Raw genomic sequence first — 72,089 nt, forward strand, 5'->3', positions numbered from 1 at the left:
AAACTATGAAGTACGCTTTGGATGGTTATCGTCTTCTGGAGTATCTATAGTGTCTTTCGCTTCGGTTTCCATCTGACTATGAGGGGTCAGTCAACGGCGCGGGGTACCCTCCCTTGGGTACTTCGGAAGGTTTGAGATAAGAGAGACGATTGACGGATCGCATTAGATTTGATTATTTGTGTTATGTTCAGGTTCGGAAGAACCTTTATTTGCCGACATGGCTATGGGGAAAGTTCTTTTTACACAGCACTAAGAATGTACACACGACTGCACGAAGTCAAACCATGATCAATAGGGTCGTCGAAGTTGGCGCACTCCGACATGATATATAATGAAGATCGATAGAGTCATGTGCCGAACAGGCACACAAGTTCTAGGTGTCTCGGGTTTCGTCCCATGTATCACTCCCGCGGATACCTGGACCGATAGAGTCGACACGGAACTATAGAGAGTTCTAAGTGTTTTTGAGTAGAGTATCTTTTCATGAATGGATTCTCACAAGGCATTTCTATAATCGCCTCACATATACTAGTCATGTATATTTAAGGTGGGGAGGACTGTTGGCTGAGCGACCCCGCCCTAAATCCACAACCAAACGAGGAACAGGAAATGAGGCGGCATTCGTTCACTCTAGGTCTGTCCATCTTAAATATACATGGCCATAACGTATATGTTTAGCCATTATAGTTTTACCTAATGAATTATAAATTTTATAACAGTGCTATGACTTTCGCCTTACTGGGAAGAATTTACATTCAAATTAGTCTTTTATTGTTTTTAGCTTAGTTATCTGAGATCGAGAGACGTACCAAAATCTAACGAGTTCTTTGACGTCCTTCCCTAAGCAGTAGATTTAGGCTACTCCTGTGTCCTTGTTGTTTCTTTCAGTTGGGCAATCGCTTTTGAAGTGTCCCTTTCCACCACATAGGTGACAAACTATATTGGTTGCCACGCTAGTGGTTGGTGTAATAAACTCCACCGGGGCTCTGCAGGTACGGGAGGTGTGCCCCTTCCTGTTGCATCTAATACAGTGGAGTTCCCGACAGACACCATGATGATGGTAGCTTCACTTGCCGCAGTGGGGAAGGTCTCCTAGGTATGGTCTGCTTGAAGTCGGGAGGGAAGGGTTGACAGGGGTTGCTTTAGCTCGTTGCCCTTCGGAAGGTCCTTGGGCCGAGGTACTTCCCTCCTCCATCTTGATTTTTCTCTTTAGTGGGTTCGTTTGAGGTTCTTGGGTGACCGGGTATGAAAGTGTTGGTTGTTGCTGTCCATCGCCAGGATTGGAAATCCCGACAGGGCCCTTGCTAACATTGGCGGTGTTAGCATTAAGGTGAGCCATGACAGCTGCTACCGCTGCTGAGACTGCAGCTTGGAACGTAGCTTCATCGAATAAGAGAGCAGGTTTCTTGCTTGTGGATTGGTTGCGCTTCTTCAGTGGCATGGTTTTTCCTACACAGAAAGGAATACAAGATGATAAGAGATGATGGCTAACCTTGGACATTTCTGTCCTAAATGTATTAGGCATAATATTTTTCCCGTGCCTCGGGTACTGGTCGTCTGAGTGTCGACCTACATCCCTACAATGTAGTCCTGGTAATCGAAGTGGGTGTATGAGTATCGGAAAAAGGCCATGAGATGCGAGTCGTTCCTACTAAGTTACCTTTATACTGGGAAAGGTTTCACTCTCCGGCCTGGAGAGATTTGAGAACAGTTCGGAACGAAACTGCAGAAAGAGAGGCTCACAAGGGCAAATGACTAAATTCTCTCAATAGAGATGTGGGGATCCGCCCTAATCGTGTATCTGGCAACGGGAAACGACGATTTACCTAACACATAGCGTGAGTAGTGTAACCACTAACTCACTAAATTGTATTATTTTATGGGTGTATTATCGTGACGAACACGAGGAAAAGACAATTCCCGGGTTCCATGTACTGGCTCCCTCGGTCTGCCTCGTATCTTTGAATGGAATCGGCGTTGATTTCCTTCGGGTAGTTTCCTAGGGTTCTCTTCCCGTATGGACATATTGAATTTGTACTCCGCCTTCCTTCTGATTCCAACTCTAGGTGTCATCACTTCATGATGGATGACTGGGAATCTCCGAAGTTTAGGCGAGTTTCTCACCGATGTCCCTAAAAGATATAGGCACTTGGTGAATTCAATAGTCTCGACCTAGTTCATTTGTTTCCGAGCTGGAAATCTTCTCAATGAACTTCTTCGGGGTCGGAATCAACTCTTATGTCAAGCACTGAAGTGGGTAGGGTTTTCTACAGGGTTCGTGCGAGAATGGAAATGTCTAAAGAATCCTAAGAGATTATTAACATTTCACTAGATGATCCATATCGAGTCCTGCTACGATTACACAGGGTATACAAATCATATATAACTTAGATCCGATAGGCCTTCGAATATGTGATACTACTCGAAACCCACATCCAAACAAGGAAAAGGAAGTAGAGCGAAACCACACATTCTTAGCCTATGGGATCCTTATTATATATAACCTTGGGGGTACACCCTCTGTAGTTGTAGGTATATCAATAAGGATCTTTTTGTTCTTCACGCAAGGTTGGTTGTGGATTCTAAAATACCCCTATGGTATTTTAATTCTTGGTTGATTCTTATCTTCTGAGTTTCATTCTGGGATTAGTGTGGATCTTTTAGTGTTCTAAAATACTCCTATAGTATTTAACTTTATGTTTGGCTCTAGCATTCCTAGTTGGTAAGTTTCGGACCTGCTGTACACCACTATCACTCCCGAGCACACGTTCATCGCATCTCGAATAAATGTAGTTGATCAGGTTACATTTATTCCAGCTTACGATTACATAACTGCCCAGGTTTGACTGAAATGTTCAACATCCGAAGACTTTTATTCTTGTTCTTCTTGTGATACTTGTGTTCGAGTGTTTAGATTCTGGATGTTATTATACTTTGGTAAAATATGATTATATTTTAAAGTATAATTCTTGGTCAGAGTGTTTTATCCCTTTGTGTTTATAGATTGTATATCTTTTATGAGTTGATATACTTAGCTCACTATAAACAATGCTCTGATACCAATCTGTCACACCCCAAAACCGGAACGGCGGAAACGTTCTGGGGTGGATGACATCATGTCAAGTATCACAACACATGCATTATAGTAATCAAAGTACAACAAAACATTGCATTAATAGTAATAATTTTACATGATTTACATTACAAAGTATTAAGTAATACAGGTAATAATATATTAAATACAGCAAGGTACTAAGCCGTCGTCATCAACAGCTCCGGGGGTGTACCTGTCTAATTGCTGACCTGAGAATACAAGTTATTTGAAAAGCGAGTATCAGCATTTTTACAAATGTTGGTGAGTTCATAAGTATTTAGTGACATTTCATTCAAATAGCTTTATAAAGTAATAGTTTAAGTGTTTAATGTGTATTAGAGTTCTTTCCAGAAAATCCTATATTTTCTTTAATAAAGCAGCCTTCTACCAAGACTGGTCAGTGTTATGTGGTAAAAAGTCATTTTCCCTAAATTGCTATCAGTATCAAAATACTAAATTTGATTATTGAGGAAAGCAAACGTCATCAGGGAATAACATAAGCCTCAGCAGTGAGGACTGCTGACTAAGGCAAGGAATCATAGACTCCAGGAAAGTATCGAACGAACGACACGCCTGGTTCAGTCTAACAAATGGAGGCACAGACCCCAGAAGGTACCAAATGAAAGGTACAGATGGTAAGGTCTGAAACAGTGAATACAGACCTCAGACAGTATAAAATGAAAGATACGTCTTGTAAGGTCAAAACAGTGTGACTCTGAAAATGAATTCCCAGCATACAGTGTAAATTGCCGATGAAATACCGTTACCTTAAAGCCAATGAATTATAAGGTAACCCGGGATACTCGTAACCATACTGACCAGAGTACCAGACGCCATACAAGCGTCTAAAATATGACATTTGTCACCCGTTGGCTTGGTAGGCCGGGACTGTAGCTAGCAGTCTGGGTGCGGGGGTGTCAATCCCGTATAGATATATACACACAATGTCCGCTCTCCCTACAGGAGATTCTAGTTACCAACTAGACGACGGAGAAGGTCGTGTCCTGAAGATGCATCCCAAATAGTGGGTAGAGACTTCCAAATAGTGGGTAGTGTGTAAGTGCTGAACTAGAGGTAGAGACTTCCAAATAGTGGGTAGTGTGTAAGTGTTGAACTAGAGGTAGAGACTTCCAAATAGTGGGTAGTGTGTTTCTAATGTAAGTGTAGACTAGAGGTAGAGACTCTTAACTGAACTAACTAGAGGATTCCTGTATGTCCATACTCATATACATAATATATAACTAATAAATCAAACGACTTTCGGACGGCCATCCGATCCCACCAGACCACATCTCAACGAAGAAAAGGAAATTGGGCGGACGAGCCTTCCTAAGTCTTTCAATCTATATACGCACAGACATACATCTAACTACGACTGGGTGTGTATTAAGTGGAAACATATCGTTATGGTGTGAATTCATACAGTGTGGATAAATCGAGTCGTGAAGTATAAGCGTACCAGGTATAAGCGATATAGAGACAATAACAGGTATAAGCGATATAGAGATGATAACGTGTATAAACGCATCATGAAGTGAAAGCGTTATCGAGTAGGAGTTTAAAATACATGAAAGCGAAGCAGCGGTATCTAACAAGTAAAAGTATAAGTCGTGAAAGGATACTTTGATGAAAAACCTTTATACTCGGGGAAAATCACAATATGTACTCTTTTGTAAAATATGTTTAAAACCTTTGGAAATCTTTCATAAACCAGTTTAGAATGAATTTAGATAAAACAGTATAAGTAAAAGTTTTGAAACAATTAAAAATCATTATAGTGTCCTACTCGGTAAAACAGTGTAAAGTGTGGTAAAATCTTGTGCATGCGAGTTATCAATCACATGTGATTGATATGCTAACTGGCAGGTTTAACTTGTATTCCCCCCCCCCCTATAAAACATGTAAAAACATTTAAAAGGTTCTTTCAGGGGTATGAACTCACCCGATGTAAGTAGGTCCGACGAAGGTGCCGTTTGGGCGTTCGGTGTCACGCAAGGACTTGAACACACACAATGACCTATTTAACATATGATAACATATGTTCACATAAAATTAGTATGTTTAATACTAATTAAACAAATATACGCGCTCAAAGGAGCGGAAAACAATTTGGATAAGTGTTTGGGTGTCCCGGGTAACGTCTAAAGGTGTGTATGGCTAAGGAATGGAGTTTACTCTCCAAGAGTAAACCCTTATTACATAGTTTACGGCCCAGGGACTACTCACCATGAGTTTACGGCCATAAACTCATGGTGAGGGGTTCTAGTGTTTTTAAGGCTTCTAGCTTGTTCATGGGATTTTTCTAAGTACATTTCCAAAAAGGCATGAGTGGGTTTAAGGCTTCTAAGGGCATTTTAGGGGAGTTTACGGCCTAGGGACAACTCCTAAGGGAGTTTACGGCCGTAAACTCTCATTCCTTGAGTTTTGTGAAGTTTCAAGCCCCTAATACCTTGCTAGTAATTTATAATGGAGTGCGAGGCCATTTGGGGGAATTAAAACTATCATTTTGGCACATTTAGGGGTGTTTACGGCCTTGGTACATACCTGGGCCGTAAACTCCTTTTTCCCCTTCATCTTGATGTGTTTAATTGATCCAAACCCCAAATACTAAGTCCCTAAATTATGTATGAAGCCTAAGGGTGTTTTAGGAGTGTGCTTGGGACATTTTTGCAAGTTTATGAGGTGTTTACGGCCTTGGCATAAGCCTGGGCCGTAAACTCCATTTTACACCCTAAATTCTTATGTTTAAATGGTCTAAACTCAAGAGGATAAGCCCTTAATTTATGAATTAAGTCCAAGGGTGGTTTGGGAGTGTTTTTGGGGCATTTTAACAAGATTTAGAGGTGTTTACGGCCTAAGCATGTGCTTGGGCCGTAAACTCTCTTTTATGCCCAAATTTTATTGTTTTAAATGTGCAAACACTCCTAGGCTAATTCCTCTATTTATTTCCAAGCTTTTAAGGACCTTTGGGGGTCATTTTGGCCTTTATTTAGGGGTTTACGGCCTAAGGAGGAGCTTAGGCCGTAAACTCCTCTTTCACAGCTTCTATGTTCGATTTCTAAGCTATAAACATGAATCAATATGTTTAGAATAGGCTAGGGTAAGCGGACTTACAATTTGGAAGCGTTTGGTTGCGGATTCGGGGCGAAAACGAGTCTAGAGAGAGAGTATAGAGAGAGAGGGTGGAAAAGCTCCAAATGGAGTTTACTCCCATTTATATATGGGTAGGAGTTGGAGCGCAGTGGAATTCTACCCGATACTGCCGTTATACGGGGCTTTTGGTCGCACCCGATTTAGTGGTCGTGATAATAAAACTTAACATTTTCCAAATAAATGGAAATGTGTGTTATGTGTTTTTATTCCCATTTATCACGACTTAACGACATATTAAATGTACACAAATGAAATGTTTATTAAATTGACGACCTCTAATTAACGGAACTTTTATAAACTGGAATATTCCGTTAACTGTAACGGGGAAATGTAACGGAACAACTTGGGTTGTCACAATTTCCCAGAGAATACAAGTAATTTGAAAAGTGAGTATCAACATAAAGTTGTGTGAGTGCATAAGTATTTATGTTTAAAAGTATGTTTTCTGTTTCTTGAATATGAAAATTGTTCCAGAAAATCCTATATTTTTTGCTGTATATGAAAAGTAATTTTAATCACATAAAACCGTTCTATTTGTAAGTGAATGTTCTGTGCATGTATTCTGTAAAAGTGAATATGCCTGGCTTTACCGGTTGATATTGTAAACTGTAATGTAATACTATAAATTGTATCTTGTAAACTAGTACTTTGAATATGTACTTATGTTTAGTTAATTATACACTAACGTATTGTTAATATCTTTTTAATGAGTTTTTATAACCATACTGAGACTAGATGGCCTGAAACAACGCTTTGAATGCGTTAAAAGTTGTTGATAACAACTGTCACTCGTAGGCGTGTATGCCTGACTGTAGCTAGTAGTTTGAGTGTGGGGTTGTCAATCCCAATATAGATCTATACACACATTGTTTCGATCCCCGACTGGAGATTCTGGTTATAATGTCAGGACTTTAACTTTGTTGTTTAAATGAATTAAACAACCTGAATCAAATGACTCATAAAAAGCATATAGACGTTACATGTATAATAGTTATGAAAAACCAATCATCCAAAAATAATGATTGATTGTATATTCCTGAATTAGTATTCTTAACATGTATTTGAAAGCTGTATACCCTCGATTAGTTTTGAATCAGACCCTTATTTCTTGTAAAACGGTGTATTCTAGTATAATTGAATTGTGAATTAATGTTCTATGTATCATAAATTATACTTATTATAATATATATAAGTACTTTCTGAATTCATACTAACTGTTTATGAATGTAACCCCTTGTTCAACGTGTTACAAAGGGTATCTAAACTGTATGAAATAACTTTTATATTTATATACATATACAATTATATATAAGTAAAATTTAAACAACATTCGGACAAATAACCGATACAATAAGCCCACATCCAAACAAGGAAGAGGACCCAAAAGTGAGTTATCAGTCCTAAGCCTTTTAAATCTTATATATATATATATATATATATATATATATATATATATATATATATATATATATATATATATGATTCTTGGGAAAAACATTAGTTTATAAAGTCATTTAAAGAGTTTAATATCTGGAAATATTTTTGATGACTTAATATCATTTTAACACATTTTGAAACAATTTGTTTGTAACACAAAATCCTTGTGTTAAACCTGTATCCCCGCCCCCACCCCTTAAACTGTAAAAACTGTGAAAAAACAGGGGTATGAACTCACTTGGTAACAGTGGCGATTTGATGAAAAGTTGGGCTTTATGCAGGCAGTACTTCGACTGAAAAGAGGTTGGCTTCTCGAGAATTTCGGGGCTTCGGGCTTTCGTCGGAGCTTGGATATGTCACTGGGGAGTTGGGGTAGTTAGGAGGGGCTTAAAAGTGACTGAATATAGGAGAGAGGTTGGATTTGAGCAACAAAATCCGGAGGTCTCGGTTTCTATTTATAGGAGGCTGAGGCCTCCCCGTACGTTGGGCGTAGCGTACGTGCCCAGTCTATCGATTATGCATCGGAGCTACTACATTGCATGGCATGCATGCGAGGGCGGGGTGATGGAGCGTCGACATGGCCAATCTGAGGCCTTGCTTCCGAGTACGCCAGGCGTACTTCCTTTTCCAAACTTCAAAAATTCATAACTTTTGTCTGCGACCTCCGTTTTTGACGTTATTTATATCCACGCGTAGGTGAAACTATGCTCTACAACTTTCATTTAGACTCCGTTGACTAATTTTGAATTTATTTTTAAAGTTATATTTTTAACAGGCCGGGACAGGAAAAGTCCGTTAAAAATTCATAATTTCTTCATCCGACGTCTGTTTTCGTCTGTCTTTTTATCTTTGTACTAATATTGATGAAACATTCGATTCTCGTTTAGGTTGTGTCGGCTAAAAATCATTTGATCTTTGTTTCGAGTTTTTAGCTGTCTACTGCTAAACTGAAATTTAGAAAAATCACAACTTCCTCATATGAAATCAGATTTGGACGTTCTTTTTATGCAAACTCTTGGTTTGATGTATTCTACGACTTTCATTTAGATTGTTAAGGCTAAAAAGTATTTTATTGAAAATTTACTTTTTAGACTGAACAGTGATTTCTCGGTTTTGTCGCGGATCTTAGATTGGTCATAACTTCTTCGTTATAACTCGGATTTTAGTGCTCTTAGTATTTTTGGAAACCTTGTTACAATGTCTACCACTTTATTCATCCCACTAAAGATTATTGAACAATGTATTTTTAAGGGTCGATTATGTAAATGCACATAGTATACGAAAATTTATCTTTATTATTTAAAAAGAATTACTAATTGATCTATACTATTACATAGATTCAAAATAACGGGTTGTTTCAGTTGTCGTCTAAATAGGCTTCCAACCAAGTTGAACTTAGTCGAAAAATGTATCTGCATTCCTACAATGGTTTGTACTACTTGCAGTACAAATTTTGTAGATATTGGCCTTATATTGATCTATTGTGTAGCTGTTGATGAGATTTGGAAGTTTTTGAGCAAGTGATGCGATATCTCTATTCCGAGCTTTAATGGGATTGAAAACTTCATTATTAGGTTAGATTCTATTCGTTTGTATAACGTGAAACGAGAAGCTTTGGAAGCCCTAATCATGACAATGTAGTGGCTTTTATGGAATTTTCAAAATGGTACTCTTTTTGGTGATCAAAGAGTTAGACGAAATATGTTAACCGGTAGTTTGGTTGATTAATCTTATAACTGGTTTGTGTATAGAAATAAAAAAGCGAATGTTAGTCGCTTGTCGTGGTATTTAAACCCTATTTTGACTTGTCCATTATAACTGGATCATGTTAGCTTTTTGGTAAAAAAAGAGTGAGTGTTAGCCCGTTGTCGTGGTATTTATTTCATTATTATCCATCTCTCTCTCTCTCTCTCTCATGTTTCACACAAAAAAACATAGATCCACCTTTAAGAACATCGGGAACGTCCACATCAAGTTTCAATCGAAATCACTTAATTGATGATGATATAATCGTTTTGTGCCACCAACGATTTAAACAATAACTACCACAACATGAATGCCATCACCATCGAAAAATCAACATATGGTCCTCCCCTTCCATCTCCAACGAAGTAGATCCTCCGATATTGTCCTTTAACCCCATCAATTGATTTATTCCTTGTCATTGATTGTAACATACGGACCTTGTAAGTTTCCTCTTAACCCTTGTTAATCAATGTTTTGCATTATTGGGCCTCTAGTTAGTACGCAGGGCGTACTCTAGTTAGTACGCAGGGCGTACTCTAGTTAGTACGCAGGGCGTACTCTATGAGTACGCTTAGCGTACTAACTAGACCATGATTGCGGGCATCGCCCACGTACATTGGACGTACATGGGGTTACGTTGTGCATACGTTGGCTTGGGACAAAACCTAATTTTTACGGTTTGTGCCCTATTTAAGCTTCTTAAACCCACTTCTTGGACATTTTAGACCAGCCTCCATATCTTCAAAACCCTAATTTCGTCCCTAGCCTTTGTTTTGGTGCTTTTGAGCTTTTGTGAAACATTTTCGTGTGTTCTTGTGCATATTGAAGTGGTAGAAGAAGATTGAAGACTCATTCCTTGGAGAAGACCTTAGAGATCAAGACGTAGCTTCTTAATTTCGTGACTTTTGAGGTATAAAGTCCATAACTTGTCAACTCCTTGTATAGATCTACTCTTGGGCTTGTTTATGGCTATTTCGGTCTCTTTTTGTTGGTCCTTGTGAGTTAAGGTCGTTTCAGAAGCTTAACCCTTTAGATCTGGACATTTTAGGGTCCCTTATGTATAAGTCATAAGCCAACTTTACGTGATAAGTCATATTTTGAGACAAGGTCTGAAGTATAGAGTAAGTGTTGAATTGTTTAAGTGCATAATGGAGTTAGGGTGGCACAATAAGGAGTACGTTGGGCGTACCCAGCTAGTACACTGCGAGTACTAGCCTCCACAAGGAGTACGCTTAGTGTACAAGCCGAGTACGCCCGTGTATTCAGCAGATGTGCTTGGATTAGACGTTCTCGGTATTGGGCCATTGTTTGGGCTTCCATTGCTTTGGCCTTGTTAGGACACCAAACTTCTGTGCTGGACTTGGACTAACTTGTTAGGCTTCATTGGATTTTAGGCCCATGATGGGTATTGGGCCTAATTTTCAATATTGGGCCATAATTGGGCCTTGGATTGTCAATTAGAGTTTGGACTCTCTTAGTAAATGGATTTTCCTTGGTTTGGGACAATAAATTAGACCTATGATTATGGGTTGAGATCCAGTCAATAAATTGGATATGGTTGATATTAATAGTGCATGGATTTAACGGGCCAGCAGCCAGAGATTTATTCATGTTATTCAGCAGCTTAAGGTGAGTCTTCCTCACCATGTTTAGCGGGTTGAAGGCACCAATGCCAACCCATGAGTTATTATGCTAGAGTGCTAGATGTTTGTGTGACCCTTGCATGTGTATGTGTTTGTATGCTTAGTAGGTGGGTCCCAATGGATATTATGTATGTTATTACCTGTTATACTTGTATGTTTGTATGTTGGGTGGGGCCCATTGTGAGAGTTAGGGCGAGGCCAGTTATACTCAGTGGGAAGGGCCCGTTGTGAGAGTTAGGGCGGGGCCCGATACACTCATTGGGAAGGGCCCATTATATATTTGATATGTGTGCTATGTGGTATTTGGGGGAAACTCACTAAACTTCATGCTTACGGTTTTCAGTTTATGGTTTAGGTACTTTTGGTGCAAAGGGGAAGAGTTCAGGGTGATTGTAGTGCACACACGATATTGTTCCGCATTTTCATGATAACTTTGAGATTTTATGATGTATTGATACATTTGTTCCATTTGGGATTTATGATGATGTTTTGGGATACTGTTTTTCATTAATATAAAAATGAAATTTTTGGGTCTTATTTTTGGGATGTTACAAGTTGGTATCAGAGCCTTAGTTTGAGGGATTCGGACATACTCTCGAGTGTGTCTGAACTAAAACTGAGGATTTGGTAAGATTTTCAAAAAAAGTAAATGTTTTATAAAATGGGTTTCTAACATAAGAAAGGGTGTGGTGCATGCAATCGAGCGAGTTGAAGTAAGTTTTCCCAAAGTACCCATATATGTTATATGATATGTTTTGATTTGTGAATGTATGAATCAAATGCTAGTTAGGGTTAAAGATCTACTTAGTATTTGCATGATAGAATGTTAGGAGAGATGCTTTTGTATGCCTACTATATGAGCTTGTAGACTTGCATGCTAGTACTGATCAGTTAGTGATAGGATGTCATGTTAGGGTTATGGCTTATTCCGATTACTCAATGCTCGAATACCACTTGCTTTGTGCTTTTTAGGGGTTCTCGTTAACTTCAGCTAACTAGTAATCGAATATGTTAAGTTACATATTATTGAGACTAAATAATTTTAGAAGGTTAGGTTTAACTCTATTGTGCAATTCTTGTCTAAGTCCAACCATTGTAGTGTGAGACCTCTCATTCGAAGAATTATATGGTTTTGATAATATGTAAAAGTATTCATGAGCTAGTTAGCGGGAGTTAGCAGGAGTTCCTTCTACAGTTGATGGAGGAGATTGGCGTGGTGATTACCTAAGGAAAACCTAGGAAGAGATTTAGTGTTGGGAGCCTTATCTTAATCAGGATAAATAGTATGAATAAGGAGTGACTTGTATGATTCAAGGCAATCCTTGAGGAAAGTACGGATAGATGTGGAAGGTAGTATGGACCCATAGTACTGGAATCAAAGGATCCATACTCGAGTCATGGAGAGTTGTGATGAAACCAGGAAGCTTGTAGACTTTATGATTCCTTGATATATTTTGATGCGTATTCTGATGGTATATTTTCGGTATGGTGACTCTTTGAGGTAGACCAGTTGGTAGTTCTAGTGCTGGTGAGGGCTTGGGCTCAGGTTCAGGAGCTAGGTGTGCAGGTGAGGGCTCATGATCAGATGTGGGAGTTCATTTCTTCTGAGATTACCCACAACATTCTTGATCAGACTCCTGTGATCTTTGGTATGATCAAGGAGGGTATCATGAAGGTGTTGGAGGAGTGTTTGGGCTCCTACCATTCTGAGATGATGGCCTTGATTGGGGCTCGTTCTTTGACCTTTAGGGAGTTTTGGGCATGTGGAGCTCCAGACTACCACAGGGCGAAGGACCCGATAGCGAGCAAGAGTTTGCTAGTGGATGTTGCTAATACCTTCCTCACCAACAGTTGTCCCGAGGGGGAAAAGGTTAGACTTGCTTCATGTCTTCTGAAAGATAGAGACGGAGACTGGTGGGAGGAAGTTGGGCACACAATTGGTGATGATGTTGTTGATTCGATGACATGGGAGGATTTTACGACTAGATTCAGGGCTGAGTTTGCACCATTGATCGAGGTGTCGTAGTTGGCATGAGAGTTTTAGGATCTCTGCTAGACTACTGAGACGGTGGCTGAGATCACCGTGATGTTTCGTGAGAAGGCACTATTAGTTCCACAGTATGTGGCGGATAAAGAGATGAAGAAGGCGAGGTACCATGAGACGCTGAGGAGTTATATTTGGCAGTTGTGAGCCGATCCAGTTGTAGGACGCTAGAGGATATGATCACGAGGGCTAGGGAGAGTGAGATTGATCTGGAGATGGAGAAGAAGAGGAAGTCAGATTATATGAAGAGTGCAGAGGGTTCGTGCAAGACGCCCAAGGTTGTTGATGATGGGTTTTAGCCATAAGAACATCCTATGTGCTCATACAAACCCTAATGCTTGGATCTAGGTTTCTCTATTGTACATGAAATTCATCCAAGACTTTAAACCCTAGTTCTAGCATACAATTAATCAAATTAACTTATGAATGGGGTTTAGATCTTACCTTGATTGTTATGTAGCAATAACAATCTCAAATCCTCCTTGTAATGACTTTAGAAAGCTTCGAGTCACAAGTGTCACTCCTCTAATGGTTCACAAACACCAAGAGCAAGAGGATGAAGAATAAGGAGAGAGGAGGCTGCCCAAAACATGTGGAAACCCTAAGGAATAAGTTCACCACGTTTTTGAGTCTCAAGGGTCCTTTAAATAGTGAGGCTATTAGGGTTATCTAACAAGGAAACCCTAATTTGGATGCTTAGGCCCTAAGCAACCCATGGAGTCCCTCCTTAGAGGCCTAGGACGATTTCTAATGGGTTTCCCCATAGAATTCGTCCACCCCTCTAATATGGAGTCCATTAGCCCAATATTCAAATATCACACAATTGACAGTTCTAGTCCCTTAAGTTTAATTAATGTCTTTTATCCACAAACTTAATTCTTATTAATTCTTGACTAATATTAATTAAACAATATGATTTCTCCTTTAATATATTATTCTCATAATATATTAATAAATCATAATTAATCCTCTCTCTCCATAATTCATCCTATCAAGTTGCTTTGGTGAAGGCAACCCAAAAGGACCATGCACCATCGGGTCACTTACATACCAAAATAGTTATGGACTTAGACACTAATCCAACAGTCTCCCACTTGGATAAGTCTAATAACTATTCTGCGTATGACTTCAGATCCTGATCTGCAATCGTAGCTTTCCAAAGCCGCTGTCAACTCTGATCTTATCAGATACGCATGTCCTTTAGATAAGGGATCATATATTCCTCCATTCTAGATATCGTATAGATATAAGACATGAATTCTAATCATTCTCTCTATACTATTTCCCGACTTCCGATTTATGATGACTGACAACAGACTACAATTGATCACATCAAATTAGTCCCGGCTCGGCCAAGCGCTTAGGTGCCATCACTAAATCATCGAGGGGCCCAAAGATATCACTTTTATCCTACTTTGGATAAAAGGAACGGATAAAATTTGACTCAATGCTCGCTCGCACTCACTTACCGAATTACACACAACAATATGTTTTATAACACCAAGTTACTGGTGCGTTTACATATTATCAATGTGCAACCGACTCGCAAAATACACCTCACACATCTCGGTTTCAAGAATATAAGATGTTATTGTCTCACCAATCACCCGTGATACAATTCATGAAGTGATCCAAGTGAGCGTGGGTTAAACCAATGCTCAAATCATATTCATAAGCACTCATGAATGTTGCAGCAAACAATTGCTTATGTCTAATACACTTTAGACAATCCACACACCAATTCACGACAGTCTTTATTCATACCTACTTCCAACATATGAACGAATGTGGTCCGTTTAAATAATTTGACTGTATGAACCAATTAAATTATTCAGGAAGTTAAAACATGCAAAGTGAAACACAAGAATAATACTAATCCCATATGGCTCCAAACTTTTGAGTATTCATATGTGCATATTTAGTTCATATTAAGTATAGATTTTTATTCATTTATTAGCTAAATTATTGCATTTCGTGGACAAAAGGTACTTAAAAGTGTTTGAATTATGTTTTCAGTCCAAAAATGAAGCTCGGAAGCAAAAGGAAGCAAGAGAAGCGGTTGAGAGTTCGAGAATGGAACAAAGAAGAAAAACACTAAAAATAACACCTACTCGGCGAGTAGGGTCAACTACTCGGCGAGTCCACACGAATATTCGAGAAGATAAAGACTCGGAGACCCAGAGACTTATCGCATACGGGGACTGAGAGATGGACTCGACGAGTCGTTTCGCATATATAAAGATAACTTCTCAGAACGATGGAAAAAAATTCTGGAACGATTCTGGAGAGTTTAGCTGCGATTAAGAAGTCAGAAAAACCCTAGAGGATGAAGATACAAGCTAGAATCCAATTCCGAAGGAAGAATTGAGGCAAATTTCATCATTCTACTCAATCTTTTGTTTTGTCATTATGGTTAAACAATTAGAATCTGTTTGTTTGCTGTTATTTACTTCAATCATGAGCTAAACCTTTTAGACTTCTGTTTGGGGATACAAAATTGATACTATGGTTTGATTATTGGTAGGATTAATTCTAAGTTGGTGATTTTTGTTATTTTAGATTGCTAAAGAACCTTGTGTATGAATGATAATTAATTTTCTGTTAATAGGAAGGTAATTAAATAGCATGAACATCTTTTGATTATCAATCTCATATGCTATGTGACCACTTTGTCATATGTCTAGGATTAATGAACATGAAACTAGAGTTAATAAGAAAATTGAGTAAATTCATGTGCAAGCTTGTGTGATGACCATCAACAAGAAGTTAATTAAAAGACCAAATTAGTTAACTATTGCAAGTCTAAATTAACCCGAATAATTAATCTAGTGAATTCAATTAAATTAGACAACTTGCCACTATTTAAGTTAGTTTATTTGCTAAGGATTAGTGTAGTGAACGTGAATCTAATCACTTGAATCGGTAACCAACAAAAGAATTAATCCATTGCACCACTACCTTGAAATCAACCCTAGGATCAATTGAGTTGAACTAAACAGAAGTTCCTTCCCATTATTGAATCTAGTTAATTCTTTGTTTTTCTAAGTTTTAGATTAAGTAATAGTTAGCAAGTTTCTAGTCTTGTGAAACTAGAGAAAACCCTCTACTTGTTAATTGAGATAAAATTAGTTTTTAGTTTTAATTTACCGTTCCCTGTGTCCGATACCCTACTTATTTAACTATACCACAATTGATAGGTCAATTGCCTTTGTGTGTTTATTTTATAATTAAAAGTAGGTTTAAAACTAAGTGAGTTTGCACACATCAAGTTTTTGGCGCCGTTGCCAGGGAACGGTTCTAAAATTAACGTTAAATTATAATTTAATCGATCATTTGTGTGAGATTTATCTTACATAAAGTTAATTAAAAAGGTAATTCAGTAAGTAGTGTAAGTTTGAATAAAAATCCGTTTTTAAAGTAACTAGAAAAAAATTTATGTTTTTGCCTTGAACTCGCCGAGTGCACTCGTGCCGACTCAGCAAGTACATCGTTGTTACAGTTTTAATTTTTTATTTTATTTTTGTTCTTTTTACGCGTTCTTTTTTTGTTTTGTTTACAGTTGTTTCATGACCCGAGGATCTGATACACCTCTGGTCCCTCCTCTTGAAGACCCGGGATCCGCACTAAGGAGGAGCAAAGGCAAAACCGTTGGAGAATCCGCTTCTTTAAAGAACTCACCACTCAAAAACCTCAAGTCCGTTTTCAGCAAGAAGAGGAGCAGCAAATCAGGAGCATCTAGTGCCTCTTTGACAATCGGAGACCCAATTTAAGAAGACACCGAGTACGAGACCGAGGAAGAAGAAGAACCCACATACAAGCACGAATCCGAGTTTGAAGACGATTTAGCTATCACCATGGCTAATATCGATGAAGTCCCCATGGGGGAATGGAAGAAGAGAATGCGCGATGACACCGGCCCGGGACTTGTGCAGCCCGCAATTCCTGCAACCGCTACTTTCGAGCTAAAAGGCCATATTCTCGCCCAACTCAAGGAGATTCCTTTTTATGGAAAGGATCACGAAGACACCTACAAGCACTTGGACGAAGTGAATGATGTGGCTGACTACTTCAATGTACCAAATGTGCCTCGCGAGACGCAGCTACTTCGCATGCTTCCAGTCACGTTCAAAGGTGCTGCGAAGGATTGGCTAAAGTCACTTCCTCCCGGATCGGTCACCACATGGGCCAAGATGAAAGAAGAGTTCATAGACCACTTTTGCCCGCCCTCCAAAATATCCAAGCTAAAGAAAGCCATTGCCAACTTCGAGCAACAGCCCAAAGAATCTCTTTATGAAGCTTGGGAAAGGTACAAGAGCTTGCTTAGAAATTGCCCACACCATGACCTCAATAGCCAACAAGAGGTCTCCATTTTCTATGATGGAGTCAGTGTCACCACAAGGCAAATGCTCGATTCACAAGGCCCGCTCACGGAGAAGGCGCCCCCGGTAATCAAGGAGTTAATTGAAGAATTCTCTAAGCACTCTAGAGAATACCATAATCCAAGAAATGAAGTAAGTCAGGGGGTAGTGAACTCGGCAAATGATAGCATGGCGGCGGTAATAGCTAAGCTCGATAGTCTAGATAGAAGGATGACAAAAATGGATCAAACAATCCATGCTATTCGGGTTGGATGTGAAAATTGTAGAGGGACCCATCTCACAAAGGATTGTGATTTGGATGAAAATGGAAACAAGAAGGCTCAAGTGTTCTACTCAAGTGGCGATAGATACGACGAGAATTGGCGGAAACCGAAGAAGGAATGGCTCCCATACAAAGAATACAAGAAGGCTAAGGAGGAGCAATACAAGCAGAAGGAGAGGGGGTTTTATCAAAAGGAAGAACCGGTAATGGAAAACAAAGCCGATTTAGAAGAATTGTTCACTAGATTCATAGCCACGCCCGAAAAGAGATACAATGATCACGATGCTGCAATACACGAGACCAGAAATATGCTAAGGAATCAGCAGGCATCCATTCCCAACATTGAGAAACAGCTGGGACAACTGGAACATCAAGTGAACGAAAGAAGAGCAGGTCAACTTCCAAGTAATACCGAAACCAATCCGAGAATGGAGAATGTGAGTGCAGTGACTTCCAGAAGTGAAAAAATTTTCACACATGCACAGAGGATCTCCAATAAGAAGACAGAAAAGGCAGAAGAGTCGGCTCCAGCTAAGCCCGACCAGACTCTCTGAGTCCCTCTAATGGACTTGACGAGTCCATGCGTAAATGACAAAACCATCATTCCCTTAAAGCCATATAATCCCCCTTTTCCATTCCCAATCAAAGCCATGCCTGTGGAAAAAGTTGAAGCTTATAAATCCTTTATGAAGCATGTTAAAGCCCTACAAGTTAATGTGTCATTTATAGAAACGATGATCAAAACACCCAAGTACTTCAACTTACTAAAAGGTCTCTTTGTTGCTAGGAAAGACTTGGCTGAAGTCGCGGAGATAATATTGAGTGAGCTACCCGAAAAGAAGGGCGATCCGGGGAGTATCATAATTCCGTGCCAGTTTGGAAATGCATTTGTCACTCAAGCGTTGACCGACTCGGGTGCAAGCATCAATCTGATGCCTTTCTCTTTCTTCAAGAAACTGAATTTACCAGAGCCAAGGCCGGTAAACATGAAGATCCATTTGGCAGACAAGACAACAATTCATCCATGAGGCGTTTGTGAGGATCTTCTTATTAAAGTCGACAAGTTCATATTTCCAGTAGACTTTGTGGTGCTTGATATGGAAGAAGACCCCGAAATTTCGATTATTTTGGGGAGGTCATTTTTAAACACCGCATGTGCTTTAATTGATGTATGTGAGTCTACACTAACGTTAAGGGTAGGAGACGAGTCAACAATATATAGAGCTGTACCAGAAGCCAAGCAAGAAGAGAAAGGAAAAGAAGAGATCTCATTTATCGGTTTAGATGATGAAATACTACAAAAAGAACTAGCACTTTCGCAAGAAGAAGATCCACGTAAGTTTTTGCTACCTTCTGGAGAGGGGTGGAGATGTTAACATGGACTTGGAGGAGATAGAAAAGCTACTGGAAGGAGCCGACTCGGAAAACACCATGGAAATGATGAAATACGATCCGACTCGCTGAGTCACTTTCCTGGACTCGACGAGTCCAGTCGAAACTGCCAACAACTTGGACGACTTAGATCTGCTTATTGCTAGTTCTCTACATATGTTGGACTTGGATATTTTTCATTATTCTTTAGAAGAACAAACAGTAGAAGGAGAAATGGACATGGAAGTTCAACACGTCCATATAGCATGTCTTGATGCAATTCCGCTTGAAGATGGGGTAAGCACAGAAAAGGAGGAGAAGGCAATGGATAGGAGAGTTGATGATGATCAACCTTTCATTACCAAACCTAGAGCACGAATTTTCACAAAATATGAAGTAATTAAGTTTGAGGAAAAGGAGGTGCAAGAGAAGGTGAAAAAGAATGGGGTGAAGAAGAAAAAGAGGAGAAGGGAAGCCCAAGCAGCTGAGGATGATGCTGTAAAAAAGAAGAGAGAGGAATTAAAACGGGCTTACAAAAAGAAGATTCACGCTTACAAGACAAAGTACAAACCACAAAAGATTAGGCGTGCGTTATCGATGCTGGAAGATAACAAGACATAGATGGGAAGGATTCCAGCTAACGACTCCTTAAAAAGAAGTGCTTGGCGGGAGGCAACCCGTTATTTAGAGTTTGCTTTCTTTTATCTTTTTAAGTTTTGTTTAATTTTCGTTTTTTTTTAGAATTCTAATCTTCCAAATCGTCGGACATGTCTTCTTGAGAGTGCGTATGGACTAATTGTGGGATGGAATAAATTTTCTTTTCTAAATAAATGGAAAAGTTTTATAATTTTTGAATTGTTTGCAAGAGACTCGCCAAGTCTGACCATGACTCGATGAGTCGATTCATATTCCAGATAATTTTAAAAATCGCGACCAGACTCGTCGAGTCTGACCCTGACTCGACGAGTCGGTTTTATTTACAGAAAAAAATAAATTTGAAATTACTTTTACAACCGGTAACTAGGGTTTTAACCCTAATGAAATCAGTTTTTTTCCCACTTCACTCGCCGTGCGCCTCTACTTTTTCTCTCTCTCAAGCATTCATCATCTTCTTCAATTTTTCTTCAAGATTATCAATTTCTATCACAAAAGGTAACTAATTTCTTCCTTTATTCTGTTAAAGCAATGATTTTTAGATGATCTATGGTAGTAATTTCATAGAATACCCGATTTTGAGTTATAGTGAATTTTTAGGGTTTTGATTTTACATCAATTATGTTGTTTTGGATGGTTGTTTCTCCTTTAATACATCTTAGGAACATCCTTGGACAAAACCCTTGAGTTAATTTTGAGATTTCATGGTTGAATTTTGACAGACTCGTCGAATGACTCGCGCAGTTCTTGCGACTCACCGAGTCGTTCATGGACTCGACGAGTCCAGTCGGGGACACAGGTGTGACCCATTTTGATGATTTTCTGTGTTTTCTGTGTTTTATGTTCTTTGTTTTGCAGGGACAATGTTTCACAGGGAACAAAGTTCCAGTGGACACCAAGGAGATTTTCCTTGGTTAAATTTTCCTCGAATCGAATCAGCTTCAACCATGACGAGATGGAAGAAGAAATTAGCTGAAGTCAGAAAGAAAGAGATGTACGTGCCCAACAGAATTGATTGGGATTGGTTGCGAAGTGTGCGGTATGAAGAGGAGTTGGCTCCTTATCTTTTAAAGGAGTTTACTTACGAGGGGGGGACGATGGTTTGCGATGGGTGGAGCCGGGTCTTTCGTATTCAAGAACCGGTGTACCAGGAGCTTTGCCTGGAATTTTTCTCCACAGTATCTTTTCGTGGAGGAGATGACTGCTATCACCCGATGAGTGTCAGTTTCTGCCTTGAGGGCGAGTTTCATCAGTGCTCCGTTGTTGATCTTGCTTGTCGGATGGGTATTTATGACCGGTCATTGGTCTCGACCGCTATTTTCCGCGCCTTTATGGAACTCTCTCACAAGATGTTCCCTGATGGTGTGACAAGCACGGGATGGTGGAACATGATCGCTAACAAAGTGTACATTCTGAAGTCAGCCTAGGAGGGAAGTATTCGGTCGCCTACACACCGTCTCATTCATCGCCTTATTTCCACCACCATTAACCAACGAAAGGATGATGACAAGGTTTCTAACCTTGATGTTTTTTACTTATGGAGCATTATCACACCAGACACTTTTTGCAATATTCCTTGGTGTTTGGCTTCATATTTGGCGGAAGGTGCGGTCAAAGATCGCAAGACATCGAAGATTAATGGTGGTATGTTTGTCACACGGCTTGCCAACTCGTTTGGGTTGATGACCCGCGGCGCGTGGAATTTGATGACGGTGATTCCTACCCCTCCATTCAATCCCATTCTTTTTAGGAGGGCTAGGATTATTAAGGACTATGGTGGTGGTCATTATGCTATCCCGCATGATGATCCTGTTGTTGGTCCCGAGGCGCCAGGAAGGAGGGTCTGATCGAGGCGAGAGCGTGATGTAGAAGAGGAACCGTCGGTGATTCCGGTAGACAATGATGAAGTACTAATGGATTGGTACAATGTTGAGATGAGGCGGTTGCAAGATCAAATGGCGCGGGGTATCAACTTTAGCAATCAATCCCACATTCGACTTTTTGACCACTTCAATATTCCGCATATCGATGGTGGTAACTTCCCATATATTCCGTCTTGGGAAGAGGTGATCAATGCAAGAAGGAGTGGCGCTAGTGGAAGTGGAGCTGCGCATGATCAAGACGATGAGGAGGAGGATTAGTTCTTTATGTTTTTATTGAACAATTTTTTTTTTCCTTATTTGGTGTGTTTTTGGATTTGCTATAACTTTTACTGTTTTGCTTGATGTTTGATTGCCTTGATGATTTTCAGAATTGGATTAGGAGTGCTTGCATAGAAGGGTTTAGAGTTGTAGAGGAAAGAGAGTTATAACGAGTGAAAGAGAGTCAATAAAGGGAAGCGTTAGAGTCAAAGTGTCGAGTCCGGTCCTTAGGGACATGAGCAATTGAGTCTAGAAGTTATGAGAAATTTTGATGATTTATTAGAGGCTGGAACAAATGCAGAATGCAATTTTTTTCACCCAACGTTCTACTCGTCGAGTGCACTAAACTGACTCGACGAGTCGCCTTATATTCTTGCATATTCGAACCTGTCCGCGCTTATACTCGACGAGTCGCATATAGACTCGACGAGTCATTCATTTTTATACCAAAAGGACTGCTGATTTGATGCTGCTAAGTGTACCACTTTACCATTTATTCTTCCATATCGATTCTTGAAGATCTTACACTGTTTTCCCTGCATATTTGGAGTTGCCACAAGATATTTTGACACCCAAGTCATGGATGAGCTGTTCCCATGGCTGAAGTCAATTGAAGTTGGAGCTGGAAAGAAGAGTTATCAACCTATCGACTGCTACCTCAGGGGAGTTTGTTCCAATTCCCTCTATATTTGCATTTTTATTTTTTTGCATAATATGCAATGAGGGCATTGCATAAAATAAGTGTGGGGTAGGGGGTTGGTCACATATTAGAAAATTTAGAATCTTAATTTAGGCTAATTTTTAAAAAATTGTTGCATACCAAAAATATTACTTAGGACTTAATTTTAGAAAATTTTGGTAAAAGCAAATTAGGATTCCATGTTAGAATTGTTTTGATAATTGCATGAAAACCCAAATGTTTAGTTGAGCCTATATACGTTCTAGTGCATTTGTGGCTTCCTTATTCTAGTGAAATCATGGGACAAAAACACGACCCCGCTCAGCCTGAGGGATGCAATATGTTTAGCAGCCTAAACCTGAAATATATCCAGGAAAATTATTATCGTTAGCCAATAAAGGTTGAGGTTGAGCGCCCCTGCTTAAGCATGTAGGTTTTTGAGTGAAAAAAGAGAGATACATGTTAAGAGAGAGAGAGAGAGAGATAGAGAGAGAGAGAATTGAAAGAAAAGTTTGAAGAATTTTGGAGCAAATAAAGTGAAGATCAAAAGATCAAAATTTCAAGAAATCCAAAAAGTTGAAGATACCAAAAATGAAACAACAAAGTGGTGAATTCAAAGAGATCAAGGATCAAATTATCAAGGAAGTGAAGAATTCAAAAGAGCTCCATAGTGGTATCATAAACTGTAATTCTAGATTATGTATGCTTCGGTTGCTCAACTAAAAATACCTTGAGGGTAAAAGGTTTTCTGCGGATGGATTCAGAGGGATGCATAAAATGAGCATAGTTCGGGGTGAGTGGACGAATGTTTATGAGGATTGTGAGTATTTGGAGTATGGGGGTTATTAGGAAAAATTTAGACACAAATGTATGCGTTGTGGTCTTGGCATAATGGTTGGGTTAGATTGGAGTTGTCATATGTGATTCTAATGTTTTAAAATTCAGTTTTGGTAGGGGGCAAGCAAAAGTCAGGTGTGGGGTATTTTGATATGTGCATATTTAGTTCATATTAAGTATAGATTTTTATTCATTTATTAGCTAAATTATTGCATTCCGTGGACAAAAGGTACTTAAAAGTGTTTGAATTATGTTTTCAGTCCAAAAATGAAGCTCGGAAGCAAAAGGAAGCAGGAGAAGCGGTTTAGAGTTCGAGAATGGAACAAAGAAGAAAAACACTAAAAATAACACCTACTCGGCGAGTCCATATGAATATTCGAGAAGATAAAGACTCGGAGACCCAGAGACTTATCGCATACGGGGACTGAGAGATAGACTCGACGAGTCGGCACCTGACTCGACGAGTCGTTTCGCATATATAAAGATAACTTCTCAGAACGATGGAAAAAAAATTCTGGAATGATTCTGGAGAGTTTAGCTGCGATTAAGAAGTCAGAAAAACCCTAGAGGACGAAGATACAAGCTAGAATCCAATTCCGAATGAAGAATTAAGGCAAATTTCATCATTCTACTCAATCTTTTGTTTTGTCATTATGGTTAAACAATTAGAATCTGTTTGTTTGCTGTTATTTACTTCAATCATGAGCTAAAACTTTTAGACTTCTGTTTGGGGATACAAAATTGATACTATAGTTTGATTATTGGTAGGATTAATTCTAAGTTGGTGATTTTTGTTATTTTAGCTTGCTAAAGAACCTTGTGTATGAATGATAATTAATTTTCTGTTAATAGGAAGGTAATTAAATAGCATGAACATCTTTTGATTATCAATCTCATATGCTATGTGACCACTTTGTCATATGTCTAGGATTAATGAACATGAAACTAGAGTTAATAAGAAAATTGAGTAAATTCATGTGCAAGCTTGTGTGATGACCATCAACAAGAAGTTAATTAAAAGACCAAATTAGTTAACTATTGCAAGTCTAAATTAACCCGAATAATTAATCTAGTGAATTCAATTATATTAGACAACTGGCCACTGTTTAAGTTAGTTTATTTGCTAAGGATTAGTGTAGTGAACGCGAATCTAATCACTTGAATCGGTAACCAACAAAATAATTAATCCATTGCACCACTACCTTGAAATCAACCCTAGGATCAATTGAGTTGAACTAAACAGAAGTTCCTTCCCATTATTGAATCTAGTTAATTCTTTGTTTTTCTAAGTTTTAGATTAAGTAATAGTTAGCAAGTTTCTGGTCTTGTAAAACTAGAGAAAACCCTCTACTTATTAATTTAGATAAAATTAGTTTTTAGTTTTAATTTACCGTTCCCTGTGTTCGATACCCTACTTATTTAACTATACCACAATTGATAGGTCCATTGTCTTTGTGTGTTTATTTTATAATTAAAAGTAGGTTTAAAACTAAGTGAGTTTGCACACATCAGTATAAATAAAACACCTTTTATCTATCACCATATTGATAACTCATTATTTGTTGTTTCGGGTAATCAACTTCTTACTTGAATTATTACTACACTTGTCCCATGCTCTTAGCATGCACACAATGTTTACCTACGGTTCTTACTTTGTGAAATAGATCAAATGAACACATTTCCAATCATACTCATTTCACAACTCCTAATCCTTTTCACAAGTGAAAGAATATCAAATTCTTGCCACTTATAGAATATGTTAGATTCTAAAATTTTATGCAATGATCCTTTCATAATGTCATAGTACAAAAGTCACAATGACTTTTGCCAATGAAATTACAAAGTCCTCTATCTGAGATTGTTAAAATACAATTCCATAGACGTGATGTCTCTCACTTAAAGTACATTCCTTGAACATCCTTTTGCATAAAATTTTCTAATCTAGACATAGACTCTCAATATCCAACTCCTAATATGGAACCATTTCCATATTTTCCATATGACAACTCATTCTTAATAGAATCTTATCTATTCATAGTAATGTCGATATGGTCCATCCAATACTATACTTCCAACTACTCACAAGCGACCAATCATCGGCGAACTTTGGATCGTCCTTAGATAGTTGTTTAATTATCTTAGTAAAAACCGATTCTTGTCCTTTTTCCCTCTAAATGCGCTAGACATTTGGAAAATTTTAGAATGGTTAAATATTATAACCCTTGCAATCGATCCTATACCCGAAGCGTATGGGACACGATGCATAATGTCTTACATAAAGATATGATACTTTATCAATCTTCTGCCATAATATTTAATGTGTCACGTTCTCACAAAGAGGGATGCCATGATCATAATCAAATTTTAAGAATGCACTATGTATCCTTGACTAAATTTATTAACATTCCACAACCTAAGCCTTTAGATTTGAAATGAAGCATAATATTCTCTCCCTTAATTATAGCAAAACAACTTTTCAATCCTTACGACTTTGCAAGGTATAACTCTTGTTTTCTATAATTAATATTGCTAACTTGCAATACTTACCTTAATAATCATACAAGCACAACATTTATGCTCCCACTATCATGATGATTATTGTCATATAAGCATAACACTTATGCTCCCACTTAGCTTTGACATGTATTCAGAAAATAGCTTAACTTCCAGAAAAACAATACCTATTGAATTTCTTAAGTTCATATTTCTAATACCTAATGCTTTGATAATCCTTTTATCTATGCCTCTCAAACTTATACACTTTTTCCTTAAATATCTCACATGTGTGTCTAAACAATTCAAACTAATTGCCAAATCTCACAATTCGAAGCATGGAAAGGGATACCATAACCATAATCGAATTCGAGAATCCAATTTTCATAATCACTATCTTCTTAAAATCTCTTTTAGTGAAAGCATTTCATGACAGTCATTTTAATGAAGGAGGGAATCTTATCACAGTTTACAACAAATTCAAACTCATATGGACCGAACCTTCTCAATCTTGATTTCTTGCCTTATGGTAACACGAGTGCTCACCATGTCTTCCAAGTAGTTAAGCAACTCACCCTTTCCTATCAATGTACTTTTCATTGATCAAGGTGCTTTCCTTTTATTCATTCAAATGATAACTCATAGAACTCATATGCATAATTAACTTGATTGGAACGGCACAGAAACAAGATAGTGTCAACACGATAGGTTGTAAACCTCAAGTCGTGTGCTAGTGATGTTCGATAAGGTTTATTTTGATTTGTTCATGAACCCTTTCAAGACCATTAAGACTCCCACTGACTCCTTGACATATAATATTCTCTTGTCAATAAACATTTCTTGACAAACAAATATTCAAGAGTTAGTGTAGCTTTTATCAAGACAAAACACTTCACAAAATCGGTCCTCGTTGGTCTTTGTCTAATCCACGACATCACAACTTACCAATTTCAAATGTGCAAGAATAAGAAAACCTTTTTTCCAAATTCTACATTTGATGAATGTTATAAACCTTCTTAAGACTTGTCATTCAATGTCACAATCTTAACTCTAAGACTTGTTTTGGAACGAAGTATGATTGACTTCTTGATTTAACCATTTCTTCAATTCTTGATTCCTCTTCTCAGACATACAATTGTACTAAGACTCACTTAGAGGATCAATTGAGATATAGTTCTTAATCATTAAGACCTATCATAAAACATAATAAAAGGTACTCTCCCTTCTTCTTAGAATAGAGAAACTTTTATCTTTCTGCCTACTTGATTCTTCTTATTTGTTCTGCTATTGATTTAAACTCTTTTAATCAATTCAGAATTACACTTAATCTTATTAGTATAATCATATTTACTAAAACTTTTAGTAAATCATGACGAATATCTTTGTTACTCTTGTGGTGCACTTGATCAACACACAACTTTGTGTACTCGATCTCTCAGTCCTTCACTTGACACTTTGTCAACGAATTAGTCTAATTTCCAAATGTGAAAGTTTTTTCATTCATCATACACGTTGCATGATTCCAAGTTTCTGTCCAATTGAAACTTGGACGATGAGAAACTCTCCCTATTTGGTAAATTCTTGACATTTCCACAAATAACATAATTAAGAATCAAATCCATTATTGCTAATAATAGAAATCTTCAAACATCAATTTTTCATGCATGCCATTGTAAGGATAAATAAATAATATAAAACAAAATTTTATTTTATTGCGGAAAAATTTGTCCTTACAATGCAACTCATCGAAAAACTATGTTAATACATATTTCTTAGCAATCTTTTCTAACTCTAAGTAGTAGCTCAAGAATCCAATCTTCAAGGAATGTGATCGAAATCCATTTCTTCACGATTAGATTCCGCTCACTTCTTTCCTTAAGCTTCCTCTCCTTTTCTTTGATCCAATAAAACATCAATTGTAATCTTATCACATCATGTATTAAGAATCTAGAATAGGAACTTAAAAGAGTTAGTTAATGGATTTTACCTAAAGCAGAGCCATACGTTTTGACTCTCCCATCTCTTAGATCTCTTAGGTAAATAGGGCAGCTTCGTCTCCAATGCCCCTTCTCTTGGCAATAAAAGCAAATTGAATCTTTTGGAATAGCACATGGAACTACTTCAGACTTTGCCTTTCTCTTATGATCAAACTTTTCGATCATGGCATGTCTTTCGTTGCCATTGCCTATATCCATAGAGGTCTGGAAGGCAGATTCACCAATCAACTTTGCTTTTCCAGTGCGCCAAATCATTGCTGATTCAGCAGCAATAAGAATGTATGTGAGATCTATAAGGGTCACGTCGTGGTTTATCATATAGTACTTTCTTACGAACTCACTATATGAGTTAGGAAGTGACTGAAGAACCCAGTCAACATCCAGCACCTCACAGACAACGGATCCCAACATTCTTAACCTATCAATGTGTGACTTCATCTCTAGCACGTGTGCACACACCGACTTTCCTTCTTCATGTTTACTTGCCAAAAGGGCTTGAGTGAGCTTGAACTTTTCAAGCCTTCGAACTTGTGGGTTAGGGAGAATAATTGGAGGAGGTGGAGGAAGTGAAGCATGATCACTTGTTCCTCGATCGAATCGTGGAATATCATCTTCATGTGGAAAGCTTGTTCCACGGGATTTGGGAATACCATAGTTCTCATACTTTGACATCTACAAAATGGGAGAAAACAAATTCAAGTTAGTTGATTAGAATCCTCGATGCCACACCCAATGAAACATCGAGGCTAGGATCCAACACAATACACTACAACCTAGAAAAGGGATGCTGTAATCTAGTTGCAGAATACTTGAAGGTAGGTAAATGATGATTTACCAATTTCCACCATGAAAAATGAGAAAGAAATTTAAGTTTTAAATCTATTAAAAATTCCCAGATCTTTTGAGATTCATTGAACATTTCAATGGCATGTTTAAATCTCGATATGCCCCTCTATTTTGTGACTGGGATACCGAGGATCACAAAGCGGGTGTGAATAACCATGCAAACTTACATGGTGCCCCCACATGTTACAGTCACCTACTCGATGTGCCGGTTAACCACACACGCTCCACCGAACTATGACAAACATTGAGTCACCCTTTGCTACCTTTGCTTAGAACCATTTAGTGTGCCGGTAAACCACACACGCTCCACTAACGTCTTCGCAAGGGCACAAAGTGTAATTTCATGGAATTGCATCAATTCACTTTTGCCTAAAGTAACAAAGATTGGGAATTTTGTAAAAGCATTTAGTTACTTTTGTACTTCATTATACTTATAATGGAAGGCTTCTGTCCTATCCTACCCGTTCGGCTATCGACCCTCCACTAGTCAAGAGTGCGGTGGGTAAGAGTGGATACCCATTCAATTGCCATTTTATAGGCAATTTCCTTAAACACCCCTTATAGACCAGCTTCGTGAATGAGGCCTGCTAACGGTAAGACTGACTTTTGCTCATACATATATATAATGTTAGACTTTTAATGTTATATAGAGTATAGGGTGTATTTTACACTTTTAAAATACTAGGTGGTCAAATTTAATAATTATACTTTTAATTTAATTAAATTGTAAACCAAAACTTTATGGATTTATTAAATCTCTTTTAATTATACACTTTAATTAATTAATAAAACCATAAGGGTGTGATTTGAACTTTTCAAAACTATACTAGGGTTTTAGAATTTAACATTTGTAAATTAAACTTTTAATCAACTTTTAAATTCCAAAACTTGAGGGCAAGTTTTGAAACATTTCAAAACATTAGGGTTTAACTTATTTAAATTTCAAAAACAAAACTTTTGAGTTCAAATTTAAACTATAAAACCTAAAGGGGGAAAATTTAAACTTTTTCACAAGATAATTCAAATCTAAATTACAAATAATCAAATTTTATCTAATAAAACAAATGATTATCTTAATTTCGACAATTATCTTCTATTTTGGTAAGGATAATCACCAAATATTGATAAAATTCGGATTTTATTACAAAAACATGTTTATGGTAATTATCCAAAGCTAAAAAAGGAAGAAAATCGTGAAAACGAGCTGTCAGACCCTTTGACTCGTCGAGTCTGGACCTGGACTCGTCGAGTACAGCTGACTCGGCGAGTTCACCAAGTGACTCGGCGAGTCAAACACTCAGAAGCAAAAAATTTCGATTTTCAGTGATAATTTCGATCAAATAAGCATCAGTACAATAGAAACCAATCAAGGCTCTAATACCACTGATGGGTTTTAGCCATAAGAACATCCTATGTGCTCATACAAACCCTAATGCTTGGATCTAGGTTTCTCTATTGTACATGCAATTCATCCAAGACTTTAAACCCTATTTCTAGCATATAATTAATCAAATTAACTTATGAATGGGGTTTAGATCTTACCTTGATTGTTATGTAGCAATAACAATCTCAAATCCTCCTTGTAATGACTTTAGAAAGCTTAAAGTCACAAGTGTCACTCGTCTAATGGTTCACAAACACCAAGAGCAAGAAGATAAAGAATAAGGAGAAAGGAGGTTGCCCAAAACGTGTGGAAACCCAAAGGAATAAGTTCACCACGTTTTTGAGTCTCAAGGGTCCTTTAAATAGTGAGGCTATTAGGGTTATCTAACAAGGAAGCCCTAATTTGGATGCTTAGGCTCTAAGCAACCCATGGACTCCCTCCTTAGAGGCCTAGGACGATTTCTAATGGGTTTCCCCATAGAATTCGTCCACCCCTCTAATATGGAGTCCATTAGCCCAATATTCAACTATCACACAATTGACAGTTTTAGTCCCTTAAGTTTAATTAATGTCTTTTAGCCACAAACTTAATTCTTATTAATTCTTGACTAATATTAATTAAACAATATGATTTCTCCTTTAATATATTATTCTCATAATATATTAATAAATCATAATTAATCCTCTCTCTCCATAATTCATCCTATCAAGTTGCTTTGGTGAAGGCAACCCAAAAGGACCATGCACCATCGGGTCAATTGCATACCAAAATAGTTATGGACTTAGACACTAATCCAACATTTGATACGAGATTGAAGGGCCAACAGGGTCGGGGCCATTGTGCCAAGTGCGGCAGGACACATGATGGGGCATGAAAGATGGGTGGTTCTTGTTGCTTCAAGTGCAGTAGGATGGGTCATATCAGTAAAGATTATACTGTTACTAGCATCACCATCCCAATATCTGGTCTGATTTTCTTTCATTGTAACCATAGGGGTCACAATAAGGCCCATTGTTCGAGTTTGATTGTAGTAAGACTGGTGTCAACAACCGCTCATCCAACTCTACAGATTACTGACGACCACCAGGGCAAGGCGGATGCACCTGTGGTGAAGAGCAAGGCTTTTCAACAGACAGTCGAGGATGCTCGTGTAGCTCCTGACGCGGTGGTGGGTATGTATCTTCTCCTTAGCTCTTTATTTATATTGAATTGTCTGCTTATATTTATTTGTTTTATTTTAGGATCGTTCCTCGTGAACAATATTTTTGCATTGGTATAGTTTGATTCGGGGGCTACCCGATCATTTGTGTCGCTTGCGCTTAGAAAGAGGTTTGTTGGAGCTCTGGGGGAGATGGATTGTCCTTTAGATGTCGAGATTGCATACGATCGATCGGTCTGGGTAGAAAGGGTTCATCGGGGTTGTATTCTCTAGTTGTTCAGTGAGCAGTATCTGGTCGATTTAGTTCTCATTCCTTTACGCTGGAACAAGGTTATCGTGGGCATGGATTGGTTGAGCCCTAATAGGGCAGTGATTGATTGTGTGATGCTCAGATTCGAACCCCAAGTGAGGGACAGTTAGTGGTTCAGGGGAGAGAGCTTAGTGTGGGTGGATTTTGTGTTCAGCAGCGAGGGCCATACGCTATATTTATCAGGGTTGTTCCGGATTTGTCGCCTATGTTATGGATACCCGTGATAAGGGTAAGGTGACAGTGAATGATGTGCCTATTGTGCGTGAGTATCCGGATGTGTTTCCATAGGATTTTCCTAGGGTGCCTCCGGAGAGGTAGGTTGAGTTCACGATTGATCTGGTTCTAGGTGCGGCTCGGATAGCCAAAGCACCGTATCGGTTGGCTCCTCCTGAGATGCAGGATTTGTCTACACAGTTGCAAGAGTTGTTAGACAAGGGATTCATTTTCCCGAGAAGTTCGCAATGGGGAGCACCGATCTTGTTTGTGAAGAAGAAGGATGAGTCTCAAAGTATGTACATTGACTACTGGGAGCTGAATAAGGTAACAATGAAGGACCATTATCCACTCCCAAGTCCCAAAGATTGATGATCTGTTTAACGAGATGCAGGGTACATCTTGGTTTTCCAAGATTGATTTGCATTTGGGTTATCATCAGATGAATGTTAGAGATGAGGATGTGCAGAAGACGACTTCTCAGACTCGTTATGGACATTACGAGTTCGTGGTGATGCCTTTGTGGCTCACCAATGCTCCAGATGCATTCATGGATCTCATGAACCACGTATGCAGGTCGATGCTGGATCGGTCTGTGATTGTATTCATTAATGATATTTTGGTCTATTCCAAGATCCAGGAGCAACACGAGGATCACTTTTGGGAGGTGTTGGAGATTTTGATGAGGGACAAACTTTTCGCAAAGTTATCCAAGTACGAGTTCTGGTTGCGCGAGGTGGAGTTTCCGCCTTGTCGACCCTAGTGGTATTTTGGTCGATCTGGCCAAGGTCGAGGTCGTGATGCGGTGGTAGGTTCCGAGGTCTTCATCTGAGATTCGGAGTTTCCTTATTTTGGCAGGTTATTATCGGAGATTCATCTAGGATTTCTCCAAGATAGTTGTTCCTTTGACTCGGTTGACAAAAAAGACGGTCACCTTTTGTTGGGGGCCCGAGCAGCAGGCATCTTTTGAGACCCTGAAGCAGAGATTATGCGAGGCTTTGATTTTGACCCTGCCAGAGGGTGTTGAGGATTTTCTGGTTTATTGTGATGTGTAGATCACAGTTTTGGGGGAAGTGTTGATGCAGAGGGGTTGCATGATCGCTTACGCTTCGAGGCAGCTGAAGCCTCAAGATGCGAACTATCTGACGCATGATTTGAAGCTGGGGGCTGTGGTTTTCGCCCTCAAGATTTGGCGACATTACCTCTATGGGGTTCGCTGTAATATTTAAAAGGATCACAAGATCATGAGGTATCTGATGGATCAGCCAAATCTGAATATGTGGCAGTGTCAGTGGTTGGATGTGGTGAAGGATTATGATTGTGAGATCCTTTACCACCCAGTAAAGGCCCATGTAGTGGCCGATGCTCCCAGCCGCAAGGATGACCGTGATTACTCCGCTATTGGAGCGGATTCGGGAGGCTCAGTTCGAGGCTATGAAGGAAAAGCACTGGAAGAGTGAGTGTATTGTGGGTCAGGTAGCTTCCTTTGATTATGATAGTCGGGGGTTGTTGACTCTTCATCGAAGGGTATGGGTTCTGTATTGGGGTGGTGTGCGTCAAGTTCTGATGGAGGAGGCGCACAAGTCTAGGTTCTCCATTCATCCCGGGGCGACGAAGATGTATAGAGATCTTCACCCTTATTATTGGTGGGCTTGTATGAAGTGGATGTGGCTTGGTATGTGGAGAGGTGCTTGACTTGCAGGAAAGTCAAGGCCGAGCATCAGCGACCTCACGGCAAGATGCAACCATTGGAGATTCTCATATGGAAATAGGAGGAGATCACCATGGATTTCATCACGAAGTTTCCCCATATTACGCGCAGAGTGGATTAGATTTGGGTCATCGTGGATTGGTTGACCAAGAGCGTGTATTTTATCCCGATCCAGGAGAGTATCTCTACGGAGAATTTGGTAGAGGTATACATCGGGGAGGTTGTGACACGACATGAGGTGCCAGTTTCTGTGGTTTCAGACAGGGATGTCAGGTTTCCTTCCAGATTTTAAAAGAGGTTCCATGACGAGTTGGGTACTCGTTTTCATTTCAGCACAACCTTCCATCTGCAGACCGACGGTCAGAGCGATCGGACCATTTAGACTTTAGAGGATATGTTGCAGGTGTGTGTTTTAGTCTTTAGTGGGATTTGGGATACCTATCTTCCATTAGCGGAATTTTTGTATAACAACAGTTATCACACCATCATTGATCAGCCTCCTTTTGAGATGCTTTACGGGAGGAAATGTAGGACCCCGATATGTTGGGGTGAGGTCGGAAAACATGTTATGGGGAGTATCGAGGTGGTACTTAAGACTATCAAGTTGATCCAGTAGGTTTGAAGTAGACTCCAGACAGCTCAGAGTCGGCATAAGAGTTATGCTGACAAGCACCATTCAGATCTTGAGTTCTAGGTGGGGAATATGGTTCTCCTGAAGGTGTCACCTTGGAAAGATGTCATCCGGTTTAGGAAGAAGGGCAAGCTGGTCCCCAGGTATATCGGACTTTTTAGGGTTTTGTCCCAGGTGGGTCGGGTTGCATATCACGTGGATCTTCCAAATGAACTCAGTCAGATCCATAGCACATTCCATGTCTCTCGACTGCGAAAATGTTTAGTTGATGATTCGGCAGTGGGTCCATTGGAGGATATTCAGGTGGATGACCGTCTGAACTATATTGAGAGATCGGTGGAGAATCTTGACCGGAAGACGAAATCCTTGAGGAACAAGGTTGTTGAGTTAGTGAAAGTTAAATGGCATCATCGCAAGGGTTCTGAATGGACGTGGGAGCCAGAAGATGAGATGAAGGTGCACCATCAGGAGTTATTTGGAGCAGCGGACTTTGAGGACAAATTCTAATTCAAGTGGGGGAGAATTGGAACATTTGGACCTTATAAGTTTCCTCTCAACCCTTGTTAATCAATTTTTTTAGCATTATTGGTCCTTTGGCTAGTATGTGGGGCGTACTATGAGTACGCTTAGCGTACTAGCTAGACCATGATCGTGAGCATCACCCACTTACGCTTGGCATACGTGGGGTTTCACTAGGCGTACGCTGGATTGGGACAAACCCTAATTTTTAGGGTTTGTGCCCTATTTAAGCTTCTTAAACCCACCTCTTGGATATTTTAGACCAACCTCCATATCTTCAAAACCCTAATTTCTTCCCTAGCCATTGTTTTTGTGCTTTTGAGCTCTTGTAAAGCATTTTGGTGTGCTCTTGTGAATATTGAAGTGATAGAAGAAGATTGAAGGCTCATTCCTTGCAGAAGAGCTTAAAGATCCAAACTTAGCTTCTTCATTTCATGACTTTTGAGGTATAAAGTCCATAACTTTTCAACTCCTTGTATAGATATACTCTTGAGCTTGTTTATGGCTATTTTGGTCCCTTTTGGTTGGTCCTTGTGAGCTAAGGTCGTTTTAGAAGCTTAACCCTTTAGATACGGACATTTTAGGGGTCCTTTATACATAAAAATGCAAACTTTATGGTGTATATTGACTCATGCATGTGTTAAGACCCTTTGTTAAGATCTTTTTAGCTCTAGAGCCCCATTAAGCCATGCATGCATGTAAAGTTGCCAACTTTACGTGATAAGTCATCTTTTGAGACAAGGTTCGAGAGTATGGAGTAAGTGCTGAACCGTTTAAGTGCTTAATGGAGTGGGGGTGACACACTGGGGAGTACGTTGGGCGTACAAGCTGAGTTCGCCCGTGTACACAACAAATGGGCTTGGGTTAGACATTCTCGGTATTGGGCCATTGTTTGGGCTTCCATTGCTTAGGCCTTGTTGGGACACCAGAATTATGTGTTGGACTTAGACCAGCTTGTTGGGATTTATTGGATTTTAGGCCCATGATGGGTCTTGGGTCCATTTTGGAAGATTGGGCCATAATTGGGCTCGGGGTGATTGCAGTGCACACACGATATTGTTCCACGTTTTCATGATAATTTTGATATTTTATGATGTATTGATACATTTGTTCCACTTGGAATTTATGATGATGTTTTGGATACTATTTTTATTAATTTAAAAAAGAAATTTTTGGGTTTATTTTTGGGATGTTACATTGATGTTATTGATAAATCATCAAAAGAGCATTCGATTTGGTCACTGTCGGTGGACTTACACAAGGTGTGAGAAGTAGATTCTCTGATAACCTCATATTTCTTCTCTCTTTTTGTGTTATTATTGCATACATTGATTGTTGAGTTAAGAATGACACCATGAAAACACGACATTGCATCGACCCACATCCACTTAAGTTCATCAACCCCATGGTAACAGAAAAATGGGTCGTCATCATGGTTTTTTCAAGGAATAGAACTGGGTCATCGTCATTTCGAAAACCTAAAAATCAAAAACCCTGAATTTGAAATCCATAAATCAACAATAGAATCGTCAAAAACCAGTCTTCTTATTGGAAACATGTCATTGTCAATCTAGAGTGTGAATAACAGACAAGAGACCGTACTAAATTTCAGAGAAGATAACACACTTACCTATCGAAGGAAACCATACCAATGTTTGACCCCGAAGGAGAAAAAGGGCTTGACGTGTTAATCACAGTATCGAAATTGTCAGAGAAGCCCCAATAGCCCTCATCACAGCTACTTACCAAATCAAAGCTACTTACCAATCGTCAGAAACAAAGCTACTTACCGATCATTGGAAACCCTAATCGCTGGAAAGTAAGCTTAACAGATAAATATGTTCTCCAACTTGGATATTGTAAAGACTCTCTAGAAAGTTAACTGTGTTATGAGCATACTCAACAAATAAAGATATTCTTAATTGTTAGATTAAATAAGGGTAAAAATGTAATTTCATATGTGGTTAACAACAAATTTTAACAAAGTTAGTGAACAGTTACTCATAAGGATCATTTATGTGCAAAATTTTCTTCAAATGACCAATGGTATGCTAAGTTTTGTCGAGAGAGAGACTATTCATGCATTTATTTTTCATATATACTTTTATGGCTTTTTGGGGACAACTTCAAAAAAGTACACCATATAATTTGCAATATCTCGTTTTTTGAAAGAAAAAATAAATTAAAATTTTATAATATATTATTAAACCACGGAAAGACTTATGAACAATAATTATATTAAAAGTTAGTTATATGTTACATAATTATTTGAGCAATACACTTTACATTGATACGTTTCACAATTTAAAATATAATCATAGGGTTCTCCTATATACACGAATAAATTATATGGCACATCAAATCGTCGTGTGGTTGGAATATGGTTCGTGCCTTTAGAATTACCATATTTTTATTTATAATCTTTTTTTATAACCTTTATATATATATATATATATATATATATATATATATATATATATATATATATATATATATATGGTTAGGTTATTTTGTTTTCACTATCTATTGTGCGCATGTATGATTAACTCTGGACCAATCATTTTAGTTATTTGTTATTTTAAGAAAGTAATTAATATATATTACATGTTGAAGATATAATGGATATTAATTACATCTTTAGGATTTAATATGCATTAATTACTTTCTTAAAATAACTAAAATGATTGGTCCAGAATTAATCATACATGTACACAATAGATAGTGAAAACATTTGAACCTAAGTCTATATATATATATATATATATATATATATATATATATATATATATATATATATATATATATATATAAGTGTTTACTTTAGCCCTTATCTATCTATATCTATCTATATCTATATCTATATCTATATCTATATATTTTATAAAGCTAGCATTTTTCCTTAAACCTCATGTATTTGAAACTCCCATGCATTTTGCCTTTAACCACATTTATTTGAAACTCCCATGACTTTTCAATTTTTTTCTAATAATAATTATAATTTGTTAATAAAGTTAAATAAATATCAAACCTAAAGTTTGATCATATATAAACTAAATTTCAATATTAAAATAATATATTTACTTCTACTTATAAAGTTATCTTTTTTAACTTTTAAAATATTATCCTTAATTTATTAGTGTTAATATATTGTTCGATGTAAACAATTATCATTTAAAGATATAATTTTGGAACAATTTGTATAAAATACTTAAATTATTAATTTAAATACAACATTACAAGGTCAACTTAAATATAAATTTTAGTTTACCCTAAACAACCCAAAAAAATATTTTGTAAATAGTTAAAAGTGATAAATTATAGTGTCTTTCAAATAATGATTATAAGTTGGTTAGTAAGGTTAAATAAATATCAAACCTAAAGTGTAATCATAAATAAACTAAATTTCAATTGTAAAATAGTATCTTTACTTCTACTTATAAAGTTATGTATTTAACTTTTAACATATTATACTTAATTTGTTAGATTTAAAATGTTGTTGTATGTAAATCATCACCAGTTAAAGATACAACTTTTGAGCAGTTTGGACAAAAATACTTAAATTGTTAATTTAGATATAACATTACAGTGTCAGATTAAACATAAATTTCATTTCCACTTAAAAAAACCAAAGAATATTTTGTGAATAGTTAAAAGTGATAAATACAAAAACTAAATTGTAATCTCAATTTAACTAAAATATTTCCCAAAGATATTTTTATAATCGTTAAAAGTTTTCAAATAAGTAGCTTAAAATAACTTATAGTAACAATAGTTAAAAATAACTCTATATAAATGATTATATTGTCACATTTAAAATCAAAAAACAATGTTTGATATTTTAAATAATTATAATAGAAATTAAAACATTAAGCAAATAAATTTTAAAAAATTAATTAACAATAATAACAACTATAAATAACATTAAACCGTATATTATATTTAATTTTATTCACGTGTAATTCACGGGTATAAGTCATTCAAACTATTGAGATAATACAGTTAAAATATATGTATATATATTATCATATAATTCAAAATAATCAATATATTATATCAATATAGTATACTGTCACACCCCAAAACCATGAACGGCGGAAACGTTCTGGGCGGAGGACGTCATATACAGTATCACAACAATGAAAAGTAGTAAACAAGCAACAACATCATCCATTGCATTAATAATATAATTTTAATACAAGTGTGTTCTGTCAAATTATAATAGACACTAAAGTATAAATCAAAATGAAAGATGAGTCTTGAACGAGCACCATCTTCTCTGAACCTTGCATCGGTACCTGTCTATGGTTGACTTGAGGATACAAGTTATTTTGAAAGAGAGTATCAGCTTTAAAGCTGGTGAGATCATAAGTACTTTAGTGTCTTAATTTGTATGTATATGAAATGTAAGTATGAAAACGTTTTGAACATCCTAGAAAGCCCTATGCTTCCTACTAAGAGTAGCCTTCTACCAAGGCATCTAGTATCTGTGTGTGTCTCCTGTAAGTGTGTGTATCTTCCCAACCTCGACTATCATTAACCAAAAATATAGTTTCTACATTACCGTGCATCGTGTGAATGTTCACTAAGTGAATGTAATGGGAAAACAAAATAGTACTATGGTGTAGTATCAAATAACTACAACGTACTAACTACCTTAAGTCTATTGTAATCTTGAAAGTATTGTAGTATTTGTAATAAGTGACTAACGTTTTACTAACTACCTTAAAACAAAAGGTATTCAATGTAACATGTGATCGACCTGTATCCTGCTACCGACTCTAGTAAAACGACGATGTAAGACGCCGTAAGAAATGACATTTGGCACCCGTAGACTTGCAAGTCCCACTGTAGCGAGCAGCAAGGTGTAGGATAGTCAATCCAGTATAGATCTATACGCAAACTCATACGCTCCCCAATTAAGGAGATTCGGGATACAAGAGCGCTCATGGCAGGAAGTGCCATGACCCGCTCAACGGTTCACATAATTGCATAAATGTATATGTAATGAATGTGCTAACTGAAAGTGTAATCTTTCTCTATCTAGCCTGTATGTACGGAAATGTTCTCCGTGTGCTAGTTGTAATGTATGTTTTCTTTATCTAGCATGTATAGTAATGTACTGTGTGTACTACCTGTAATGTATGTTCTCTCTATCTAGCAAGTATTGACTCATGAATGAACTGACTCATTTTATGATATCGCGTTCTAGTAATAGTTCTAGTATCTTCCTAAACTACCCATATGGTAGCTTACTAGTAATGTAACTGGTACGTATGAACATGGAAGTATACCCTTGCTACCCAAGGGTACTGAATGAACTGGAAGAACCTTTTTGACTATATATGTACACATGATATATAACTAATATTTAAACGACCTTCGGACGGGTACCCGATATCCCACTAGACCACATCTCAAGCGCGAAAAGGAAATAGGGCGGGCAGGCCTTCCTAAGCCTTTTAAATATTGCTTATATAACTATACATACGTAGACATGAAATTGATAATATAAAAGCATAAAATAAGTTTTGTAAAACCTTTGAACATGATTTCTATCTAAGAAAAGATCGACTTGATGTCAATCTATGAAACGAGTTGAAAGCATGGGTTTGATAAAACAGTTTAAGTCTAAAGAAACATTTGTTTGAAACACAATTGTAAATGAGTTTGAAATGAAACATACAGAGTAAAATGAACAGTTTAATAAGGAGTTTTAAACATATAAAATGTTTATGAAAATCCTTTGAAGGAAATTGTTTGGTAAAACGGCTAATGAGTAGTAAATCATCTGAATGTTGCTTATTAATCACATGTGATTGATATAATAACTAGCATGATTCTACTTGTATCCACCCCCCATAAAATATTTAAAAACATTTAAAACATTGATTAAGGGGTATGAACTCACCTTTAGTGAGTGGTACGAATGAACTGAAGACGTAGGATTGCTAGGTGTCAAGTGAAGTCTTGAACGCACTCTATGATCCTAGTTAACATATAATATCACATATATGTATCAAATTAGTATTTGAACAACTAATAAACAAGTCAAGACACCCTAGGACATGCTAAACACCTTTATCAAGTGTTATTAGCCTCTAGGATTTCATCTAAGTGTTGTAGGGAAAAGCTAGTGGGTGTAGGGTTCAAGGAAAACTCCATAAGGGAGTTCACGGCCCTAAGGTCATCAACAAAGGAGTTTACGGTCGTAAACTCATGAGTTTACGGCCGTAAGCTCATACTTACATGACCAATTGATGTTTGAGGCTCTATAAGACCTTAAGAAGCATTTCTACTTAATGGCATGGTCTTTGGAAGAGTTTAGGGCAACTTATAACTCCTTTGAGGAGTTCACGGCCCTGGGACCAAACCCCTTGGAGATTACGTCCGTAATCTCCCTTGGAAGGGTGTTTTTGGTGATTTGAAGTTCCTAATTTAACTAAGAACTAATCTAGGCTAGTGTCCAAGGCTTTAGAAGAGTTTAAAGCACACTTTGGCCCCTTTGTTTGGAGTTCACGGCCCTGGAACTTCTTGGGCCGTGAACACCTTACTCTTGGTGTTCTAAGGGTGTTTTCTAGTCCTAAACACATTAGGGTACAAGTCTAAACTAGTTTCATTGCAAGAGGAAGGGGCTAGGGCACTCTTTGCCCCTTAAATAAGGGTTTACGGTCCAAGATGTTCTTGGGCCATAAACTCTTTAATCGTGATGTTTTCCTATGATTTCTAGTGTATTAAGCACATAAGAAGATTTATAATACCACTAGATAGAAGTACTCACTTTCCGGGATGAAAGTCTGAAGATCCTTGAGAGAGAATTTGACTTTTCTCTAGTTGGAAATGGAACTAACGAATAAATAAGGCTCAGAATCCTATATATACTCCTGGGATTTTTGGCAGAAAATATTTTTATTCAGGCATTGAATTCTAATATCAACGATCTTTGGAATAACAGATTTGCACAATACCCTAGTGCATCCACTCTCCTGATATCTCCTTAAGTGTAAATCCTGAAATACTCCAAACTTATTCCAAAAGTCTGAAAATTTACTGCAACTGTTCTAACTTCTATTGACTTGATATGTTATACAGAAAGGAAATTTCGGGTGGTCACATCATCCCCCTGTTAGAGGGAATTTCGTCCCGAAATTAGAATCTATGAAAGGAATTAGGTAGGAATGATCGACTCGTGAGGTGGAAACTTCCTAATCGATTGGTTCTCGCGCTCATAAGTGAATTCGTGTCCTCGGTTGGTATCCCAACGAACCTTCACTAACGGGCGACGGTGTTGCTTCATCCGCTTGACCTCTCGGTCGAGGGTCACTACGGTTCTAATACGAAGGCGAGGATCTTGTTAATCTCGATCTCGTCGAGTGGGCTTACGAGAGTCCTAACGGAAAGGTACAGTTTCAAGATCGAGATGCGAAAAGTAAAATGTACGTTACCGAGTTCGCTAAGTAGGTCTAGTTTGTGAGATACAGGACCGATTCTGGTAAGAATCTCGGAGGTCCTAACTATCTTGGATTTAGCTTTCCACGCTTTACGAAGCGTATTAAGCCATTCCCAGAGTGAGACTTCCTAAAGAATTTGGTCTCTCACTTGAAATTCCAAAGGTTCTTTCTCTTGCTTATCTTCCCAGTCAAGGGACACCCCTTGCTGGGTCAAAGTCGTAAGGGTTTCTGTAATTTGCGAGGAGTTCTGAATGGGCTACGATAGTAGGTCTGTAAGACCTAGAATTTGGCGAATTTTTGTCGGCGTCTCTGGTGTCGACAAATTTTCAACGGTTTTGACAAATTGAAAGAGTACTCAAAAATTACCACATCACTAATAGTGTCTCTTAGGAATCTGACTCTTCAATTTCAAAACTCGTGCTTAGAGAACTTCGCGAATGTCCCTCTAAAGGTAATGTTTCCATGGATTCCTTCGTACTACGAGGGTAGATAAGTAAGTCATTACAAGGAGAATGAAGAACTGATCCAAGTAAGAATGGCGTACCCTACTCATTCAGCTCATGAATATTATGGGCGTATTGGTCCTATCCGAGGGGTATCACTATAGAATCGAAGTACCCGCATCGAGTTCGGAGGGTAGTCTTCAGGCCATCCTTCCCTACCACTCGAACTGGTGATATTCGGATTTCAGGTCCATTTCTGAAAGTAATTCTATCCTTGCATTTGCTCAACCAATTCATTTATGCGAGGCAGAGATAACGATTTCTAATGGAAATCTTGACGGAGTCCTCGATAGCCGAGGAACATATGATGCAATCCATCGACTTCTGGAAGAATAAGACCGAAGCTCTCCAAGGTGAGAAGCCTGGTCTTCCAATTATATAGCTGAGTAGTTCACTAAGTTGTTCGAACTGTTCTTGTATCTCCGTAGGTGTTTAGACTAAAGGGCAATCTGTTTACAGAAGTCGTACTGGGTTCTAAGTTTGTTCACATGACGATGCGATTACTCGTAGTCTTGGGCAGTCTCCGTCCTGAAGTTCATATTAGAATTCATACATGGTTCAACGATCACAATCTCGTGTATACGAGTCGTATATAATTAAGATTGAAAAGGTAGTCGAATAATTGATTTTTCTGTAAGCTCACATCCCATCGAGGAAAAAGAAGTTAAAGTGGAATCATCAATTCTAAACCTGTAGAACCTTGAGTACATATCACCCCTATGTATACATTCTTCAGCGACAGATCAACCGTATGGATCTTTGGATTGAACTTGACGTACTGTACGAGTGGTACTTCGGAGATTTCTTTGGAAGGAAAAGAAATATGAGGTACTCCATGCATGAGTACTTCGGTGTTCTGAAATTACGGCTTTGCTAAAAAGACGTTTACTGAGAAAGAGATGTACTTATGAAGCTGATATTGAGCGGATCGAATCGAGTCGAGTCGTATGATAATGTCGGAATCATAAGGAAACTTAAAGACATTAGATTTGAACATAAGGCTTTATAGACAAAACACAACTGTGCAACCATCAACGGAGTTACAATACTTTAGACTTACTACAAGACTATTGCTGTGAATAAGGTATACTACAAAAGATAAGTATACACAACACGAGCATCCCTTTACCGACGGGATCTCGCAAAAGATACGACTCTAGTTGCACTAGTTTTGGATGGTTTATAAGTCTGTTACAACGAAACGCCTTAATTACATTAACATGGGTCTGGAGTAGGCTCTCCTGCAGCTGTGATCCTGAGAATCTTCCCGTCTGCGCCAGAGTTCTGCGTTATCGGGCAATCCTCCTTGAGGTGTCCAATTTCACCGCATTGGTGACATATCTGGACAGCACCAACATTAGTGATGGAAGTGATGTGTCGAGCTAGAGTGACGTGGACACGAGTGTTCTCCTTGTTTATCCACTTTGAAATTTTCCTTTCATAGGGTCTAGTTTTAACACCACCATCGTAAGCCTGGTTGACTCTGATGTCAGGGGCTTGAGTGATGGGCCGTGCCGGTGCTCCACAACTACGAGCATAGTGCCCTATTTTTAGGCAATTGCAACATTGCATATCATGGCAAGTCCCATGATGATGGAAACTACACTTATCACACTTTGGGAGTTTTCCCTCGTATGGCCTACTCAGTACGGGGATGGCAGGGGTTTCCACTTGTTGCTGTTGCATGGCCAGCCTTTGGGATTTCTTGCGTTCTTTCTGGGCTTGACGCTTTCGTTTCTTGTTCTCTGTTTTTCGGCTTTGCGAGCCTATGACTGTTACCGTTTGACGACTTCCTGGATGGATACTACAATCGGAATCTTTAACCCCATCATCAACATTGATTGTGTTGATAGCGCTACGGTGCGCAAGGACAGCGGTTACGGCAGCCATCACGGCAGCTGTAACTGCGGTTTGGAAGGTAGCGGCGTCCATAGGAAAGGCAGGGGTTTCGTTGCTCGGTTGATTGTTTCCGGATGATGACATGATTCTGTAACACGAAAGATAAGGATTTTGTGAACGATTATGGTTGAACCTAAATGTACTTCGATTGTTCAAGTAAGGAGTAAGAGTATGTTCTCGAAAGTTTGACCTACATCCCTATGATGCAGTCCTAGCACGGAATGGAAGTATGTTCGCAAAGGTTTGACCTACATCCCTATGATGCAGTCCTAGTACTGAGTGGAAGTGTGTTTATGAAGGGTTGACCTACATCCCTATGATGCAGTCCTAGTAATGAGTGGAAGTAAGTTCGTATAATGGTCTCAAGACGTTTGTCGTTCAAGCTGAGGTATCGTTGGTTGGTGAATAACATGATCCAACCACTAAAAGAGACCTGGAAATGTCTCTGGAGCTAACTTGCTATAGTCCAATGACTTGACTAAAGCATGTTTCAGATAGACTCCAATGAAAGTATGATAAGAGTACTTGAATAAAGAATGACACAGAAGTTAGCCGACTGTCAATATCTTTGATATTCATGACGTAAAAGTTCGGGAAAACGACCTTGTAAAAGGTCTTACATCATATCCAGAGAAGATAGTTCTTGAAAGCATAAAGACCTAACCAAAAGTACTTACAGTACAAGATAGTTTCATAGAAAATGCCACATCGGGCATAGACAGAAAACGATTCCTTTTAACAAGGAAAAATAAAGTAAAGCATCTACTACTGGCGACGGTCATCCCTCTGGTGAACTCTCAGTTCAGCCAGTTGGCGTACCACATCAAGTAGGTGTCTTTCATACACCCTCTGGCGTACGCGGAGTTCTATGACTTCGGCTCGTGATTCAGCTAGTGCTTGCAACAGGGTTTCATGGTTTCTCTCATATCTCTCACGAGCATCTTCTAGACGAATGGTGCGGAGGGTATGCATTCTCGTATCGGCGACAACTTCTGTGATATGATGTAGGGTTGTCCTGCCTTGAATCTCATTTCGGGCCACTCTGCGGACCAACATTGGCAAGATTCTATCTGCTGATCCCCCATTTCTTAGGTCATAAAAGCATCGGTCACCATTAAATGGCATGGGCTGATCTTGTCCTTGGCTCCATGTTTCCAAGCATTCCACCCACTCAGGCGTCGGGCCTTGAAAGCCGGACGAGGGTTAGGAATTGGAACGGGAGCTTCCTGGGGTAGATTCTCAACCTCGGGTTCGGAGTTAGGATCGTCCGAAAGGTCTTCATCATGGTGATCATTCATAGGGATAGGATGATCATTCTCTGGTTCTTCTTCAAACCATCCAGCAATGACCTCGTTCGGAAGGTACTAGTTGCCGTGGGGATGGAGTCCAGCCATGTTATCTACGCGAGAATTGGGTAAGAAAATAATTATTAGATGAACTATCTAGATAATTATTTAGAAAATCTTCATTAGTTACATCACTATTTGTGAAGTGCATACCAGTTATATGTAATCGAAACAGGATAGGCCTTCGAATAAGTGACCTTAACTCCAAATTCACACAGAATAGGGGTAAAGCCAAATTTTCACAGATTCTAAGTTTATAACATCCTAGTTACATATAGTCTTAGTGTATCCACTTAGCAACTATCAACTTAGTAATGCAAGTGTGTTCTGTTAAATTATAATAGACACTAAAGTATAAATCAAAATGAAAGATGAGTCTTGAACGAGCATATCTTCTCTGAACCTTGCATCGGTACCTGTCTATGGTTGACCTGAGGATACAAGTCATTTTGAAAGAGAGTATCAGCTTTAAAGCTGGTGAGATCATAAGTACTTTAGTGTCTTAATTTGTATGTATATGAAATGTAAGTATGAAAACGTTTTGAACATCCTAGAAAGCCCTATGCTTCCTACTGAGAGTAGCCTTCTACCAAGGCATCTAGTATCTGTGTGTGTCTCCTGTAAGAGTGTGTATTTTCCCAACCTCGACTATCATTAACCAAAAATATAGTTTCTACATTACCATGCATCGTGTGAATGTTCACTAAGTGAATGTAATGGGAAAACGAAATAGTACTATGGTGTAGTATCAAATAACTACAACCGTACTAACTACCTTAAGTCTATTGTAATCTTGAAAGTATTGTAGTATTTGTAATAAGTGACTAACGTTTTACTAACTACCTTAAAACAAAAGGTATTCAATGTAACATGTGATCGACCTGTATCCTGCTACCGACTCTAGTAAAACGACGATGTAAGACGCCGTAAGAAATGACATTTGGCACCCGTAGACTTGCAAGTCCCACTGTAGCGAGCAGCAAGGTGTAGGATAGTCAATCCAGTATAGATCTATACGCAAACTCATACGCTCCCCAATTAAGGAGATTCGGGATACAAGAGCGCTCATGGCAGGAAGTGCCATGACCCGCTCAATGGTTCACATAACTGCATAAATGTATATGTAATGAATGTGCTAACTGAAAGTGTAATCTTTCTCTGTCTAGCCTGTATGTACTGAAATGTTCTGCGTGTGCTAGCTATAATGTATGTTCTCTCTATCTAGCATGTATAGTAATGTACTGTGTGTACTACCTGTAATGTATGTTCTCTCTATCTAGCAAGTATTGACTCATGAATGAACTGACTCATTGTATGACATCGCGTTCTAGTAATAGTTCTAGTATCTTCCTAAACTACCCATATGGTAGCTTACTAGTAATGTAACTGGTACGTATGAACATGGAAGTATACCCTTGCTACCCAAGGGTACTGAATGAACTGGAAGAACCTTTATGACTATATATGTACACATGATATATAACTAATATTTAAACGACCTTCGGACGGGTACCCGATATCCCACCAGACCACATCTCAAGAGCAAAAAAGAAATAGGGCGGGCAGGCCTTCCTAAGCCTTTTAAACATTGATTATATAACTATACATACGTAGACATGCAATTGATAATATAAAAGCATAAAATAAGTTTTGTAAAACCTTTGAACATGATTTCTATCTAAGAAAAGATCGACTTGATGTCAATCTATGAAACGGGTTGAAAGCATGGGTTTGATAAAACAGTTTAAGTCTAAAGAAATTTTTTGTTTGAAACACAATTGTAAATGAGTTTGAAATGAAACATACAGAGTAAAATGAACAGTTTAATAAGGAGTTTTAAACATATAAAATGTTTATGAAAATCATTTGAAGGAAATTGTTTGGTAAAACGGCTAATGAGTAGTAAATCATCTGAATGCTGCTTATTAATCACATGTGATTGATATAATAACTAGCATGATTTGACTTGTATCCCCCCATAAAATATTTAAAAACATTTAAAAAATTGATTAAGGGGTATGAACTCACCTTTAGTGAGTGGTACGAATGAACTGAAGACGTAGGATTGCTAGGTGTCAAGTGAAGTCTTGAACACATTCTATGATCCTAGTTAACATATAATATCACATATATGTATCAAATTAGTCTTTGAACAACTAATAAACAAGTCAAGACACCCTAGGACATGCTAAACACCTTTATCAAGTTTTATTAGCCTATAGGATTTCATCTAAGTGTTGTAGGGAAAAGCTAGTGGGTGTAGGGTTCAAGGAAAACTCCATAAGGGAGTTCACGGCCCTAAGGTCATCAACAAAGGAGTTTACGGTCATAAACTCATGAGTTTACGACCGTAAGATCATACTTACATGACCAACAGATGTTTGAGGCTCTATAAGACCTTAAGAAGCATTTCTACTTAATGGCATGGTCTTTGGAAGAGTTTAGGGCAACTTATAACTCCTTTGAGGAGTTCACGGCCCTGGGACCAAACCCCTTGGAGATTACGTCCGTAATCTCCCTTGGAAGGGTGTTTTTGGTGATTTCAAGTCCCTAATTTAACTAAGAACTAATCTAGGCTAGTGTCCAAGGCTTTAGAAGAGTTTAAAGCACACTTTGGCCCCTTTGTTTGGAGTTCACGGCCTTGAAACTTCTTGGGCCGTGAACACCTTACTGTTGGTGTTCTAAGGGTGTTTTCTAGTCCTAAACACATTAGGGTACAAGTCTAAACTAGTTTCATTGCAAGAGGAAGGGGCTAGGGCACTCTTTGCCCCTTAAATAAGGGTTTACGGTCCAAGATGTTCTTGGGCCGTAAACTCTTTAATCATGATGTTTTCCTATGATTTCTAGTGTATTAAGCACATAAGAAGCTTTATAATACCACTAGATAGAAGTACTCACTTTCCGGGACGAAAGTCCGAAGATCCTTGAGAGAGAATTCGACTTTTCTCTAGTTGGAAATGGAACTAATGAATAAATATGGCTCAGAATCCTATATATACTCCTGGGATTTTTGGCAAAAAATATTTTTATTCAGGCATTGAATTCTAATATCAACGAGCTTTGGAATAACAGAGTTGCACAATACCCTAGTGCATCCACTCTCATGATATCTCCTTAAGTGTAAATCCTGAAATACTCCAAACTTATTCCAAAAGTCTGAAAATTTACTGCAACTGTTCTAACTTCTATTGACTTGATATGTTATACAAAAAGGAAATTTCAGGTTGTCACATATACGAACTATGATATCAAGTTTAACAACAACATTATTGTTATATTTAAAAAAATATATATTTGTAAAGACTTCAACTACATAGGTGTTTTTCACGTAACACGCGGGCATTCACCTGGTATACTTATAAAAGAAGCATTTTTCCTTTCACCACATTCATTTGAAACTCCCATGCATTTTTCCTTTCACCACATTAATTTGAAACTCCTATGACTTTTCAATTTCTTTCTAATAATAATTATAATTTGGTTAATTAGGTTAAATAAATATCAAACCTAAAATGTAATCATATATAAACTAAATTTCAATATTAAAATAATATCTTTAGTTCTACTTATAAAGTTATGTTTTTTAACATTTATCATATTATACTTAACTTATTAGTTTTAACATACTGTTGGATGTAAACCATTATCATTTTAAAGATACAATTTTGGAACAATTTGTATAAAATACTTAAATTATTAATTTAAATATTACATTATAGGGTCAATGTAAATATAAATTTTAGTTTAACTTAAACAATCCAAATAATATTTTGGAAATAGTTAAAAGTGATAAATTGTAGTGTATTTCTAATAATGATTATAAGTTGGTTAATAAGGTTAAATAAATATCAAACCTAAAGTGTAATCATAAATAAACTAAATTTTAATTTTAAAATAATATTTTTACTTCAACTTATAAAGTTATGTCTTTAACTTTTAAAATATTATACTTGATTTAGTAGATTTAATATGTTGTTATATTAAACCATTATCAGTTTAAAGCTACAGCTTTTGAATAGTTTAGACCAAATACTTAAATTGTTAACTTAAATATAACATTACAATCTCAACTTAAATATAAATTTCAGTTCTACTTAAAAAACCAAAGAATATTTTGTAAATAGTTAAAAATGATAAATTATAGTGATAAATGCAAAAAACTAAATTATAATCTCAATTTAACTAAAATATTTCCTAAAGATATTTTTATAATCGTTAAAAGTTTTCAAATAAGTAGCTTAAAATAACTTACAATAACAATAGTTAAAATAACTCTATATAAATGATTATATTGTTACCTTTTAAATCAAAAAATAATGTTTGATGTTTTAAATAATTAAAATGATAGAAATTAAAACATTAATCAAATAAATTTTAAAAAAATTGATTAACAATAACAAGAACTATAAATAACATTAAACAATATATTATATTTAATTTTATTCATGTGTAACTTGTGGGTAGAATTCATTTAAACGATTGAGATTATGAAGTTATAATATATGTATATATTATCATATAATTCAAAATAATCAATATATTATATCGTTTTAGTATACAAATTATTATATCAAATTTAACAACAACATTATTGTTATATTTAAAAAAAACATATATTTATAAAGACTTCAACTATATAGATGTTTTTGCGCATTATGTCAACTTAAATATAAAATTCAGTTCCACCTAAAAAACCAAAGAATATTTTGTAAATAGTTAAAAGTGATAAATTGTAGTTATAAATGCAAAAACTAAATTGTAATATTAATTTAACTAAAATATTTTTTAAAGATATTTTTATAATAGTTAAAAGTTTCCAAATAAGTAGATTAAAATAACTTACAATAACAATAGTTAAAAATATAACTCTATATAAATGATTATATTGTTACCTTTAAAATCAAAAAATAATGTTTGATGTTTTAAATAATAATGATAGAAATTAAAACATTAAGCAAATAATTTTTACTAAATTAATTAACAATAACAACAACTATAAATAACATTAAACTATATATTATATTTAATTTTATTCATATGTAAGTCGCGGATAGAAGTCATTCAAACGATTGAAATTATATAGTTATAATAGATGTATATATTATCATATAATTCAAAATAATCAATATATTATATCAATTTAGTATACAAATTATTATATCAAATTTAACAATAATGTTATTGTTATATTAAAAAAAACATATATTTCTAAAGATTTTAACTATATAGGTGTTTATGTGCAACGCGCGGACATTCGCCTAGTTGTTTTATAATCTTGTTGTTTTTTTATGATTCATGTTTAAGTTTCTATCATCCTTTTTAATATCTAGTAATATATAAATCAAAATATATATTGCCAGCAATATTTTATCTTTATTTTTATAAAAAACTTTTTTCAATTGTGTGTGACATTAGTTATTTTTTGGTTTAATATTTTAGATTGTATTGATGAATAATAACTATAATGTTGGTATTATATCAAACACGTTTGATTTTACGGACATATATGTTATTTCATTACGTGGATAAAAAAATATGTGCTATTTTCATAAATTATGATATATGTAAGTGTCAAAACCCATATGAAATAACAGAACAAACATAACTATTCAACTTAAGAACCATAAACATATAAATTTATTTTTATTAACTATCAAATAACACAAACTCTTGGAATCTTATAGTTACTGCATGATGAATTTGAGAGTAGATATATTTTTGGATTTTGGCCTCTTAGTGTAAATAATATGTCTTTTGTTGGAGGAAATAGGGTTTATGTAGGAGATTTGGATACCTCTTGGATCGTGTGAACACTTTTCGAACTGATATTTCTACCTTATACCAAATTGCTAGAAGGATTATGTAATCGTTTGAAGAAGAAGAGAGCAAATAATTTTCGTATCTCTCTTCTTAAAGAGAATAGCCGTTTATATAATAAACAAGATTAGGGTTTCTTTTACGGTTGGCCGTCATGGGTTGCTTTGGAAACAAGTCATGGAAATCTGGATTTTAATGAAGATTTAGGGTTTCCAAAACTAACGAATTTCGTTATTTTACCATACTCACCCTCAAGAATTTGAATTTCCCACTATGGTCTCATATGTAAAATTCAGAGACCTTTTGGGACCCCAGCAAGGGGCTCTGCCCCTAGGCTACGCCAAAGGGGCGCTGCCCCCAGACTCCGACTTGTCGTCGTACCAGATTCTAATTCGATCTTATATATGTGTGTACTCCGCATAAACTCGTATATATATATATATATATATATATATATATATATATATATATATATATATATATATATATATATATATTAGAATACAAATTATGAAGTCCCTTAGCTCATATGTTAGTTCCATTTACATGAAATGACACGGTGACACCAAAATCACCAATATCTTTTGAAATGATATGTTTTTTTCAACAAATTTTACACTATTTTTTTCAACATTCATTTTTAGTCAACCGTCTTGGATAATAATGACATTCCAAATATAACGACGACCGATGGTTATGAAGTTCACATATTATTTTTATTTTCCCAAAATCATCTACTGACAAATATTTATATTTTTTGTTGTTTCGAATTCTTATTTGGTATTTAACATGTAAGACAAATGTACGACATTATATAACATATACTATCAAACAATGATTGTGAATCATTTTTAACGGTTGCTTGTCGTTAGTAATATATCTTGTTATTTAACCGAAAATACTACATAATCAGATCTTCACACAAAATCCAATCCATAAGCAGATCGTCAATGTTCTAAACACAGAAACCAACCAATAAGCTAATCTTTCATGAAGATAACAAATCTAGATTTGGAGAAGAAGAACAATGTTTATAGCTATGAGATTTGAAAAACGTGAAACTTGATCAGAAGTAACTTGGATCTAGAATCACGAACACGAACCACAAAAAACGATGCACATATCTACAAGGGTGGCAGTGGTGATGGCGTATTTGAATATTGTAAGCGATCAATGATAGTGCTAGTGGATTGACGTCGTTGACGACATAATACAAAATTTATAAAAAAAAACATATGAATAAATTAATCACATGTGATTAATACATATAATAAAAAAATGTATTAGTTTAAAAAATATTATATCCATATTAATGTTCATTTATAGAGAATTAAAAATTAAAATCTATAGTATATTTGAAAAACTAAATCGAAAAAATAACATTTCAAAATGGATTGTCAATATCATTTCTCGTGTTCACGATTTCTTAATTGTTTTTGTTTGAATATATATATATATATATATATATATATATATATATATATATATATATATATATATATATATATATATATATGACAAAATTGCAAAAATGGTCCCTGTGGTATACATTTTTTTGAGGTTTTGGTCCAAACCACAGATTTTTTTGGATTCGTGGTCCTTTTGGGCTAGTTTCATTGTAAAACCGGTCCCAGATAAACTTGAAAAGACAACTTTGCCCTTTTAATTTGTTTTTTTCTATTTAAATAAAAGAAAAAAATAATTAAGTAAATGGAAAAAAACAAATTAAAAGGGCAAAGTCGTCTTTTCAAGTTCATCGAGGACCAATTTTACACCAAAATAGAGATGAATGGAAGATGCCTCTGGAACTCTTTTTTCTCCAATTTAAAGTACGAACCATGAATCCAAAAAACACGTGGTTTGGACCAAAACCCCAAAAAAATGCATACCACATGGACCATTTTTGCAATTTTGTGTGTGTGTGTGTATATATATATATATATATATATATATATATATATATATAGAGAGAGAGAGAGAGAGAGAGAGAGAGAGAAAAGTGAATATACCCTTAAAGGTGTATAAACATAGGTACCTTATACATAAAACTACGTAGTTTTGGTTAGTGAATTAATTAAAAAAAATCATTTCCAAAAAAAAAATTTGCTATGTATTCGTTTCCTTATTCTTCCTTATTCACGTTTCCAAGAACTAAAAACTGTGTCCTTTAAAAGGGATTTGTCCGGTGTTATTTATCACAATACTTGATTCTTTCATTGTATCATTTCCAAAGAAGATTGATTCATGATTAACCCCTACAACATGTTTTTCGTTTTATGTCTCGGCTTCAAGGATTCAAGGAGGCACATTTTTGTCAACATCTCCTGTCGACGGCCATGTTCAATGGGTTAACCATTCACCTGAATTGGGTGAAATTGTTTTTTGGATGCGGCTACTTATAATATGTGAATTACAATTTCATAGACTAGATGATTTTTCCCGGATTATCATAAAACCATTTGCAATTCAAGGACAAATCAAGTTAAACGTTAATATGGAAACGTGATTAACGAATAAGCAACAATTTTTTTTTTGGAAATTGTTTTTTTTTTTAATTAATTCACTAACCAAAACTACGTAGTTTTATGTATAGGGTATCCAAATTTATATATCTTTAATGGTATATTCACTTTTCTCATATATATATATATATATATATATATATATATATATATATATATATATATATATATATATATATATATATATATAATTTTAAAAAAAAACAAATTTTTAAAGTAAAAAGAGTTAAAACTTAAAAAGGTAATACATTTATAGGGTCTTAAATGAAAATATTTGACAAGTATAAACTGTATAATGGATCGGACATATTGCCATATTGGATGTGAAGCCTAAAGGTAAGTAAAACAGGGGAGTTTTATGAATAAACGAATTTATTCTTGTATATAGGAGAACCCATAAAAATAAAATTGATATACAGTGAGTCAAAATTTGAGTTTGACATTGACTCACGGCACATCAAATTTAGTTGGAACTAGATTATACCCCGCATTAAACGCGGGGAACATACAAAAAAATATAAATCGTTGAATGTCATATATGTGGATAGCTTTTTATATTAAAAAGAATTAGATGTATTAATGGGTTAAAATGAATTTTTTCAATTCTTCAATACATATATTAAACAAACTTAATATCATAAACAAAATAAGAGATGAGTTGACGATTAAAAAATTTACCCTGCATTTGATATCTTTTCCATCAACCACTAATTAGCATGGTGAATAACATCTTTAACATGATGGTCAATCAATACAAAAGAAGCAGACTCGCATTCATATTGAACACGAATTACGACCATCGCCGTAAAATTATAAAATGACACTTTAATGGACAATGAAATAAAATTGGAAACATTCAAATATAGATTAATGGCACAAGAACTTTACAAACGTAAAATTATGAACTTACTTGCTATAAACATCAGAAACTCCACCACAACAATCACAAGTAAATGGTTCAACATTAGTATCACCATCATTCTTACTTACTTTTTTTGAATAGTCACGACAATAAAAAGAATACCAGCATTCGTCTAAATCAAAACCGATGACAATAACAATGATGGACAAACCAATTTCCTATTTCAAAAAAAAATACAAAATATATAAAAAAAATTCATACATATATTCATTGTTATACTATTTTGAATTCTTTGATTTCAAATTCTATAATTATGAAAGGTAAATACAAATTACTTGATTTTAAAAATGAATGAACCATATTTATGTTTTGACAATTATTTTAACATTTATTTCACTTCAATACATTCCAATTAAAAATTTCAGTCACCATTAATAATTTTTCAACTTCCCAAACGTAGTCAACTTAATTTAGTTAATATTAATTTTATTTTATTTTATTATGGCATCATCAAAATGATCCAATGATTAAAATTAATTAAGCAAACAAAATTAATGGTCCTGATTGTTGAATGTGATGTCATCAAGTTTTTCTTTTAATATATATATATATATATATATATATATATATATATATATATATATATATATATATATATATATATATATATAGACACTAAACCCTTCGAGAAGGTACTCTATTTTTACTTTTTTTTTTTTTCATTCAATCCAAACACATAATCCAATTCAATTAACACAGAACTAATTAAACTGGATTTTACTTCATCTAATCCAAACATAGAATCCAATCCAAACACACACAAGCACACAATCACAAACATACACACATAGAGAGAGAGAAAGGGAGAGAGTGTGTGTGAGAATAGAAAATCCGTTTATCAAAAACTCACTAATAAGCCACTGATATATATATTGAACACATAAACTATAATCAAATGTAAAAAATTAATCAATAAATCAAAAAAAAAATGTTAACCTTATGAAGCTGGTATTCGAACGTGATGCTGCAAAGTCTTGATTTCATGAAATTGTGATAACAACTAAATGAGATTATACTTATACATAATTTTGAACCACGATTTTGGAAAGGATATGAAGAAATTAATATTATGATTCATATCATACTATTTTGAATTCTTTGATTTCAAATTCTATAATTATGAAAGATATATACAAATTACTTGATTTTAAAAAGAAATGAACCATATTTATGTTTTGACAAATATGTTGACATTTATTTCACTTCAATACATTCCAATTAAAAGTTTCAGTCACCATTAATAAGTTTTCAACTTTTCCTAAAGTAGTCAAATTAATTTAGTTAATATTAATTTAATTTAATTTCATGATGACATCATCAAAATGATCCAATGGTTGAAATTAATCAATGAAACACAATGAATGGTCCTGATTGTTAAAGGTGATGTCACCAGGTTTCTCTTTTAATATATATTATATTATAACATGCATTAAACACGAGGGAACACATGAAAAAAGTATAACTCGTTGAATAACATATTTGTTGACAAATTTTTATGTTAAAAAGAATTGGATGCACTAATGGGTTAAAATGAATTTATTCAATTATTTAATACATATATTAAAAAAATTAATATCATAAAACAAAATAAGAGATGAGTTGACGATTAAAAAAATTAACGCTACCTTTGATATTTTTTCCATCAACCACTTATTAACCTGGTGAATAATATTTTTAACATTACGGCCAAACAATACAAAAGTAGTTGACTCAGTTTCATATTGAACACGAATTACGACCCCTACCCTAAAAATTATAAAATGACACTTTAATGGACAACGAAATAAAATTGGAAACATTCGAATATAGATTAATGACACAAGAATTTTACAAATGTAAAATTATGAACTTACTTGCTATAAACATCAGAAACTCCACCCCAACCATCACAATTAAATGGTTCAGCATTGGTATCATCATATTCTTATTAATTTTTTTTTGAACAGTCACAACAATAAAAAGAATATCAGTCTTCGTTTAAATCAAAACCGATGACAGTAGCAATGATGGACACTAATTTCCTATTTTATAAAAAAAAATTAAAAATATATAATAAAATTCATATATGTGTGTGTGTATATATATATATATATATATATATATATATATATTCATTGTGTTATGCGCTATAAATTTACATACTGTTAAGTATACCTTATTGTAATCTGGAATATCATCAATGTTCTTGATTGGAAAACGGAGGTAGTAATCTTCAGCCTTGGCCACAACAGTATTAGTGTTAAGTTGTGTAGTACTAATGGAAGACTCAACATTCAAATCTATATCAACAATACTACATATAAGAAGAAAAAAATGAAGAATTTAAACAATATAAATAATTAATGATTAAGAATAAGGAAAAAAAACATTAAACTATTAATTAATGATAAAAGACGTACGTTTTTTTGAATTTTGAAATGTGAGACATGTCATCATTAATATGCAATCTTGACCGAAACAAACAGTTACCCACTTAAGGCTGACCTGGAAATAACAATTAAAGCTATAAATTAATTTATCTTATAAATAAAATATTAATGTATTGACATGAACATTTATAATGAAAAAAATATTCTTAGCACCTCAAGTTTTGAGATTTGCCATACGTAGGCGGATGATAACACCTGCATTATCATTTTGATATAAACAAATCATTTTACAGCAAGTATGTATAATAAGGCAATATCAAAAGTACATTGCCTTTTTTTACCTTTGGACAAAAATGCATATGCTGATTGAGAAACACATACACATATATATTAAAGAATATACAAATCATTCCAATTAAAAGTAGTTTTTACAGCAAGAATATACTGAACATATACTTTTTTTTTACCTTTGGATTGTTTGTCAAAAACTCACTAATAAGCCATTGATACATATACTGAACACATAAACTATAATCAGATGTAAGAAATTAATCAGTAAATCAAAAAAAATTGCTAACCTTATGAAGCTGTTATTCGAATGTGATGCTGCAAAGTCCAGATTTCACGAAATTATGATAACAACTGAATGAGATTATACTTATACATAATTTTGAACAACGATTTTGGAAAGGATATTAAGAAATTAATATTGTGATTCGTATCATACTATTTTGAATTCTTTGATTTCAAATTCTATAATTATGAAAGGCATATACAAATTACTTGATTTTAAAAAGGAAGGAACCATATTTATGTTTTGACAATTATGTTGACGTTTATTTCACTTCAATACATTCCAATTAAATTTTTCAGGCGCCATTAATAAGTTTTCAACTTTCCAAACGTAGTCAGCTTAATTTAATTAATATTAATTTTATTTTATTTTATGATGACATCATCAAAATGATCCGATGGTTGAAATTAATCAAGGAAACACAATGAATGGCCCTGATTGTTGAAGGTGATGTCATCAAGTTTCTCTTTTAATATATAGACACTAAACCCTTTCTGAAAGCTACTATATTTTTACTTTTCTTTATTTATTTTTCATCCAATCCAAACACATAATCCAATCCAATTAACACATAACCAATTAAACTAAATTTTACTTAATCCAATCCAAACACACACATAGAGAGGGAGGGAGAGAGAGAGAGAGAGAGAGAGAGAGAGAGAGAAAATAAAAAATCCGTTTATCAAAAACCCATTAATATGCCACTGATATATATATTGAACACATAAACTATAATCAGATGTAAGAAATTAATAAGTAAATTAAAAAAAATTGCTAACCTTATGAAGCTGGTATTCGAATGTGATGTTGTAAAGTCCAAATTTCACGAAATTGTGATAACAACTGAATGAGAATATATACTTAACATAATTTTGAACAACGATTTTGGAAAGGATATGAAGAAATAAATATTGTGATTCATATCACACTATTTTGAATTCTTTGATTTCAAATTCTATAATTATGAAAGGTATATACAAATTACTTGATTTTAAAAAGGAAGGAACCATATTTATGTTTTGATAATTATACTGACATTTATTTCACTTGTATAGATTCCAATTAAAAATTCCAGTCACCATTAATAAGTTTTCAACTTTCCAAACTTAGTCAACTTAATTTAGTTAATATTAATTTAATTTTATTTTATATGACATCATCAAAATGATCCAATGGTTGAAATTAATCAAGAAAATACAATGAATGGTCCTAATTGTTAAAGATTATGTAATCAAGTTTCTCTTTTAATATATATAAAGATATGGTTTGTGACTTTAGAATTACCCATGATCATAAATTCATAATCAGTTTATCAATTGGCATATGAATTGAGAAGACAGATTCTAAGAATATTCTCCTATCAATCTTATATCAAACTAATTGTATGTATCACGTGGCCAGTTGTCAGATGAAGGTCTCTCATATTTATGTTTTCTCCAAATACCCTTTTTGTCATAGTAGTATGTGTTGTGTTCTTTATAAAATTTGTGTATTTTCCATCGTTGTTACTATTAATTAATTTCATTGACGTTGATGGAACAATTTTCTTAGGCTAAGAGGAGTGGTGACATTCTTGACAGTTTGCCACATAAACATTTTAAATGTCACATTACTTTTCTCCTTTTAACACCTACAATTAACATTTGATAATGAGTCGTAACACTCTTAGCACTCAACTTTTTGTATTTTCTTTTTTATAATTTAATTTAATTACTATATTTTAATAAATATATTTTTTGTATTTACTTTTTGTAATTTAATTTAATTACTTTATTTTAATAATTTTTTTTTGTAGTGATGGAAGGTTTGAAAATTTTTTTTGTTGGTTCTTAGGGTTTTTTTTTGTTTGAGATGAAGACATTTTTTCTTAAATTGAGAGAGTTTGTGAAAAGGATATGGTATTTTGTGTGTGTAAATTGGTGAGAGTGTGGTTTAATTTATATTAGTTGAATTGGTAGTTGAATATATATATATATATATATATATATATATATATATATATATATATATATATATATATATAAAATCACAAATAAATAGTTGAGGTTGTTGAGTCCATAGATTAAGAATTGAGATATTTAATTTTCAGCCATATATTACTTTGAATGGACCACTGATTACATGTTGCAATCCCAAAAAAAGTGTTTCACTCAATCAAAGTTATTTGCTTCTTTCTCTTACTTCTAGCTTTGAGCTTGGCGACCCCTTAGCGAGAGCTAAGGGGTGGTATTCTAAATCCATGGCGAGCTAAGCGAGTGGCTTTGGCGAATGCCACTCCGCTTAGCCTTAAAATACACTTATTCGAACCGTTTATTTAGTGATAAACGAAATCCAAGGAAAAGCCCATATTTACACGTGAATACAATAGAAAAAAAATAAAGTTTGGAGTATCAAAATTAAAAAATAAATAACTATAAAAATGGTTCTTATAGTATGTATTTTTTCTGATATTTAATTTAAACCTCGATTTCTTTTGATTTTATGGTCCTTTTGTCCTAATTTACATGTAGATTTTGTCCCTCAAAAACAGAAATGACTAAATTACTTTTGTTATGTTAATTTTCCATTTTTTCTAAAAATATTTATATTTAGAGTAAATTACACGAATGGTCATTTAGTTTTACAGTTTTTCTCTGAAACGGTTCTTACGGAACTTTTTTCCTTAAGATGATCCTTGCGGAGCAAACCTTGCACATAAATGATCATTACCGTTAATGTCCGTTAGATTAATCCGTTAAGTTGAAAGAATTTTGGATAATGATTATTTCTGCCATTTTGTCAACTTTGTTTTAGGACCATTTGTGAAAAATTACACAGATACCATTTGAAATATTATAACTTTAATCTCTTATTTTTTTTCTTTTATATTTTCGGCCCTTTTTTTCACAACTTTGTTATTATATATTTTTTAAATATATAAATAGTTTTTGTTGTCTAGATTTTATTTAAAATATTTAAATTAAAATACATAGTTAAATATTTTTGTTTTCTAATTTTTATCTAAAAATATTTAAAGCGTAAAACATCATTTCATTAATTTTTAGTTTTTATATGACTTAATTTTTAAGATTTATCTTCATTTGTCTTATACGAATATATTTATTTTTGTGAAAAAACATGATGTATTATTATAAAAAATACTTTATATATAAATAATAGTGACTTGCTATTTCATTTTAAAAATATAATTATGTGGTTTTGAGTTAAGATAAAAATATATTTTGGTTTTGATTTCATAATATAAGTACACTAGATTTTATATTGATTCGATATAATTTTTTTTGAATGAAGCTTCAATATAAAATTTTGATATTTAATTTTAAAAAATTATTTAGCTTTATCGATTTTTGAATGTATTTCTTAATAAGACATAAACTTTTCAACACAAAATAATTAAAAAAAACGTTTTTTAGCTAATACTTAAGCATGCTACTACAAATGCTAAGATAATTAATCATATGAAAAATATGACATTAATTCCGTTTAATTCATTTTATTTAATAAAAAATATATTTTATATATTTATATAAAATAAATTAAACAGAATTAATGTCATATTAAATGGAATTAAACGAAAATAATATAACATTAATTTTGTTAAAAATTTTAATTTTCATTAAATAAAATGAATTAAACGGGATTTGATTTCATTTTATTCATATGGTTAACTATTTTATTATGTATAGCAACAGAGTTAACTATTAGCTAACAAATATTTTTTTTAATTTTGCTTTGAAAAGTTTATTTCTTATTAAGGAATGCATTCAAAATTTGATAAACTAAACAATTTTTTTAAAATTAAATATCAAAATTTTATATCGAAGCAATGTAAAATTTATTACACTTATATTATAAAATTACTACTAAAATATATTTTTATTTTAAACTCAAAACCACATACGTATATTTTTAAAATAAAATAGCAATATATTATTATTTCTTTAATAACATATTTTTTTTTATAATAACACACCATGTTTTTTCATAAAAATAAATATATTTGTATAAGATAAATAAAGATAGATCTTAACAACTACATCATATAAAAAAATTAAAAAGTAATAAAATGATGTTTTTATGCTTCAAATACTTTTAGATAAAAAATAGAAAAAGGAAATATTTAATAATGTATTGTAATTTAAATATTTTAGATAAATATAGAAAACAAAAATTATTTATATATTTAGAAATTATATAATAACAAAGTTGTGAAAAAAAGGGCTGAAAATGTAAAAAAGAAAAACTAAGAGACTAAAATTGTAGTATTTCAAATGGTCTTTGTGTAAAATTTCACAAATGGTCCTTAAACAAGTTTCACAAAATGTCAGAAATAGTCATTATCTAAAATTCTTTCAACGTAACAGATTAATTTATCAGAAATTAATGGTAAGGACCATTTGTGTGCAATGTTTGCTCCGTATGGACCATCTCCGGGAAAAAAGTTTCATAAGGACCATTTCAAGGAAAAACTGTAATGCTAAAGGACCATTCGTGTAATTTACTCTTATATTTATTAAAGAAAAATAGGGTCCCACATCTCTCTCTCTCATACATATACATATTTGTCCTTCAAGAAAATGTGGAACCGATAGGCATTTTTTATGTTGTACATATTTCTCTTACCCCTCTTTTAATTTTGATCCATTTCTCAACAGGTCTTTCTTAGGTCTTTTAGTTTTAAAGTTGAATGCTTTTATTTCTCTTGATGTGCGTCTTTTTCAAAACGATGAATAATGTTGGGTTTTATTGAAGGGTTTTGAACATTCTAACACTCCTAAGGTGTACATGCAACCCTAGAAGAAGAACATACATTTTGTTGTTTAGATTCCTTGAGAACCTTGTGAGCCTAGCACCTCAAGTGTGATGCCTCAAATGTCTCACACAACACCACAACACTTGGAATAACCTTGAGAGAAGTTCACTTATACTCAAAATTCGGCAAGCCCTCTTTTTACTTGCTTGTAGTAGTGCCGATTTTGCTAGTCTAGGGGTCTTTATATAGTTGTGACACAAGTTGGTTTACACCATGTAAACCCTAATTGTCATCTCTTTCCATATTCCATGATCCATGGGTTTGTAACCTCCATGGGTTATCCATGGAGCACCTTATGGGTTTCAGCCCAATTTATACAAACCATGGATCATTAGCCCACTATACAAGAATAGATGATTTACACAATCAACCCCATATATTTAATTAATATCTTTTTGATCACTTAATTAATTCCAAATTAATTCTTTGATCAATACTAATTAAATAATATTATTAATATATTAGAACTTATAATATATTAATAAAACTTAAGTTTCCTTTCTCTCATTTAGTCTATCCAAGTGTTGCAATGCCATGCAACCCAAATGGACCATGCTATCCGGGTCAAGTACACTCCAGAAATAGTTATGAACTTAAACACCTAATCCAACAGTCTCCCACTTGGATAAGTCTAATAACTATAATTGCAAGAATGACTTCAGGAACCGATAAGTAATCGTAGCTCTTTCAAGGTCTCGCATAACTGAGATGATGATGATACGCCATTTTAAGATAAGTGATCATATAATCCTCTGTTCTAGATATCAGCCGAACAAATACATGGAAGAATGTCTTACTTATTGTCCAACAGTTTGTTTCCCGATTTCCGATTTGTTTGACATAGAACTTAATTGAACACATCAACTTAGTTCTGACCGGGGCCCAGATATCTCTTCTAATCCAAGAAGGAACAGATAAACTTTGACTCATATGCTTGTTTTGCTACTTGTTGAATTATACACAAAGGCACGTTTTATAACATCGAGTTACCAATGCGTTTTCATACAATCAATGTATAACCAACTCATAGGCAATAAATCATATCTCTAGGTTTAAGGACTTATATGATATTACTGTCTCACGATCACTTGAGATGAATTCCATGAAGTGATACAAGTGAGTGTGGGTTGAATCAAATACTCAGAACTTATGAGCACTCATGAGCGTTGTAGCAACACTTTGTTATGTCCAACATCTTAGACATTTACAAGCCAACTCATGACAGTCTTGATTCATATCTACTTATTTTGGAAGTCAAAACATGCAAAATGAAACGATAGTATACAATTGAAAAAAGATAGCAACACTTTACTCACAAATAAACAACTTTTATTCATCATCAAATGTCAATTACACTTTACACATTTCAAAGCTATCTAACTAATAAAACTAATATAATCCTTCAACCCTATGCGCCTCGAATGTTGGAGATGCTTAAACCTAACCAGTCCCTTCGTGAGGGGATCTGTCGGGTTCTCATCCGATGATACCCTCTTTGCCACGAGGAGTCCTTCTTCTATTCGATGTCTGATGAAATGGTATTTTCTGTCGATGTGTTTAGATCTCCCGTGATCCCTTGGTTCCTTGGCGAAGGCAACTGCACTTTCACTATCATAGAAAATATTTATAGGCTCCTTTATATCTGGTACAACTCCAAGGTCTCCAATTAAGTTCTTTAGCCCTATCGTCTCCTTCACTACTTCGCTTGCTGCTATATACTTTGATTCGTAAGTTGAATCAACCACTATCTCCTGTTTGGAACTTTTCCAAGAAATTGCTTCTCCGTTTAAGGTAAAGACCTAGCCTGACTGAGAGCAGAAATTATCCCTATCAGTCTGAAAGCTAGCATCACTGTACCCTACTACTCTCAAGTCATCACTCCCACCGAGGGTAAGGACCCAGTCCTTAGTCCTCCGCAGGTACTTGAGAATGTTCTTTACCGCAGTCCAGTGAGCCTTGTCAGGGTTCCCCTGATATATGTTGACCATGCTTAATGCAAATGCCACATCAGGACGAGTACAAGTCATAGCATACATGCTCGAGCCTATAGCGGAAGCATACGGAACTCGACTCATTTCAGCTATCTCATCCTCTATACTCGGGCTCTGAGTCTTACTCAGTCATGCGTTACTCTGGATTGGTAACTCTCCTTTCTTGGAATTCTGCATGTTGAACCTATTCAACACTTTCTCCGAGTAGGTACTCTGACTAAGTCCAATTAGTCTTTTACTCCTGTCTCTCAAAATCCTTATCCCTAGGATATAGGTAGCTTCTCCAAGGTCCTTCATAGCAAAACACTTCCCAAGCTAGGACTTCACTTCCTGTAGAGTTGGGATGTTATTTCCTATGAGTAGTATGTCATCAACATATAATACCAAAAAGCTAACTATATTCCCACTAGCCTTGACATATACACAAGATTCATCTTCACTCCCTGAAAAGCCAAACTCTTTGACGTTCTCATCGAAAAAAAAGATTCCATCTGTGAGGTGCCTTTAATCCATATACGTATTTCTCAAGCTTACACACTATATTAGGCTACTATGTACTGACAAAACCCTCTGGCTGGCTCATGTAAACATCCTCAGCCAACTTTCCATTAAGGAAAACGGTTTTGACATCCATTTGCCATATTTCATAATCATGAAATGCAGCAATGGATAACATAAACCTAATAGACTCAATCTTCTCTACTGGTGAATAGGTCTCATCATAATCAACTCCTGGAGTTTGAGAAAAGCCCTTTGCGTTATAAGTATGTACATTACCATCCATGTCGGTCTTCTTCTTGAAGATCCATTTACACCCAACTATCTTACGACCTGGTACATTGTCAACCAAGTTCCAAACTTGATTGTCATACATGGGTTGTATCTCGTTGTCCATAACTTCTTTCCATTTAGTAGCCTCAGGGCCTACCATGGCTTCTGTGTAGCTGTTAGGTTCATCCAGACTTACCAGTATGTTATCACTGATAAGTATATCACCTTCTGCAGTAATATGGAAACCATAGTAATGCTCGGGTGCATTCCTAACTCTCGTGGAATGCCTCAGAGGTACAGACTCTTCTGTCGGATCAACAGGAGTTTCCTCCTCAGGTTGATTGCTAGGGTATGAGGTTCCTTCACCACTTGACTCTTGAATTTCTTCAATGTCAATTTGCCTCCCACTGTTTCCTTGGCTCATAAACTCTCTCTCACGAAAGACTCATCTCCTTGCTACAAAGACCACATTATCATTGGGTCTGTAGAAGAGGTAACCAAAGGATCTCTGTGGGTAGCCGATGAAAATACACCTGTTACTTCGAGGTTCGAGCTTATCATGAGACTCGCGCCTCACGAAAGCCTCGCAACCCCAAATCTTGATGTGGTCCAGATTGGGAACTTTTCCGGTCCACATCTCATGAGGTGTTTTGGCAACCTTCTTTGTAGGGACTAGATTAAGGATATGCGCGACAATCTCTAAGGCATACCCCCAAAATGAGATTGGTAGCGAAGCTCGACTCATCATGGAACGAACCATATCCAACAAGGTTCGATTGCGCCTCTCAACCACACCATTAAGTTGTGGTGTTCTGGGAGGTGTCAATTGTGAGATAATCCCACATTCCTTAAGATAGTCAAGGAACTTTGTACTAAGATACTCACCACCTTGATCGGATCAAAGCATCTTAATGTTCCTGCCCAACTGATTCTCCACTTCCTGTTTGAACTCTTTGAATCTTTCAAAGGTCTCTGACTTATGCTTGATTAAGTAGACATATCCATATTTACTAAAATCATTAGTAAAAGTCACATAGAAGCGGTTAGCATCCCTTGTGGCGGTTTTGAAGGGTCCACACACATCAGTATGTTTGAGATACAACAAACCTTCACCCCTAGTACACGTACCACTGAAGGGTGACTTTGTCATTTTACCAAGCAAACAAGATTCACAACTAGCATCTGATTTTAGGTCAAATGACTCCAAGACTCCATCGTTTTGGAGTTGGCCTATGCATTTCTTGCTTACATGTCCAAGCCGACAGTGCCATAATGATGCTTTATCCAAGCTAGTGGAAGAATCGATACACAACACATTTGTAACACCCCAAAGTTTGGAAAGCCAAGAAAAGAAAGAAAACCTCAAGTTTAGGGGAGACTCGGCGAGTCCATGGAGGGACTCGGCGAGTCCGAGCGGGATCCGGGTTGTGGTGAAAGCGACCGACTCGGCGAGTCGGCCAAGGAGACTCGACGAGTTGGGTCTGATCGAGGAAAACCCTAAATCCGGGACTTGGAGCCTATTTAAGCGTCTCATTCTCTTTCCTAGGGTTCCTTTACTCCCTTTCTACCTCAGAACACCAAACCCTAGCCGACATATCCGTTTTTGAGCTAGATCTTGCCTTGAAGAGTGCACTAAAGCTTGGAGGAGGAAGAAAGACCTTGGAGGTGCAAGAAGGGACTGTAGATCTGGGATTGAGGAGTCATTTCAGACCAATTGGAGGTAATAAGTTGTTGCTTGGACTCCCTTTGCATCTAGATCTATTCTTATGTGTGAGTTTTGGTCATTATTGGTATGATATGTAACCAATTCGAGTTGGAGGTTCAGATCTGAGGTTGCTACCTCAGATCCATGTTGGTTTTGGTCTTGAATCCCCTAAAGTATCAGCCCTTGGTATGTTGAAGAGGCATGTTTGCCATAAACCCTAGTTTAGTGTGTTTTGAGCATAGATCTCTCAATTTACACGTAAAGTTTGCCACTTTACGTGGGGAATAGGCCCTAGAAGTATAGATCTATGAGTTGGAAGCTCTGTTTGGCTCGAAAAGCCACTGCATGGATTGAGGACTGGATAGACTCGGCGAGTCCTTCGAGTGGACTCGGCGAGTAGCTTGAAGATGAGGAGGAACTCGACGAGTAGGATGAACAGCTCGTCGAGTCGGATGAAGTTAGGCATGGACTCGGCGAGTTGGATGAACAACTCGACGAGTTGGTTGAAGATTGTCTAGGACTCGGCGAGTCTGTTCTTGGACTCGGCGAGTCAGATCACGAAACCCTAAACCCTTTGAGTTGAGACTAGAATCAGTGAGTCGGGTGGTGACTCAGCGAGTTGGACAGGTCAGGACTTGGAACTAGTTGGACTCGGCGAGTCATTGACTGACTCGGCGAGTCGGGTCGCGAATAAGAAAGACCCTGAGCTTATGAACTCGGCGAGTCTTTAAGAAGACTCGGCGAGTAAGGTTGACCTGGAAGGTTGACTTTAACCAGAGTTGACTTAGTTGGCTGTCAGATTAAGTGTTATATGTATATTGATAGCTCGGAGAGCTAGAGGAGCAGCGGTTCAGGGGATTGTCGAGTAGCAGCCAGAGGTTTATCAGCAGGGCTCAGCAGTTCAGGTGAGTCTCCTTCCAGTAGGAATGGGTCTAAGGCCACAATGCCGGCCCGTTTAGCTAGCAGTAGTTTTCGGATGTTGATCTGATATAGTAGTTAGTATGTTTGATGCCTTCGTGGCTCAGACAGGATTTATGTGTTATGTGTTCCGGGCTACGGCCCGAAGTAGTATGCAGTATACGTGTGTTCATGCTAGTTGATATGTTTATGTTATGTTCTGTTCAGTTAGGCCGGACTTCGGTCCGATGCAGGGGACAAGGTCCCAGTTAGTCCGGACTTCGGTCCGATTCAGGGGGCAAGGCCCCAGTTAGCTCGGACTTCGGTCCGATGCAGGGGACAAGGTCCCAGTCAGTTTCCGGACTTCGGTCCGATGCAGGGGGCAAGGCCCCAGTTAGCCCGGACTTCGGTCCGATGCAGGGGACAAGGTCCCAGTTAGTCCGGACTTCGGTCCGATGCAGGGGACAAGGTCCCATTCAGTTTCCGGACTTCGGTCCGATGCAGGGGGCAAGGCCCCAGTTAGTCCGGACTTCGGTCTGATGCAGTGGGCAAGGCCCAATATGTGCTTTATATGTTTTTGTATGGTATGTGGTAGATTGGGGGAGCTCACTAAGCTTCGTGCTTACGGTTTTCAGTTTTGGTTTCAGGTACTCGGTTTTCAAAAGAGGAGCTCGGGAAGATTGCAGAGCACACACCATAGTCAGTTAGCCTGGGAATGTTTGACTCTGATAATGATATTATGTTTTGAATTTAATACTCAAAAGTTATGTTTGACTTATGATATGTTGTTATAAATCTATTTTTAGTAATGTTTAAAAGAAATTTTTAGTCATGATTTTTGGGTCGTTACAAGTTGGTATCAGAGCCTTGGTTTGAGGGATTCGGGCGCACTCCTGAGTGTGTTTGAACTCAAACTAAGGAAGTGGTATATAGTTTTCAAAAGAAAAATCGTAGTTACAAAAGAATTTTGAGAAAAGAAAACAATTTTTAGAAAAAGCAAAAAGAGTTTTGAAAAGAGAAAAGGGTGTGGTGCATGCAATCAGCCGAGCTCAAGTAAGTACTCCCAATTTACCCATACAAGTTATATTATGATTATCAGTATCGGTTTCAGTTTCAGTTTCAGTTCCAGCTTCAGTAGAACAGCATGCTAGAATAGGACTAAGGATCTAGGATGATGCCTTATGTGCCTGCTTTATGTGTTCAGCTTTATGAGAATTGCATGCTAGTATTGAGTAGACAGCAGTAGGATAGCCTGTTTAGGTTATGCCTGGTAGCACGAGCTTAGCATTGTATGCTAGTGTAGTTTCTTGTTATGAGAATAGTTTTGCCTGAGTATGTCTCCTTTATCCGAATGCTGCTTGCTTTGTGCTTTGTGGGACTCCGAGTGGTGGGATTTAGCCATTAGGTGAATACGTCACATCACATGTGAGCAGGGTTGAATAATCTCAGAGTGCTGGATTTGGCCCTACTGCGCAGCTCTCGTTTGAGTCCAACCGTTGTAGGGACGAGACTTTTACTCGAAGGATTATCCGAGCCTCATTACATGTGATGGTATTCAGGTGGTGGCTAATTGGCATAACAAGGAGGCCTTCAGCAGCTGAGGACTGGTTTGAGTAAGAGTCAGAGATTCCCTAGGGCAAGCCTAGGATGAGAGTAGCAGAGATCAGTTGAGGAGTAAAGGGGACTTGGTGGAGTTGAGGTAACTCTTGAGGAAAGTACGGATAGATGTGGAAGGTAGTAGGGGCCCATACTACTGAAAGCAGAGGATCCGTATTCGATTCAAGAGGGGCCGAGGCAAAATCAAGGAACTAGTAGAGTATGCGAGAAATTCCTCAGCAGTAGTATGTAAATTGATCAGGATTTTGTTATATGTTCAGCATGGTGACGTTGCGCGAGATACCAGTTAGCAGTTCAGGTGTCGAGGAGGGGTCTGGCTCGGGCTTCAGAGCGGGGCAGCTTGATGATCAGATGAGGGATTTCATTTCCACAGAGATTACGCGTAACATCATTGATCAGACTCCAGTGATTTTCGGTTCGGTTAGAGAGGCCATTGTGGAGCTCATGGACAGTCATCTTGAGGCCTTTAAGGCCGGGTTAGTTTCAGGACAGATTGGGGCTCGTCTAGGTCCCGAATCTTATGGAGTTCAGGGATCCATCAGGGAGGGAGATCCCATTTCTAGTTCCTGCCATCAGGGGGCAGGGGTGAGTGGGGAATTCTGTCTCCAAGAGAGACCATTGCATGATTGGATAGTTGAGGAAGTTTCGCGAGCCATTCGCGAGGATCTGCCCGACATGGTCGTGAGGATCACTGATAGATTGATAGCGAGGCTTCAGGATCAGACATCTGTTGTTCAGTTAGCAGGCGTTGCCGTTGGGGTAACACAGGAGCGAGAGTCGGGCAGGGAGTCAGAAGGGAAAAGGAAAATTGATGAGACTCAGGTAGCCACAGGTTCGGGTAAGAGGCCCAAGGGTCCAGATTTGAGGACGAGGAACTATCAGAGCCGCAGTCGATGCGGGAAGTGCGGAAGGACGCACATGGGTGTGTGTAGGCGTAGAAGTGGTGGCGATGCTGGGTGTTTCAAGTGCGGCCAGATTGGTCATTTTAGCAGAGGCTGTGTTGTTACCATCGCCCAGGGGCTTGATCCGTTATGTTTCCATTGCAGTCAGAGGGGCCACAAGAAGGCCCACTGTCCGAGTTTGTATCCAGCAGGGCAGGTGCCAGCTCCTGCCCTTGGGACTTCGAGTACCGCCAGCAGTTGTCGAGGCCGGGCAAGGGTGCCTACGGCTCAGAGCCGAGTTTTCCAGTAGATTTCAGCAGGGATTCGAGCAGCACTGAGTAATGAAGGTACGTAACTTTTGTTTTTCTGTCAGCTTATGTCATGATTATATTGTTATGGTTCTGCATCAAATTGTGGTATAAGTGTTGTGTTATAGTGTGGCTTGCTTGTGATTATGTTATATGCCATTTGCATACCTCGGATAATTGGTTGGTAGTTAGGGGATGTGCTCTTATGGAGAAGGTTTCGGAGGATGCAGTAACTGTAGCATGGTTGAGAGAGATTTGGTTCGTTTCACTAGTTCGGAGTGGTTAGTGATTGGGATGGATTGGTTAAATTCCTACCTGGCAGGCTTGGGTTCCCTAGTAGATGTTCCGGAATGGTAGTGAAGATCAGGATCTCTTTTGAGTGTGAAGCAGCAAGGGGTAAGCAGGATCGAAGTGGGGGAGAACCCTCCGAGTATTCATGGATAAGAGACACGTAGACCCAGAATGAGTGTGCAGCCTCCGAGAAGAAATGGTAGTAGCACAGTGATGGATGGATTGAGAAGTTCAGAATTGGGAGTTCGAGAACTTTTCCCAGCAGCTAGTTCATGTAATCGAGATGGTTAGAAGCTGGTTGGGAATCCAGGAATGGAGGACCACCTGTCGGACGCATGAGAGTCGGAATGAGGATCCTGAGAACGGGTATCAAGAGATGTTTTCGTATTAGTAGCCAGTGTCTGAGGCGGCATGCAGGTTGCGTAGATTCGGGAGTTGGGAGGTTGGAAACTTCCCAACAATAACTTCTTGTATCCGGACTAATAGACGGTTGGTTTGGGAACCAAGCCGAAGAATTCCTCGACGAAGCGCTGAGTATATCAAGGATATAAGATGTCGAGGATGATGCAGAATTCAAAGACTGAGGGCTGGTTTGAGAAATCGGGATGAGGAATCACTAGCGGAACTAGGGATAGTCAGGATGTCCTCGGGATAGAGTAGTAGTAGTGGTGTTGTAAGTCTGCGGGGGTAGCCGTAGCATTCACTAGTAGCC

At 36.4% G+C, this 72,089-nt stretch overlaps 1 non-coding gene across 1 annotated transcript; it reads right to left on the reverse strand.

The window, feature by feature from the left end:
• Window positions 1-17,355: 17,355 nt before the first annotated feature.
• On the reverse strand, window positions 17,356-17,462 carry LOC145060647 (small nucleolar RNA R71). The gene has a single exon (XR_013686863.1). It is a non-coding gene; the product is annotated as a small nucleolar RNA R71 (small nucleolar RNA).
• Window positions 17,463-72,089: the final 54,627 nt, after the last annotated feature.

The sequence above is a fragment of the Lactuca serriola genome, chromosome 6, assembly GCF_051521515.1.
Source record: "Lactuca serriola cultivar US96UC23 chromosome 6, Lser_US96UC23_V15, whole genome shotgun sequence".
NCBI lineage: Eukaryota > Viridiplantae > Streptophyta > Magnoliopsida > Asterales > Asteraceae > Lactuca > Lactuca serriola.